The following is a 63,753-nucleotide window of genomic DNA, read 5'->3' as shown; positions in this document are numbered from 1 at the left end:
AGCCAAACATTGGCAGTGTAAGTTTAATCGGTGAGACTAATATAGATAAGTCTCTATGGACAAATAGAGGGCGCTCCGAGTAAGCCAATCCGTACACATATTTTTCTTTATGTTGGATCTGTACAGGTCAATCTCGGGCCAAATACTCCCGAATAGGTTCCACCACGGAAGCAAGTTGTGGAGCACATGGAGCTTTACTGTAATATCAAATCCCGCACCACTTCCGAGACTACCTCAATCACAACATGACCATGGCCACTGCTCCACACAAGCTCCAGCCCGGTTAACACTCCACAAAGCTCGCGGTTACTGCCATAGAGATTCCAATTTTCTGCGTGAACCCAGCAATCCAGTTACCATTTGAATCCTGCAATATTCCGCCAAGCCCGGCCACTCTCGAATTGCCGGACGATGCACCATCGGTATTGATTTTGACCCAACTTGGATCAGGCCGTCTCCATCCCTCAAATCCACCTTCACGTTGCATGGCAGTAGCAAACCTGGATGCCATACGGTTAATGACAATAGCTCCATCAATTGGCGGGGAGAAATGCTCCTCGAACAGACGTTTATTGCGCCAACTCCAAATGAACCAACACCCAGTCCCAAAGATCACCGACCACCAGGGGCGAAGTCAAGATTTTCATTCGGGGGGGGGCAAACTCATACTTTCAGGGCGAAATTTAAAAAATTCAAAGTTTAGCAGAGGCAAAATACTAATTTTACACCCAAAAAAACGCATACTTTCAGGAGTAAAATTTAAAAATTCAAAGTTTAAGGGGAACAATTGCCCCCCCCCTTACAGTACATTGGCTCCGCCCCTGCCGACCATGCCAAATCAATACGATCCAAGCATTCTATTTGCAGGTTTACCATTAGCCAATGCTGGTGCGGCATAGAAAAGAAACTGTGCTGTCGATGAGAAGGAACAACTTTAACCCAAACAATTCTCGTCAGCAGGCAATCACGGAGCACATTTCAGTAGGGGCAATGTGATGACGAGCTCGATATTCGTTCGTGAGCAACCGATTGAGAACCGCTAATTAACAACAGAAGCCACCGAACCCTTTGAGAACTGGGCCATTTCTGAAATAAGCCACCAGAGTAAACCTCAAAGGGTTTGGTCTAGTGATTAAAGTGCGCTTAAATTTGCACCTGATCCCGGGTTCGAATCTTATTGGAGCCACCGAAACGCCTTTGACGTAATTATCCTATCTGTGCACCGCCGAAAGTTCATAAAACCCCGAGAATTAGTCTGGCGAAGCCTGGACACCCCGAGTTAGAAAAAAAAAAAAAAAAAAAAAAAAAAAAAAAAAAGAAGCCGCCAGAGTAGATTGATTGCTATCAGCAATCACAGCGAATGCCCTCCCAGAATCGAACTCTATCCCCTTACGTTCGCTTTCTTCTTCCCTTTATCACGTCCATCCCATGCGAGGAAGAAAGAGGAAGGGAGCGAGCAAGTGGGCGATCGATCGACAAATTCAACTATGATAGCCACTTCGAATGGATTGAACCTATCCTGTCCGTCATCATAATCTATCAGCAATTTGATCCATCCGACATGCATATACAGTTGGAACAATTATAGTTTTGACATTTCTTCTAGATTCGTATTCATTTATATGTCTCACGTCTTAATTATAAAATTTTAGTTATTCAAAAATTGACAAGAAATTACCGCGCATTGCAGGTGTCGACTAGTTCTCATAAAAAAAATGATAATAAATATATGATTAACGAACATGCATAACGCACGGGTTAAAATACTAGTATAGAGTAAAATAAAATACACCAAGTAATAAATACCCGTAATAAGTGCTACTAAAATTCTAAAATTAAATATTATAGCTAAAAATAAATATTTTAGTTAATTAATATTAACAAAAAATAAGTATATTATGCAAGAAATAAAATTTTATTTTATATATATAATTTATCTATAGAATTAAATTTTATATTACTAAATCACCTTTTTCTTATCTAAAGATCGTTAAAGGATTTAAATTAAGTATTTTAAATGAGAAATTCATAAAATTTTAATTTTAACAAAGGGAAAGAATGTAAAAAGGAAGAATATTAATTGAACTGATAATTTAAAAGGGAAAAAATAATAATAATAAACGTATATGGTAATTAATCCAAAAGGAAGTATTGTATGAACTGGGAAGCTTTTTTAGAAAAAGGCAAGAATAAATTAGTGGAAATTTCTCTTCTGGCCTATCTCCACGTTAATAACTAACTAGTTTATATCGGCATGTTGCACGAAAAATCTTTATCCATTTTTATATGTCCGAAATTTGATAATTAATACATATGACATACATGTGAATATTATATAGATATAAAAAAAATTATGTTAAACTTTATTAAGTAGACATAATGCGTACTATATTAAATATGCTTTAAGAGTCGATAATCTTGTAAGATGACCCCAATATGGTTAGCTTATGTGTTCAGACTACCTGTGCCGTGGGCTTCACGTGGATTGTAGTGTAGGGATTGGCCGAGCAAGATCAGATACTCCCCGTTATTAAAAAAGAAAATCCTTGTAATATGCATTGATATTTGATACAACGAAAAATAGGAGATATTGTTCATGAGTTTAGGAAAGTTATATTGAATAAAAAGATGAGAGAAAAGTGAATTTTCATGTCATATTTATATGGGTAGCACGTTGAACTGGAAAAATATCACATATCTCAAGGAATTCTTTCAAATAAATTTTTTTAATTCTTTAAAAATATTAATTATATATTATTGCATAAGAATAATATGGACAAATAAGCAGAATACGTCGAATATGGCACGGACACAGTATTGCAAAATTCATTGAACCGCAATTAAAAGGTCAATTCAACAAGCTGAAGGTTATCAAATGGATTGACTCGAGCAATTGAAAACGTCTTTCCCGGATATGAGGGTTATCAAATGGCGCTCTCCATAATTTTTTATTAAAAGTTATAGTAAGTTAGATAGTTAAGATGGTTGGTTACAATTATTATGGAATTATCTAACTTATATAATTTTTGGAATTTGAAATTACTTATTTAAAGTTATTATTTGTTTATAATAAGAGAATTGGTGTTTTCAATTGTCAAACAATTACACTAAAAAAGTAGAGAAATATAAAATGAAACCGTGCCGGCAAAAACTAATAGCTATTCTATGTCAATCTGTAAACATTGGATTTACATTTTTTTTTCCTTCCCTCAAACTTCTTTTTTATAACGAGAGTTCTCATTGTCATGTATGGATTAGAGGTTAGTCCTCGGGAGATAATTAAGAAAGACCAGGCCTTCGTTAAAAAGAAGTCATGGTATTGCGTGTTGTTTGGTTTCCGCCAGGTCAAAGTCAACAGGAGGCTTTACGTGACCAAGCACACTGGGTTGGTGCACCTGTCATGTTCCCTGTCCTTGATTAATTTTACTCATCTTATGCTCGATAGATTCATTTAACTCGTGTAATTCTCGACAGTCCTACCTATCCTAAAGCGAACTCTCATTTATAATTCGGAAAAGGGAAAAGTACCAAATACGTCCATTATATTTGGCAAGTCTTCTCTTTAAGGCCAAAACATATATTTTTGTTCAAATTAAACCATATCATTTGATATAAAGTATTTGCTCAAAAGATGGAGACAGGGACCTCACCGGCGGCCACCACACCGACCTGAGGTTGCCAGTGGCTCAAAGGTCATCAATGACCTTGGACGGGAGTAGTAGCTACTGGTGAAGCCCCAGCCCTTCAATTTCATGATCTTATGGGCCCTTAATATGGATTCTTTTTTCTAATACGGTCGAATTTTATAAGTTAAAAAAGCTATGAAGAAACAGGCACATTGCTTTTATCAAATTCGAAATAAAAGAAGAGTTCTTCTCTTTCGTGGGCTTGCAATGAACAGTTCACATCAAAAGGTAATGTTCAAGCAATTGACACGTTAGTTATGGAGTACAATCAATAGAGATTTATTTATTTATTTTAAATTTGGTCAGAGATGCAATCTAGATATAAAACAAGTTTGGAAGATTTTACAATCAAGATTGGAGCCAAAAAAACGACGTGGTTTTAGTCGAGGACAACCTCGAAGTAGAAAGCCAGTATCGTTTTTGTCCTTGAAGTCTTTTCTTTTTTTATATTAGACAAACTTATTAACGGTGTCCTTCACATAAACTGTTATATGGAATTATTTTTCACAGCTTATTAACAGGTGGAGTAAAATGATAGACGGGATGTGTCTTTTGGGACCAATTTGATGTCAATCATCTACCTATTTCATAACTAACACACTATTGAAATATCAATTTGATAGTTTATTCTTATACTAATTATCCGCAGTGTACTTATTTTTTGAAGAAAATGGAGTTGAACGAGTTATTCCAAAACCTTGAGGCCCCATGAAATAAATATTTTATTTTTACGTCACCGCGGTAGGTGAGTCCACTCCACCGTATATATATGGCAGCACCTTTTGGCCATCTCTGCTCGTGCCCGATCGTGAGCTCCCAATACCGATATATTTGTCTGTAGGAGATAGATACATCGATACACACGCAAGTTAGCACTGATCTAGTCGCAGTTCATCTCACATAAACATTCCCGGACATGCTGATCGACCAAGCCAGCTTGCCCGGTTCTGGGAAGACCGTGTGCGTGACAGGTGCCGGTGGCTTCATCGCGTCATGGATGGTGAAACTGCTTCTCGAGGGAGGTTACAGCGTTAAGGGAACCGTTCGGAACCCAGGTAGCTATGATTTAGTAAACATCTCCCGATATAAATTAAATCATTGATTATAAATCTAATTATGATTTTCTAAATATGATTTTCGTGTTAATTAAATTTTGCGCATTGAATTAGGTGATCCAAAGAATGGGCATCTGAGAGAGCTAGAAGGGGCAGAGGAGAGGCTGAGGCTGTGCAGGGCTGATCTACTTGATCCTGATAGTTTGAGAGAGGCCATCAATGGCTGTGATGGTGTCTTCCACACTGCTTCTCCTGTCACCGATGACCCCGTAATATAATTTATCATTAGTCTTTTCATGTTCTTATTTATTCTTTTTATTGTCAATTTGTCCTAATCCATCTCGATTTCTTGATCAATCCGCTTTAATTAGATTGTCTTTCTGATTTAGTTTTTTTCTCATCTACGTGACTATGAGCTGTCCAGTTGAGACTAATTCTGATTCTGGCATTCCTAGTTGGGTTTGAAGCGAAAGAAAAATAATTAAATTAGGCTAGTATAGAATATCCTTTTTTCGGTTACATAGGAGACCTATGGACCTAATACGATAAAATACAAATCCTAAATAACTAATAAAAGTGCACGAATAGTCTCACTTAAGCATCGAACATGGAATATTTTGATTATCAGGCGATGGCGTGTGCACTGTGCTACACTCTCTTTTGATAAATACGCCTTTTTTTTTGTGCTCGATTCGTATAGAAATGTGTCACTACATATGTAGAATTACATGTACATGATTCAAGGATTAAAATTCCAGCTTTTTCACATGCTAAAAGAAGAAGAATTTTTGAATTGCTCCAACCACCTTAATTGGTTTGAAATTTCAAATGAATTATAATTCCTTACCGAACAAAAGTAGGTGCAATTTTTCTCTTTCTTTCTTTTTTTTCTTGGTGAACAAAGTAGGTGCTTTTTGGGGACTTCCCATTTTCTTTTTTTTCTTTTTTTTTTCTTAGTAAAGAGTTGATTGGAAAATTGGAATAAGGAGATTGGAACTGACTCTCCGTGTGTTTGATCTCACTTGTGAAGGAGGAAATGGTGGAGCCTGCCGTGAACGGGACTAAGAATGTGATTATCGCGGCCGAGGAGGCCAAATGCCGACGGGTGGTTTTCACTTCGTCAATCGGTGCAGTTTACATGGACCCTAATAGAAGTCCCGATGCCGTGGTTGATGAGTCATGCTGGAGTGACCTCGAGTTCTGCAAGAACACAAAGGTATCACCTTGCATCCATTTGAAATTCATTATGGTTGTCTCCCTCCAAAAATAGTTGGTTAATTGGAAAAATTTTCAGAATTGGTACTGCTACGGGAAGGCCGTGGCAGAGCAGGCAGCATGGGACTTTGCAAAGGAAAAAGGGGTGGACCTGGTGGTCGTGAACCCGGTGCTGGTGCTCGGGCCGCTGCTTCAGCCCACGATCAATGCCAGCATCTTCCACATCCTCAAGTACTTGACTGGCTCCGCCAAGACATATGCCAACTCCGTGCAGGCGTATGTACACGTGCGCGATGTGGCACAAGCCCACATCCTTGTCTTCGAGACCCCCTCTGCCTCCGGCCGCTACCTCTGCGCCGAGAGCGTCCTTCACCGCGGGGATGTGGTCGAGATTCTCGCCAAGTTCTTTCCCGAGTATCCTGTCCCCACCGAGTAAGTTTTACTTTTTCTTGAATGACCACTTCACATTCGCTTAAAAGAGCTTTACACTATTCGCTGAACTTCAATTAATATCAACATGTTTGACTGATAAGCAAGTGCAAAAACTTCAATTAAAGATTAGAGGAAATAACCACCGTGAGTTAGTTTAAGCGGTTTGACACATGTTCCCTTAAATAAGATTTCAAATTCGAATGTTGTGAATAGAAAAAATCCATACTGTGAGAGTTTTATTCCTTTAGTGGACCGACTTGGTTCGAATTGGAATAGGCGGGGCCCTTTGTGCTTCTCGATATCAGGGTACAAATCGTAAGAGAAAAAGATTAGAGGAAATAATTCACCAAAAAAAAAGTAGAGGAAATAATTGTCCCTCAGCAAATTTCTAAACTCTTCAGCGCTGTTGAATCAACACTTCGCAAGAGGGTCAAATATTGATCCAGTGGTCTTATTTAGCAGATGACCAGTCCAAGAGGGTGATAAATTTTAAATAATCTAAAAGGGCAAATTGTAAAAAAAATATTATAAAAGAGATTTACGGATTTGATATAAAGAAATAAAAATTTGAATAGCTAATAAAAGGGCACAAATTAATATATCATGAGAGTTGAACATAGAACCTTTCAATTATCAAGGGAGAACGTGCGTTAGTATAATATACTCTCTTTCTGAAATTATAGATTAATTGTTATTATAAAATTCGGCCTGCAAAAGATTTGTTTTTTGTAACTTTATATTTGTAGACTCCTAATAAAGTAATTTATTCCTTTTTTGGTTGTGAAATTAAAGAAATTAAAGTAGGGGATTTAGAAAGATAATGGCAGACAAAGATAAGGACGAATCCGTTCTTTCTCTTTTATTCTCTTATATATACACAATTGTTTTTATTTTTCTTTTAGTTTTTAGTTTTTGGCTGGACAATGGAGTAGGTACACCAACTTTAACTAATAAGATACAGTTTCTGAATGATTAGACAAATATTATACAATCCAAATTAATCCAAAAGAATATTACATGGACCATTGGCCAACCCTGATCATAGATGACTTGGCTGGAGTTTGCAAAGTATGTATATATAATCGGACTGAAAGTAAAGAAGAGGTATCGTAGAGTTATAAATTAGCGACAATTTTAAGATAAAAAATTATAACATGACACAGTGTCATAGTGATATAATTTAGTATTTTAGTATAAGTGTATAGCATTTTTTAAAATTTTAAAATTTTAATTCAAGTGTATAATACAAAACAAAAAGCACTACACATTTGATGAACCAAAGTACAAAACATTTTTAAAAAATACCACACTTGTACTAAAATACTAAACGTACAACCATATCTATAGTCTCTTTTATTATTTGTGGGAATCAATTTGTTTTGGAATAAAACTAAGGAGGAACCTTTTTTTGCGATGTCTGTAAGTTCGACAAAATCAAACATATGATTGGTTAGCATTGGACAGCATCAATCTTGACTATTACATCTGAATTTGTTCTTGATGCTTTTGTCTTTTAGGCAGATCTTTTTTCTTTTGCAATTTGTAATTAGCTGATCAGACGGTTTCCCATTAACCTCAGGTGTTCCGATAAGGTCAAACCGAGGGCAAAGCCGTACAAATTCTCGACGCAGAAGCTCAGAGACCTTGGCATGGAGTTCATATCGGTGAAGCAGTGCTTATACGACACGGTCAAGAGCTTGCAAGAGAAGGGCCATCTGCCTCTTCCCCCACAACCCGATGATTCGCTCCGTATTCAATCTTAACGCGAGGGGATCATGTACTTGTTTATTTTCATTTATAGCAAGTGATTTTATCCCAATTGAATGGGTCATGCATTTGACCTCAAATAATTAGTAAAAGGAAACTTCCGCAGACAATTTGATTTTTCTTCTAATTGTTTACAAGCCATTCACTGTAATTATTTTCTTATTATTAATTTATATAATAGAAGTTACTTGATAAATGCTCGTCCTATCCAATCTAAGGTCAAAATGTCCGACAATGTACATTGTAATCTCTTGTAGTCATCACGTCAACATCGTCGTAACTGCCAAGATCCCGAGGGGAAGGAGTCAATAGACACAACGAAGAAAACAAGAATACACTAGTAAATAATTGTTTCCAATTTCCTCGAGTAAATTAAAAACTTTCAAGCAAAAGAAAAAAGGAAAGTATAATCTAATGGAAATGGTATTATGGTTAAGGTCTTTCTTTGGTAAAAATCCAAATTCAAGTCATTGCAAAATCGCATAGGAGAGCTATTTTTATGCATGACATGTTGTAGTCAAATTAACATGTCTTGTGGGCTTACAAGATGTTTACATGGACCGTAAGGATTAGTTGAACAAAGCTCAAAAATTCCCGGTTATAAGAAAATACTACAAACTACGACGGAGGCCTTATATATTGTTAAGCTTATCTCGGTATAATTACGGTCCAGCCAACCTCGGCTCCAAACATGTTTCATCTACGGGACTGAAGATAGGGCTTCGCATAATCAGTAGTTTCATCTATGATGTATCATCCATGGACAAAGCTTTTGGAGCAAGATCGTGTTTGATTGGGTCTGGTCGAGAGCAAGATCTTGAACTTCTGACGAATCATCAGTTTTGTGATTCATCCGGTTGGACCAAAACAAATTATTTGAATATTATAAATGAAACTCGGTTCATGAATGTCGTTCGGCTTGATTTGAACGGACCCTACCAATGAATATGTCTTCCCTCATTTATTTTCAAATAAAAAGAAACGAGAAAAATGTGAAATCTTAATTGCTGGTGAAAATAATAGTACACTCAAAATCAAATAAATGCAGGTCTTTGTTGAAGTTTTATTTCCTTTCTCAACGACTACCCTCAACATTTCAATGGATTGAGAAAATCCTAATATAAAAGCGATAAATTAAAGGAGAAAAAAATTATGTGTCAAAAGATCGAGAAAGAGGGGTCGGTTCTTTGGTGCGTAAATGCCACATAAATCTGAAAATTTTCAGGATTCGATCCTACTAGTGAAATTACTATATGATATTTGTATCGTATCATATTGCTGATTTTTCTTTTTGAAACACATTGCTTTAATTTGCAGGGGGTGTTTGAAAAGGATTGAAAGGGAACTTTGGACGGTACATGAGGGAGAAGAACATCACATGATACTTGACAGATAGATTTTCTATTGGAATCACTCGGTCCAAATCATTAATTTTGATCTTGTCCATTTAGAACAGATGGTACAATGAACCAATCATGCCCAACGAATACATCGACCCAGTCGCCCTGTTCCGCAACAAATAATATTGCGTGGTGCAATCCTGACTCCGCCAAAAAAACAAAAGAAAAATATGACCATATTCTTCGAGGATATTTTTCTCATAGCTGTGAAGTTTTGATGTATTGAGGTAGAGAGGGAGGCCTTTTGAGCAAGGCCTAGGTAGACAATTTCTCATCTTTATAAATGGGGAAGAGTGTGACATGCCCTGGCATCTGAACCAGAAGCCTCATTTCATTGTCCTCCACTAATAATGCATGGCTGTAGCAGGAAGAACATTAATTGATACCACATATGCACTTCTTGTATGTACTTCACTAACATAGGAAACACATTTGCTGTATCCTTATATTCTAACTTAGTAAGGTCACATTTTCGATAGGGATTTTTGTGTATATCACATGGTTTTACTATTTCCTCAAATATATCTCATGTTTTAAAAATTATTCAAAAAGACTCATCGTTTATATCTTGTTCCAAATTTATCACGCCATCAATTTATCTATCAACCAAACGTTAGTGGACTCCAAACATATCCCATGATTTTAATTTTTTTCTCAAATCTATTTTGGAAGGGCCACAATGGCAAGAATGAGCCACTTACGTTCTACATTAGCAACACCGTTAAATGTTGACGGAAAAATTAAAGTCATGATAGATTTGGAACTAAATATAAAGCATAGGCATTTCTAGGTAATTTTTAAATTATGGGATAGATTTGAGAAACGGGTAATACCATATAATATCTAACGTAATAACTGTAAGGGTTTTGTGCCATATATCCCATGGTTTTACCATTTCTTCAAATATTTCCCATGCTTTAAAGATTATCCGAAAAGACATATGATTTACATCTTGTTCCAAATCTATCACGCTGTCAATTTGTCCCTCAATAAAACGTGAGTAGGTTTCAAACCTATCCCATGATTTTTTTTCCTCAAATCTATCTCATGATTTTAATTTTTTTCCTCAAATCTATCCCCGGCAAAGGGCCACAGTGGCAAGAACGGACCCACTTACGTTTCATATCAGCAACACTATTAAAAATTAACAGAGAAATTAATGTTATTATAGATTTGGAACCAGATGTAAACCATGGATCTTTTTGGATAATTTTTCAACTATGGGATAAATTTGAGAAATTGATAATATCACGAGATATCTGACGTAATAATCCATTTTCTATATCCTTTTATTCTAACTCAGTAAAGTTAGTTTGGTGGTCCAAAAGTGCGACTTTCTTAAGAAATACTAAGTTCGAGGTACTATGAAATCATACAAGAAATATACTCTACTAGATCACTTACGTAGTTTGTGTGCTCGGCTTAATCTGCCTTGTGGGCTTATAGGATGTTAGGTGAGTCATGGGATTAATTGGGTAAATTTCGGGCAGTCCTCATTCTTAAAAGGAAAAAAAAAATGTTGTTTTGTTGTTCTGTTCATGTCCACATAATAAGTAATACCCTCAAGTTATGCAAGTAAACCAAACTTTCATGTGCTCTACACTTGATTGAGAAACAAGAAGTTGCTCTATATTTCTTTTCACTCATGACTTCTAGGAGATGTCGTTGAAATTTGTTCGATAATATGGTCCAACGTATATATATTAATTGGTCATGTATCACGTGCGGTCCTATTCATTGGCCCGATTAAGTGATCGATTGAGTTTTTTTTTTAATTATATGTCTAAGGACATCGCGTTAGAGTGTGGGATTTAATGTGCAAATACCGTGAGTATTTTCTAATTCCATGATGAGCGGAATCAGATATTTCACTAACCTCGAATGCTTAAATGCAATTAAGGGGTTATGGTCCCCGAATCACACGTCGTGTTTAAGTCTCAAATCCCATCATTAGAGACTTAAAGACACTTCTTCCTTCATCCAATTTCCACCCTTAATAAAAATGATATCTCTAAAAAACATGATGCTTAAGAAAAAGCGTGAGAGGAAGGGAAAAGTAAGAGTCGAATGTGCAGATCCAGAAGGCCGATAACCCGAGTCTCGAACTTCAAGACTTCGACTTCCGACGATGAGTTCAGGTACGCATTCGACTTCGTTCTTGACCCGATGACGTCAACATGTAAGATCATTGGGCCAACACATGTAAGAAACAATATCTTCTCACGGCAACTAAAAAATCGGACTATAGTAAAACAATATGAACACCGGTGACGTCAACATGTAAGATCATTGCATGCTTTTTTTCCATTTCGTTCTCGTACCCAGTGTTAAATAAAACAGCGTACTGAAAACCTTTCATATGACAGAAGTTTCATACCAGTGATATACACTGCGTTTGATATATAAGTAACATTTTAAAATCAGATTTTGAAGGATTGGTGTAGATAATTTATTAATTATGGAGTTGTATTATAATATAGTAGTATAAATATTTGTGTATGAGACTCATCATTTAACTTTATATGAGTTATTTTATTTTATTATGAATAGAGTTAAGTTAAAGTAAAATTTTAAAATCTTACTTACAAAATAAACTAATCAATAGTTATTATACCGTTCATTTTATTAATCCATGAGATACTTGATTTCATGAGTCATATGAATCGGCGCGAAAAGGTCTACATCGCTTACCTATCGTGTAGGCGTGTATTGTGTGTGGATTCAACTGTCCGACATGGAGAGGTAGTAGAAAGTTTCCATTACTTTGCTGGAAAAAGTCTGTGGCCAACTTGCAGTGACCATGAGAGCATGTTGATCATCAACCACTTCAACTCTCATGTCCTTTTTTCCATAGATATACACACACACACACACACATATATATATATGAATAAATAATAATAATAATAATAATAATAATAATAATAATAATAAATGAAAATAATGAATAGTTAAGGGGGGGAAAAAGGCCGGAAGTGGAAAACGGATGTCTCCCTTTTGTGTCAGAAGACCGAGTTTTCATCCTTCACAAAAGCAAAACCAAAAACCATTCAGAAAAACATGAAAAAAAACATTAATTTAATAAAGTTACATAAAAATAAAAAATAAAAAATCCCTGTCGTTCTTCTCCCTCTCTCTTTCTCTCTCTCTCTCGCTGAAGAGAGTTTAAGCCGCCTTTCGTCATTATATTGAAACCCTAGAGAGAGACAGAGAGGTTGATTCAGGCCTTCCATTTCCCACTTCTCCTTATCATCTCTTGCTTCTCTCTGCTCCCCCCTCTCTCTCTCTCCCCAGCTCCGGTGGTCTTCCGATTCAGATCTTCGCTTCGATGCTCCATCTCTCCTTGTTCACAGGTCAGATTCATTTCTCTACACCTTTCTCGATCGATGTTGCCTCTCATTCGGTCGAATTTGATCGGATCCCGATTTATGCATTATTCGCGTAGTTAGATCCCGATTTGAATCGGCCTCCTAGCTTAAATCTAATGAATTTGTGATGATTGCGTGCAGATCTGGGGCGATTATCCGGTTTCTGGTCTTCATTTGCTCGTTGACTTTGGTTACAAACGGCTCGTTTGAGGCTTCTAAGGGATTTCGTTTCCTCTCTAGCACAATTTCAGAAACCTGGGAATGTCGCTCTTGCCCAAGACAGAGTCGGTTCAGATCCGCGAGGTATGGAGCGATAACCTCGAGCACGAGTTCGAGCTGATCCGCGTGATCGTCGACGAGTACCCTTATGTCGCGATGGACACCGAGTTCCCCGGGATCGTACTCCGCCCTGTGGGCAATTTCAAGAACTCCAACGAATATCACTACCAGACCCTCAAGGGCAACGTCGACACCCTCAAGTTGATCCAATTGGGCCTCACCTTCTCGGACGAGAAAGGCAACTTGCCGACTTGCGGGACAGATAAGTACTGCATCTGGCAATTCAATTTCCGGGAATTCAACCTGGGGAAGGACGTGTTTGCAACCGAGTCGATCGAGCTTCTTAAACAGAGTGGGATCGATTTCGAGAAGAACAACGAGAGGGGCATTGACGCGGTGCGCTTCGGGGAGTTGCTCATGTCCTCCGGGATCGTGTTGAATGATAATGTGCAATGGGTGACTTTCCATAGTGGGTACGATTTCGGGTATTTGCTCAAGCTGCTGACTTGCCAGAATCTGCCCGATACCCAGGCCGGGTTCTTCAACTTGATCAACATGTACTTTCCGACCCTCTATGATATAAAGCATCTGATGAAGTTCTGCAACAGCCTCCACGGAGGGCTAAATAAGCTCGCGGAGCTGTTGGAAGTGGAGAGGGTCGGGATTTGCCATCAGGCGGGATCAGATAGTCTGCTCACGGCTTGTACATTCAGGAAGTTGAAAGAGAACTTCTTTAGCGGATCACTGGAGAAGTACGCCGGTGTGTTGTATGGTTTAGGTGTCGAGAATTGACAGATAGACTGCTCTGTTTTAATCAATGTAAGAAATGTTAAGAATCACTTGAAATGAGATTATTAATGAAAAAGAAAAAGGTTGTTTATTTAAAAGCTTGCTTTCCTGAATTCTCTTTGCCGCAGTTTCCAACTTCCAGTTGGTCAGGACATATCGTGAACTCCCGAGCTTCGGTGTACATTCCAAACACAATAAAACGTCTGCAGAGGGATCTGCATCTCCTGCAGATACTCTGATCTTATATCTTGTATGAGTGAGAGTTAAATTTTGTTAGAAGACATCCAATGGGCATCGATGTTCACAAATGAGTCTGCTATTCTCAGATTGTACTTGGCGAGACACATTCAATCAGCCACAAGGCCCCGAACTAACACATCCATTAATAGTCCGCGACTAGAAATAGATGACCAACAGTTCCAGAAAATCACTCGCACACGCAACATAAGTTAGAGCCCAGTTATTACATCCCGATCCATTGATCAGATCGTTCCTCCAACGCTCATCATCTTCTTCTACACTGGACATTCTTTTGACTGAACAGTGAGCACAGATCTCCGAAATCCTTTGAGACCCCTGGCAATGAAAGGGAAGAAGAACGGAGAGAATCTCATGTCAAGCACTCATCATCATTCCCAGTCAATCATAATACTGCAAACAAGTGCAGAGTTTGACTGAACCTTTGAAGCTCATGTTCGCTTGCGCTTTGACGATTTAATACTCTTCACAATGTAGCTGATCACCTCCTTCAAAGTGGCCTTGCGGTTTTCCTTGAAATTCCAGAGCTCAGAAACTACATATCTCCCGCTCCTGTTGTACTCGTTCAGTTCCCTCAAGGAAGCAACAACTGCTCCATAGACCATGTCCCCCCACTCCTCCTTCAGTTTTCTAAGTTTCTCATCATCTTCATTGATGATTTCCTGCAACATACAGTTTCAATCGTTCCTAATTATCCAGAGTTCGGTTCCTTGATAGTGAACAGAAGATACCATTTGTCATACCTCATAATTCCCATTAGTCTCGATAACTTTGAACGGGTGCCACTGGGAATCTGCGAGATGAGCCTGCCACAATGATATTAACGTACTGGCCTGTATCTCCGCTTCATCAGGGGAAAACTTATGTTTGCAGGCTTCCTGGAAAGGCTTGTTCTCGAGTTCGCCCATCCTCCGAAGCCCGATATTTGTCCGTACCCCAAGCAGCTCTTGCAGGCCCTTCATAGAAACCAGAAGCCCTCTATGAAACTAATAAAATCCAAATATGGACTCCAGCCCACTCAAGAACTACCAATCCTCAAATGTAATTCTTTTATGCCATTTACATTTCTTTCAGTTAAGGAAGAGGCTATGTTTGGTCAAACTAGAAGATAAATTGGACATACGATTGTATGACTAATTAGAGAAGAAAGCAAGAGTATCAGTACCGCAATCAAGACTTTACGCGCTTCTTGCAGCTCATCATTGCTCTCTCGCTCCTTGCAGAGAAGCGCGGAATTTAATTCCTCGCCTTCAGCCAGGCTTTCAACCTTTTCCTTCAACTCCTCAGCCATTTCCTGCATTTTCGTCTTAACAGCTTCATCATTTTGATCTTCGAGATGCTTCATCACTTCTAGTTTTCCTTTTAACTCTTCAATCTCCATCTCAAGCTTTTGCTTTGTGTCTAGCTGCTTCTCGAGTTCAAGTATCTTTCTTAAAGCCATCTCTTTTTCCCTCTGCATAAACATATAAATTTTCATCAATATTAATAGCACAAATTCCAAAACTCTTAAGATTACCAACTTAAAATCTAATTCTCATACCTTTTGCTCTTCTACCAGCCTGAGAACATTTTCATCAGCCCTCTTCTGCTCTATGGAAGCCATTTCAAGTGAACTATTCCTAACTTCATTCTGCAAGGAAAAGAGAAGATCAGCATGCATGAAGATGCACGATACATGCCACATATATCAAAGAAGTTTACAAGAACCTCGTGCCTTACATCGAAGTAACTCTACTTCTAAAGTAAACAACAAAACAAATTTGCTTTCCTAAGATACAAATGCAAATCAGATAACCTAGAAACATGGAAGTGGTTCTGAATTTACTAATTTGACAATATATCAGCATAGATGGTATATCCTTGTAACAAAAGATGTTATGGAGTAGAAGCACTCAACTTCTCGGCCCTATCTTAAATGGGGAAAACAGCAAAGTAACCCAAACCTCAGCTTTTAAGTGATGGCATAACAAACTGAAAATTTTCAAGTGAGAAGGCTTTAAATCAAATTCTAAGGGAAAACAGGGAAAAACTAATATAACAGTTTTCTGCAACGAGAATTACCTTTTTCTTATCCTCATCCAGCTTCATTCTCTCACGCTCTGTGAGGGCTTCACGTTTATTTAGTTCCTTATTCCATGAGTCAATTTTTCTTCTCTTCTTCTCTAGCTCATAGTTCATCTTTTCTTGCTCTTCCAGTATCCGCCGAATCTTATCACGTGCCAGGCGCTGCATCTTCCTTGATTCTGCCATATGATTAGCAAAACAGCAATGAGTCTACTTGCAAGAGTGGAGAATGGAAACAGCTAAAATCTTCTGTTGATTGTCTCAGCATTTCAAGCTAGTGAACCTCAAGCAAATCTCACATGGGGGAATCAATTATGAATATATCCATGACTGGAATATTACAGTGAATATTTTCTGTAAGTGGTGGCTGAGCTTATAGTTTCCGTAGAGTATTAACACATACTTCTCTATTTCCTCACAGAGTAAAACATTGAGAGAGTAATACATCAACGAGGAGAGAAGGGAAAAGAGTAAGACCTTCAAGAAAGGCATTCGTCAACCTGTCTTTTTCTTCAAGCATCCTCGTCAAAGACAAAGACTTTTCATTATACTTGTATCGCAGTTCATTCAAAGTTTCATTTGTCATGTCAATTTTGCTCGCCAGGTGAGCAACTACGCTATTTCGACTTTGATCAGCTTCCTCAACAATCTCCCTTATAGTTTTCAACTTCCCCACTTGACGCAAGTAATCACCAACAGCACCTTGAGCTTCATAGTCCTCGGAACGAGCACACCACACATAAATACTTGAATCAGGCTGCACCTTCTGTGCATTCCACTCAGTCTTACTATGGTGGTCGGCGGCATATGTCTTCTCAAACTCTGTGGCATCGAGGAATCCTCGCCAATCTCCATTAAACTTCACTATGGCATTTGCTGTAAGCCCATCTTCATTCCAAAGTAAATTAACTTCAAGAGGCTTAAACTTTGAGAACTTGTTCAGCCAATACCCACCATGACCCATTTCCTCCTTACTTTTCTCATTCACCACGATATTCATCACTATACCCATCCAAGGCCAGACAAATCGTTCATCCTTCTCCGAAGTCTCTGGAGTAGGTTTGGGCACAACTGGAGGAGCAGCTAGATCGGCTTCATTGGCGAGGTCAATCTCCAGGTACTTTGCAAGGGCAAGGTGGTTTGCCTTCTGTTTGGCACTTCTGTGGGCTGCCCCTTTGGCAACTCCAGAAGCATGTTGAAGTAGGTCTTTATACTTATAATCCTGCTTCTTCTTCCCAGCACAGAAAGGGCACCTTAAAGTGCCATTTGGACCCTTCACCTTTAAAACACCACTTTGCAGCTGCTCATATGGTTTTTCAGAATGGCGATCAATCTCACTGTCGCTGTAGTCTGACTCTTCATCACTACTGGGGTCCATTTCACCTGCAATGCAACATGAAAAGCACCTTCATACTAAGCAAATGTAGCATTGTAGCAGTCTTATATACAAAAAAAAAAAAAAAAAAAATTCAAGTATCAAGCAAATGAAACCCAACAGGGTCAACTCATGAAACACGAGCAGCAAATTTATACTGGAAAATTTAATCAAGCTTGCGATTCCACGAGCTAAGCAACACCACATGTGGATGGCTCTACTCTGTCTCTGCCTTGTAAAACTCCGTAACTAATCTCTACAAAACCCTAACCAGCAAATGGATCTCAAGTCTAAAATTTGAACAAGTTTTACAATTCCACGAACTGGCAAAACAACACAGGAGGATGCTCCCGTTCCACTTGCGCGTCGCCAAACTCCATCATTCATCACTTTAACCACAACATAGTAGGGCATGCATGAGGGTGAACCACGACAAAAACGAAATGCCGCAGCTACAGAACTGGCAGCACCAACAGAGCTTGTAAAATGGGACAAACACGGAGATAATCCATCAACTTGGAGAAATCAGACAAAGAGACAAGGCGGAACAGCAAAATCAGCAGCATAGTCTCTGATCAGAAGACAATCCGCAATCCGCAGACAAACCTCAAGGAACTAGCAATGCAGTAACCCGAAAGCCTGAAGGAAAAGCGGAACTAGCTCCGTGGCTTCACCGTTGAGCTCTGTATCGCCGGTACAGCGATCGGAGCAGAAGCCCTCGCCGGGATGAAGAAAGGGATTCCTCTGCGATTTCTGAGAAGAGACAAGGAGGAGAGGACGGAGGACAGCGACGGAATTTTCTTACAATTATCATGGAATTAACGGAAATACGGTCTCCCTTGACAGAACGTCAGCCGTTGGATCATATCGGGCAGTGCATGATTGAATCTGACGGCTAAACTGCTCTGTAAATTTTTCAGGTGCTTCTCTTCTGTGATGGCGCAGCGTAGGTTTCAATTATTAATCTCAGCACTGTAGTTTTGATAAGGGTATAGTCCGGAAATCGTAAATTCTTGATGCAGGATAATTGGAAAGCTCACCTCAAATGTTTACGGTATTAAGCGTCATTTCAATGCCGGCAAGTCGTTTTTTCAATCGTATTTTTGGCTTACATCCACAACCCCAGAATCGTAGTATTCAAATCCGCACACTATCGTAGGATACTTGGTCAGGTCATTAGGGGGAAGTGAGCACGAGTGGACCAAATTAAGGTTGGGCTCCATTGACGAAGGCGGAGTGTGCATTGGCTTGGCTCTGCTAAGCCTTTCAAGCCTATATCTTTTGTGAGGAGGCTTTGTTATTAAGAAATAGGACGGAGGCATAAAAAAGAAGAAATACGAGAAAACTATCAATTTAATCCATGATTTATGCATGTTGCATCATTTTGATCTTGCGCATAAAATCAGTAACACTTTGATTCCTAGGAACATCAGTGTGATCCTTTGAAACATCAAATTAGTCTTGGGTATATCAATTTAATCATTTGTAACATCAATTAGATCATTGGAACATCAAATTGATCCTTCGTTGCATCAAGTAACTCTTCAATACAAGGTAGTCCCCGATTGACAAATAAACACGCCAGCTTGGTCCTAATGGACCTAACATAGTTAACAATGAAGAAATGATTACTATCAATTTGGTCCTTTTGTTTTTTATTAAAATTATTCTCTTTTGTTAAATAATAATTCAATTCCCTCCCCTTTTTAACTCAGTTGGTCCGACTGACAAATAAACACGTCAGCTTGGTCCTAATGGAGCTAACACCGTTGGTGTTGTATTCCTTCTCCACGGTGGTATTCCAAAACGATCTCCATGACAATTTTTTGATTGTATTTAGTATTAGAGTTTAGCTGAGTTAAGGTGAGTTGAGTTTTTGATTTTTTCGGCCAATCATCATAACAAAATCTTTACATCAAAACTCAAGGCCCACTCTTTTCTTTTTCTTTTTTTGGGGTGGAAAATTAAAGGGCCGAAGCCCCAATAATTTTTTTTCCTCTACCCCTAACAGGAAAGACTCACTCAATTAGCTAGCCCAACAAAGAACGGAAATATATATGTGTATGGTGGCTAGAAAGAAAGCCCGTTGACTTGACAAAAGTGACTAGGAATCAGTTACCAGAAAGAAAAGAAAAAAAAAATCCTGATCGATCGGTTGCCCCTGAACACAAACGTACTGCTTTTCCGGGATATTTTTTTTTTCATTGGCTGGTCATGCATATATGTATATATGACAAACTTATTTCAGAAGTTATGCATATCTGTAATATAATGCATTGATCTATAGGTATATTTAGCTTATTATGAAAAAGATATTAGTTAGATTTCAATCATCAGTTGCAATGCATAACTCTCAATTGCAGCATAATATAGCTCGGCAATACACAAAATTGTAACTAATAATAATCACACGTCAAAACATGATGTCTGATGGTTTGACGAAAAACCAACTAACGTTCCTTACGTCACAACCATGTCGTTTCACTCGTTACCGTCTAGGCCTTTCTCATAAAGTCCAGCTGATTATGTCCTCGACTCAATAGCATGTTTCCTTAGTCCTTAATATATATATATATATATATATGAAGGACTTGCCAATCACATGTTTACGGGGCCATTCTCATACCGGTCAGGCATTAATCCGAGGGAAGAGATCAAATTCTTGTTTGCAAGCTTTCGTTCTTCGTTGTACGACAGCTACGCCCGCCATTGCCACATCTTTCATCACAATAAAATCTCTCATCCGCATTAAAGTTTTAAAGAGAGGTCAGCATTTATTATATCCAGATTTTTAAATTTTCTATTACACAACTTCCACATTATATATTATATAGTTTATTAAGTTAAGCAAACCCCATTGATATATTACAGTACTAGTTCAAAAAATTAATATAAAGAAACACAAACTTTATCTTACTCTTCACAAAAATATATATATATATATATATATATATATATATATAGAGAGAGAGAGAGAGAGAGAGAGAGGCATTCAATAAGAGGAGAACCTACCAATATTAATAGAATAATTAGGCCTGTATGTGATGGTTATGTAATTCATCTTCTGTTAATTAATATAAGCAGGCCTATGATGTTAATCCCTGAACGAATTCATAACAAATTCACTCATAATTTAAACGTGGATGCATCAACATGTTATACACACACACACGTGTACATATGATATGGATAATGTAAATTTCGCACGTGCCGTTATCTTTTCGTGACAATATAGAGACACTCGGTCTATGTTCATTTTTATAAGCATAAAATTAAATTTGTATATTTTGGGGGGATTTCGTTTCTCTTTCAATGGCGCGTGCAAACTGCACGTGTGCGTGAGAGTGGGGAGTAGAGAGTGGGCGCGGGCAACCGCCTTTGAGTCCGAGTCAACAGCACCGGCCGGGCAGACATAGCGTGTTTTGGTCGTTTGTGCTGTCGTGTCCAACACTTCACACTGTTCCTATTCCGGCATCAATTATTATATTTTTAAAAATAAAATACTGTCGACTCGACGGCCTCGTAATTCAACTGGTGGGAGTTGGAGCCTCCGTCCTCTCTTCTGACTTCAATTTTCTTTTCCTAATTTTATTCATAGCTGTGACAAATTTTAAAGCGAAAAAAGAAAAAAAGAAAAAGAAAAAGAGTAGTTTCTACCCTTACGTATTATAATATTACCAAATCGCAAGGCCCATCACCATGCTTACTATGTTTTTGAGGATATTTTGAAATGTCTGATATTATAATTAAATCGGTGTTATTAATAAGTTGGAATGGTTCATTACCAAATATCTTTAGCGAAAAATCAAGATTTCAATAAAATGAGTCGATGCTATGACTGATAAGTGAAAAACTTTGTTATCGAAAACGTATCGGTTCTTTTCTTTAAGTGCTTGATTTATCATTGAATATATTGCATTTTTTATTTGACTATCAAACTCGAGAAATTTTTATGTGTAATTCTATTTCACCATGTGTTTGGAGGAAGTTCTCATACGATTGCAACAAATAATTGAATAGGTACTGAGCGCATAAGTAATATGCCCTATAATTTTTATTATATTATATTATTTTTTAAAGATTAATATTTTTACTTTAATTATCATTTTATTATCATTATTTTCTGATTTAAACTGCGTATGTTATCTTGCTAGTTATGCTGGATTAACATGGATAGAACTTTTTCAACAAACCTTCTCAACTGAAAAACACATAAAAAAAAAAATTAAATTTACGTACGTCAAGAACTTTTCGGTTACAAAGGAGATGAAAGAGAAATCATAAATAACTAATAAAATGACACGAATAGTCTCACTAGACATCGAACCTGTGACTTGTAAGTCAATAAACAAGAGCATGTGCCGTGGCGCTACAAATCTCCTTTGATACATGTGCGTAAGAAACTTTACAAATTTATGTATGTTTTCCAACCTCATATAACTTATATCACAAAACAAATTGGAACTCTTAACAATAAACTCTTAATAATATTTTAAATAGCTTTTCTGGAATGGTAATTTCGTTATATTTTAATTATCTTACAAGGAACGTATATAAAAGGCAAATTAAGTGAAATCGAAATGATCATAAGCGAGTGGAAAATAAAAGTTGAACTGCGATCATTCGATTATGGCTTTTTTCACAACAAAAGTAAAGTGGATAATTTTTTTATTGGGTAGAGCGAAGTGAAATAATTTTTATTCGATTATCAGATGCATTTTATGAGATAATTTTGTCCCGTGAAAAGCTTATATGCATCGAATAAAATTACTACATATTTAATTCATTTGCACCATTGTACTGTACCATGTGTTTGATTTTTAATTTGTATTATATCAAATTCATCAGCAACTATGATCCAACTTGACGTTACTTACAAAACGACATTAAGGTAATCTGACGACAAATTATTTCCTATACATTCAAGATTGCTAAGTTAAGAGACATCGATGATGCAAAAGAGACCATGTCCTAAAAGAAATAACCTAATCATTTGTTATTTTTTCTCTTGATTAAACAATAATAAACCCCACCAATTAGAAATCCCTTGCACGTTTGTCTCATTCTTGACTGCTAGTACATTTTCCATTAACTTGCTCAATCGGGTAAGTGGAAGTCTGCTTGTAATTCAGTATATGAAATTTTACAAATAAATTAAAGAGATCCATGCCTTCAGTTGATCATATTAGGAAATATTCTTATGAGTTTTATTCCTTATTGCGACAGTAATATTTCTCATAATTTTAATACGCAGAAAAAAGAAGTTAAATTGATCAACCTAGAGGGAGATTGATCATTGACGAGTGAATTGTACGATTTCACGGGATCACCTAATAAAATCTAAGGTGCTCTGTGCTTGCCTCGTAAGAGGATCCTGCACATCAGAAAGGGTTTGAGTATGCTCTGTACTTGCCTCGCAAGAGGATCCTGCACATAAAAAAGAATTATGTCTCTCAGATAATCGATCCGAGGTTTTCCTAGGGAGATCAATAATACTGAGCTTTTTCAGTGTTTATGATAGTAATAAAAAGGGCCGCAGGGGCTTGAGCATGTTGCCCAGGAGTGGCATTGAAGCTCGCCCGTAGGCATGATATTACTACCTAAATCTTGATAAGCTATGTATTACTGCATTTCCCTAGCCTCACCCCGTTTATGATGGGTAAAGTGGATTTTAGATAATCAAAAAAGGGTGTAGTGCGGTGACGTCTGGCCCGGTAATCAAGAGATTTCAAGTTCGATACTTATATTGAACTATATGTGTCCCCTTATTATCTACCAAGATTTCTATTAAGTATCCTAAATAATGAACCTTTATTATAATTGAAAAGCGAATTTGGATAATTACGTTGGATGCCAATGACAAGGGGAGTTGGGGGTAAAGGCGGGAAGCTGCGTAGACTTTGATCTTTTTTTGGATAAGAAATTAGTTGGAACCTAGAAAAGAACATAAGACTCTTGACCGCTTTATGGGTCGTCGCCCCGACCATGTTAACAATCACAATGATATTATATATATATACACACACACACATAGACTTCAAAAAAATATCAATGTCGTAATAAATAAATTGAAGAGAGAGAGAAAGACGAGGGTACCGACAACTTAAGTTGACGAGCCTTCTATGATAAAGATGTGAATAGGCAAATTGTCCAAGCTTCAACCTCGCACACACTCCTGTATATATAACTGTTATATATATATATATAATAAAAATAAGAGTACATTGACAATTAGGTCCCTGAGTTATGGATTTTACGTCACATAGGTCCTTAAGTTATGATATTTGCATCAGGCGGGTCCTTTTTACATCACTTAGATCTTTTTTCAACATCAAATAAGTTCATTGTAACATCAGATAAATCCTTTACTACATCATTTAGGTCCTTTACTACATCAGTTAAGTCCTTGATACATCAATTCTATCATTTTTCTACATCTGATAAATTCTTTTGCTACATCAGTTAGATCATTCAGTTAAATTGAGAAATTTACAGTGTTAAATGTTACATCAAATAAATCCCTATGCCCACCTTTTTGTTTTTCACCAGATTTTTTTGTAATTTTTTTTCTCTCTCTTTTTTTGTTATTTTCTTACTTTGGACTCACCAAATTATTTTTAATAAAAAATTAGTAAGGAAAATAAAACAAATTTTAAAAAAGCAAATTAAAGGTGACAAGAGGAGGGGCGGTGGAGGCCTCGTCCTCTGCTATCATCCCCCCATTGGGGTCGTCAGTGTCCGCAGAAGGTGACGGCGATCCTAATCGAGAGGTGGAGGTCGGGATCGAGACCCCAACTGCTGGAATTGAGAGAATTCTCAAATTAAGGTACTGCAAAAGGTGCCAAATCGGGGGTAATCGGGATCGAGGCCTCATCCGTCAGAGTCGAGAGAACCTCCAATTTAGGAATCCTCCCGATTCCAATGAGTGGGGTCTTAATCCTAGTCACTACCCTCCCAATTAAGGTCGCCGGCACAGTCACGGTCTCTGGCACGTGCACGATCACTGGGTACGGTCACAGGCATGGTCACTAGGCATAGGCACGGTCACAATCATTGGGAATGGTTGCCCTCTGTGGTCACCAGCGACCCCAATCTGGGGGAGGGGGTTGTGGCCACCGGCGAGTCTCTCACTACTGGCCACCCCCTCCTTTTAACCCTTTGATTTTTCCTCTTTTTTTATTTTTTTCTTATCAAGAAAATTTTGTTACATCATTTACATCCCTAACGGCAGCTAAATGAAAATTCTTAGGAACTAAATTGATGTAACAAAATGACCTATTTGATGTAAGATTGGTAACTCAAGGACTAAGTGATGGAAAAGGTAACTCAATGACCTAAGTAATGAGCCCAGGGAGCTAACTGATGTGACTAAAGATCTATTTGATGTAACTGAGGACTTATTTGATGTAAAAATAGTTAGCTTAGGGATCTAATCGATGGAAAAAATAATTCAAAGATCCAAGTGAGGTAAACTCAATAACTCAGGGACCTAATTGTTAATTTACTCTAAAAATAAAACTGCTGTTTAATTGGTGACTTCACGGATGGCATCATCCTCCAATTTTTCCCTTACTTTAATCATTTCAAACCGAACTCCTTTATTCTTACCAAGAGAGAACGTTTTTCAATTCCATGCCTAAATGGTGCATGTATGGACGGTTTAAGGTAGAAGGGAAATTATTGACTGTTTATCTTAAGTGACGAAAGAACTCATCAATGGTGCAAGTTCGCTTCCGGGCAAGATAAACCCAAGCTAGACATGGATAGATTTTGCCCTTTCGGACCCGAACATTCATATAGATATTTCCCAACTTTGATAAGGTGGCCAAGGAATCGTTATCGACTGATCTAAGTGAGAAAACTTGAACGTGCAGGAACTGAATTCTTGTCGCTTATCATTTATCTATACATATACCCGTACCTATTAGGAGTTATTCTCCTTTTACCTTGGTAGTTTATATACAGATGAGATCCGTCAGTAAATTACGACGACTACAATCATATATATATATATATATATATGTATGAAAGTAAGCTACGAGGTCGACCCAACCAAATAAATTATCTTTGATTATAAAATTAGCAATAAAATCTTCTGAAATAATATTTCACTTAAAAAATCGAAAATACCATGAAATCTTTTTGACAATAGAGTGATCTCCGTTAAATGCAACTTGATTTCCTAAATGGAACCTTCTAGGTTTTTTTTTAAATTTTTTAAATTTTCGAAATTATTTTTAATAAAAAAATATTTTTAAAAGCTATCTCATCATAAAATACAATTTTTTAATTTTTTTCAAATTTTTATAATGTATGTACTACTTAATAATCTTGAATTTTTTAAATTTAAAAATAATATTTCATCACATAAATATTAACATCAAAATAAGTACATATTATTGTATATTCATACATAACATAGATATATTAATATAGGGTAAATTGCAATGGTAGTCTAAAAAGTTTTACAAATGTTTCAATACGGTACAAAATTTTTTTTTTGTTACTTGATAGTACAAAATGTTTCAAAATTATTTCAATATAGTACAAACCGTCATCTCGCCATTGACATCGTCAAGCCCTCCTTGACAAGATCTGTAAATTTTACACCATTATACGTAAAATATTTTGTACTATTAAGTTACAACTTCAAAACATTTTGCACCATCATCGAACGTCCCACAAAAACCGGTTTTCCACCATCAGCGTCAACTTGACGGTGTCAATGGCGAAATGATGGTTTGTACTATGCTGAAACAATTTTGAAACATTTTGTACTATCAAGTAGCAAAAAAAACTTTTTATACCATATTGAAACATTTGTAAAATTTTTTGGATCACTAGTGCAATTTACCCTATTAATATATGATTATGTGAACAACTTTTAGTATATATAATAAGAAAAAATATATATGACTTATATTGTTTTATAGGTATATCTATTTTTTAAAATAGATTAGATAATACTTTATAGATATATATGGAATTTTCTAGATTTTTTGAATTTTTATTTTCTTTATTATTTTTAATAAAAAAATATTTTTTAAAAGATATCTCATCACAAAATTCAATTTTGTGATTTCTTTAATTTTTATAATCTATATAACATAATGTATTTGAAATAAATGAGAGGATTTTATTATATGTAGAGAGATATTATTTAATAATTTCGATTTTTTAAAAATAAAATTAATATATCATAAATAAATATTAACATCAAAATAAGTATATATATTCATACATAATATAAAATATGTTAATATATAGTTATGTGGACAACCTTTAGTTTACATAGAAAGAAGAAGTACGTATGAAATATTTTTTTTTGCACATATCTATTTTTAATAATAGATTAGATAATATTTATAGATATATATAAATTATATTTTCTTTTCAAAATATAAATCAGATTTGTTCACTGGAAAAAAAAACAAATCATATTGTATTTTATCTATATTTTATATTATAGCTATAAATATGAATTATCATACACATTATAGGAGTCTATTTAGATCTAAAAAAATACGTCTATAACTAGACATGATTTATCGAAACTATGACTCTCTTTACATGCAAGCGAGTAGATTAAATTTATACTTTAATTTTTCTCTTATTTTTATCCAATTTTTTTTATCCTTTTATTTTTCTATAATTTTTTGCTCTTTTCATTTTTTTTTTAAGATTGGTGATGTGAGTTCATCTCTCGAAATTTATTGCTATCCCTATACACAAGCTCTCAAAAAGTAAGTTTTTCTACCACTAAACGCTAAGGTTGATTATTTATTTTATTATTTTTGTTTCACTTTTGATTTTATAAGCAACTTTTCTTTTTAATTATAATTTCTTTTGAATAGAATTTTTTCGGTTTTTTGAGTTTCTTAAAATTTTAAATTATTTTCCTTTATAAAATTATCAATAAAATCTTTCAAAATTATTTTGGATTATAATATTCCATTTTTAAAAATTCGAAAGTACCAAAAAATCTTTTAGATACTACGGTGATCTTCAATTGAAGGCAATATGATCAAATTATTTTTTGCTATAAAATATTTCGAAATTATAAAAAAATAAAATTGTATATTTTTTATAGATTCTTTGTGGTACATTATAAATAGCGTAAACCTAAGATGCTCAGCTAATTGTACAGATTAAAGGTATTATCTGAATTTAACTCTAAAAAAGTTTATGGCCAAGTTTTATTTTTTTCTCCATTTTTTTTTGTAGATGCGGCATCCACGTTGTATTGATAACTAATTTCTCTTTTATTTTCATTATTTATTTTAAATTTTTAAAACAAATTTAGTTTTGATGTTGTTCAATTATTAATGTAGATATAATCGGCAAAATATAATTCTAGAAGTGACAAAACATATTTCTATTAAGCGATGCAATTTTCTCTTTCGAACTTTTATTCATAATTTCTTTTCAAACTGGTGAAACTATCACGTGCGATGTACTATCTCTACGATATATTTCGGTGTTGCCCATATTAGCTAGGCAAGCTTTTTCACCTAATTTTGTTTCAACTCTCCACCAGCGCAAAACACGTTTGAAGGCTTCCTGCACGTGCAATCGATCCCCTTTCTGGAAAACCCATTAATTGCAGATACGAACGTACCCAGTCCCACGAGTCGAAGAATAACTCGTACATCGATAGATTACTTGGACGGCATAATAATATACATTAATTAGACGTTAAACTACATCCGTAGATGCACTTTATTCAACATGTGGGTCTAGAAGTTAATGACTAATATAAGATACTGCCAAAATTGCAGAGAGAGAGACAGACAGAATAGGCAATTGATCACTATCGATCCTTCGATTCTTTTTACATGCATGAATGCGTACTACTTTCTCTAGAAAATCATGGGCAATGACTGGTCATGATTCAGATTTTCCTTCTGGTGAGTCTGGATATGAAAGAAACCGTGTCAAAGTTTTGTTCCTCTTTGTCCTTCCATTATACTATTTATTATATATACACACGCAACATATACATATATGGGAATATATATATTAGTAATCTCCTCGAAATTCATGATGTACATAAGGCACACACGGTGACATTATATTGGTGACTATCACTTGCTTTCTTTTATCCAAAGACGAAATTTACAAGTTGGCGTGTCCGCTACTCTTGTCTTCTTATTGTTATCACAAATTCCTTACCTAATTTGTACATTGCGGGAGATTCCACTCTGAAGTCGGAAAAGAGTTCTTGGGCATACGTTCCATCTTACTCCTATACACAAGCAATGGGTGCCTCACAATAATATGATAAGAATTAAAAATACTGATGCAAGTAGCTAAAACTCATTCTCCTATTTATTATAAGTTTTATGAATTATAAAAGAGGTTGATTGACATAATACATATTTATTATAATTTAATTGATATTTTCGCACGTTGTATGATAAGATACGATCACCACATAACAATTCTCCTCCTATTACATGTATCAGGAAACAAACACGAGTCGAAATCTATCTATCTGTATAAAGTAAGAATTATATAGCCCATAATTATGGAGTACTCTCGATCAAAATGTTTGGGAGTCTTACGCTTGGTCTAGATAATGAGGTGGGGATGGTTATCGAGAAGTGGAGTGGATTGGGTTACGATACGGTGGCGGAGAGTGAGGTGGGTTATGAGGGGTTTTCCATATTTGGATAGAGTATTAAGAAGGCATGGGGGAAATAAATTTAAGTACATTATCAATTGTGAATTGATTCAAGCGGTTCGATATTTATTCCCCTTAAATAATGTCTCAGGTTCGAGTTTTGTAAATGGATAAAATTCATGCTGAGAAAGTTTTACTCTCTTAGTGGGTAGACCCGACTCAAATTGAATTTGTCGGGATTTGTTGGGCTGCCAAATACCATAATACACACCAAAACAACTATAAGAATATTATTTTACCAACCCGTTTTATTATAAGAAGGAAGGTTTTCCAGTATATATCTTTCCTAATGGAAAAAATGAGCCTTTGGAAAAATAACCCTCCACAACCTTTTTTTCGTTTTTTTTGTTAAACATGGTTCCAACTCGTTTGATTTTAGGGTTGATTTTTAAAATTTTAACTCTAACTTTAACAATACTCACTACACAACAAAAATCAACAACACAATTATTTTTTTTATTTTTTTTCAATTTTTTTAACTATTCAATTCAATTTTTAATACTAAATTCTCTCAACTATTCAGTACTTTTTTATATTTTTTCTCATAATTCAACAACACAATCATTACTGCTGCGCTTGGATTCAAAGTAACATTTTAAAATCAGATTTTGATTTTGAAAAAGAGTAATATATAAATGGTTATGTATGAGGCCCACCATTTGATTTTATATGAGTTATTTTGTTTTGTTGTGAAAAAAATGGTATAAATGGAGCCCACCTTTTGACTTTGTATGAGTTATTTTATTTTGTTGTTGGTAGATTTAAGTTAAAATTAGATTTTAAAATCACACTTGGAAACCAAACGAGCTCTACAACTCAATTAAAATCAAAATTCAACTCTACTTAACTCTAAAATCAAACACATATCTTCAGCCCTTCATAAGCCATCCCTTCCTAAATCCATAACCTCAATTTAAACAAGATGTTAGGGAAGGAGAGGATAGTAGAGAAGAGGAAATGGAAGAGAGAAGCATCGTACCACTGATTTTAGGAAATAAGAAAAGGCGATCGAATAAAACAATGGTATGCTGTTGGACAATTATGTCCTTGTTGATTTCAAATTACAGCATTGGCTCTAATATGATAACACTAGAAAGGCCAATTAATATTCAAATAGTGATTGGCCTGGGCCCTCTGTTGCCTCCATCATCTTCTTTTTTTTTTCTGATTATCTAAAAAAATAACTACTTTTCTCCTATCATTCTTTACAATATAAAATAGTTGCTCTTATAAAAATGAAACTAACATATTCCTTTCGCAAGGAAAAGAATAATTGGCCAAATTAATGTTAACAAAAATTGTTCACGTGGCAAAAAAAAATGTGATAAAAAAATGCAGCTAAAATATTTCTTCGCAAGGAAAAGAAGATCTAGAAAACATATTCTTTTTTCTTTGAAAAAATTTTTCATTCTCAAATGTTTCATAAAAAGAAGAAGAGAGAGAGTATATTTGGGACAATTCGCATCTCCATATCTCTCCATAGAATGCGATGGGGAAGATAGGAGATGATAATTGGGTCGACATGAGTACAAAAGTTTGCCGCCGAATTATGTTGTGGTCATTTTATGTAACATGAAAATGGATTAGAAAATAGCATGAAGTGAAGATTATATATTTTCAAGAAATTGTACATTTACTAAGACTGAAAATTAATGAAAATAATTTCGAAACAATATTTCAAGATAATAGTTATTTATTAACACAATATTCTACTCTTGTTAAAATGAAAAAAGAATGAAAGAAGAAATTTAAAAATGAAAAAAAAAATTGTTGGGACTATCCATATACCTTCATCGGTCTTCATATTTTATTCTTATCCCATATCTATTGAACCTTCATTGTAATCGAAAAAAGAAATAGTCTACTAAAATGTATGAGATAGAAGAAATATAATCAACTTGTAAAATTTTAGTAATGGGAATGATTTGTACAATTTTTTCTTGTTTCAAATATACATCGTAAATTATTCCTTATCCCACAAATTTTCACATAAATGGTTTAGAGAATATTCCTTGTACACCATAAGTTACGATTTACAATAGTCAAACATACAGGTATGTATGTATATATTCACATAAGACGGAGGAAAAATAGATAGATTAGTCCTAAACCGTGAGTGTTAAAGTTGATTGGACCGACAAGAAAAGGTAAGAGACAGAGAATTCTAACGAAGTCTTAGTGAAGTCAAAATCTCGTGCTTGGTCTGTTCTTTTACGCTTCTTCCTTAATTCGCACGTTTGTCGTACCCACTTTAATTACAAAGGGTCCTACCCAATTCAGCCAGGTTTGAATTTGAATTTCAATTCATGTCCAGGTTCAAGAATGGTAACCTTTTTCTTCTCGAGCGAACTTTTTTTTTTTTTTTCTTTTTTGCAAAAAGAAAAACTGTCCTCGAGTACAAGGGAAGAAAATTGTGAAAGACGTAATTCTCACCGTCTCAGAAAATTAATGCACATTTAAAATTACTTTTTTATTAATATATACGTTACTTAAAATTCGAACTTGTATTATCATTCTTACGTTACTTATCACTCAATTAACAAATTTATTGACGATAGAAAAGGTGTAATAAATTTTTTATTTTAGGGGTATTTACCTAAAATGGCTCATAGTTTGACCGTTTTGTCAAATTTATCCCATGCTTTTTTTTTGTTAAATCTATCACATGGTTTACTTTTTGCATCAAATCTATCCCGGCGTTATCTTTTTCGTCGACATCTAACGGTCGTGCTAACGTGGCGCCTACGAGGCAAGTGTGGCCCACTATCTCTCCACGTGCCACGTCAGCACGCCCGTTAGATGTCAACGGAAAAGATAAAGCCGTGATAGATTTTATGCAAAAAGTAAACTATGGGATAGATTTGACAAAAAAAAGCATAGGATAGATTTGATAAAACGGACAAACCATGAGCCATTTCAGATAAAAACTCCTTTATTTTATAAATTTATGACTTACTATATGTATATTATATAATTTTTTTATCATGCAGTAAGATCGTCGCAAATCTTTCTGCTCAGGGAATATGCTAAAATATTAAAACTTGTCACAAACAAGTAGTCATTTCAAACCCAGTTAAACATTTTTTTAACTTGTGATTAGAACTTATCATAATTAGGCCCTGCAAAAAAATTCTAAATTAAACTTAATGTGAATTATTTTCTCAAAGGAGTAAAATGAGCTTATACGGATATAAAAAAAATATACCTAATGAATATTTTCCTCGATAATTTTTGATATGTCAAAGCTCCCGACTACGAATATTGATGCAATCCATCTGCTGCTCATGTCCACGAGGCTAAAATCAATGCCCCTCAAGGCTTCTGTTATCGAGTCACGTTTCTTGACATATAGTATCATTTGAGCAGGCCAATTAATTCCAATCTAGACCAAGGCAACCAAGACTCAAAACCACTCTGAGATGAGGGTCGATATTGAAGTATTATGTTATAATAAATTAAAATAATTTATTTTGCGTACAATTAATCATTTTGCATGATGATTTATACCCTTTAGTCTCCCACCATTATGACTATCTTTAAAAGCTTAATCAATCAAGTTCCACTATGAGATAAACATTTTCCTTGGACAAAGTCACAAAACCAAATCTAGCTCTATATGGGAAATTGGCTGCTGGTGTGAATATTAGCGAAAACTCTAAGAGAATTATGGAGACACTTTTTGTATCTTTAATTAGTTATGTTTCAGTTTAAGTATTTAAGTATTTTTACTATTCGTGATAAAGAATTCAAAATACTAAGTATCGAACATCAATACTAAATACTTGAACTTAAAGTATCACATGTATTACCGTGATTCAATATTACCATAGACGGATTTGAATTTCAACGGAAATTCACATGTCTTTGCATATGTAATTAACAAGTGAAAATAGAATTATGTCAGGGAATCAGAATCTTTGATTGGACAAAGAAAGAAAGAATTTCTCAACACGTGCAAAACACAAGTAAGACCACGAAATTGGAATTCCTGTTGATATACTTGGAATTCAAGCCACAATTGAGGAAGCCAAAAGGACAATTTAGAGGGGAGGGTTCATGAATGAAGTAGGGGACGTGCCCCGACAAGATTAGATTTTCGGGTTCAGCGGACTGACTGTGCCCCCTCGAAGTCTTCGTAGCTGGCCTTGGCCAAGTCTTTTCGTGCTTCTTAGGGGAGGTTAGGTTTTGACTTTCCATTTGGGATCAATTTGTATACATTTTTCACTAATTTCAAGAAGTACTCTCTTACCATTAAAATTAATTCCAACGATTCGATACTAATTCTCTTTACGTAAGATTTCAATTTCGAGTCATATGAATGAAAAAATTCTTGATAAAGAGAATTTTATCTCTTGAAGGGCTACTTAAATTCGAACTAAATTAGTAAAAACTCGTTAGACTTTTGAATATAGGAGCACCGATGGAAAAAGGGCTCTCCTTGCCTAAAGAAAAATGAAAGTTCTACGGTACTCTACAACTACCGTCCATGAGCCTCTCATCGCCGTTAGATCAAAGACTTTTTTGGGAGGGGGGGGGGGGAATCAAGGTCTTTGCTTAATTAATTATATCCATAGCGGTTCAACTCTATATCCACAACTTGTCTACCATTTTGGTGTAGGATAAATCGTCTAGTTAAGGTATTAGTTGTGTTAGAAAGAGTTATTAATTCAAACACTCAATATGAATTAATTAATTGATTCATGAACATATAACATATTTATTAATGATATATCATTCGTGCGATTTCATAAGGCGCCAACGACCTTCATTCAAAAGGTGTGACTGCGGCAAACCCCACCCCCCCTGAAATTCCAATGCCAAGCTTGTTTAGGAGTAGGAGTTCCACTAGCGACGCCACCACATGGATGTGTGAGGTCGGTAGCAATCTCTGAAGGCGTGGCGGTCTCATCTTAGGGTAGTGGTCGAAAGACAAGACCCTCACCTCGGAGATCAAGTCCAAAAATTGGAATTTAATTTCAGAACTAATCTGGATAGCACCGGCGGCCACCACTCCTCGGATGAGGCCACCAATAACCTCAAAAGGCGGGTTCAATCAGGGTGGTGGCTGCAGGGGAGGCCCAACCCTCTGAGAACAAGCCAAAAATTGATTATTTAATTTAAAGAGTTCATCTAGGGATTGGTGGCTTGCCTACGGCTAGATCCCTTGATGAGTTTGCCGCCGGCTCCATCCCGATGGGACAAACGATCTCATTCTAGGAGTTGGTGATCTCTGACGGGCCGTCACGTCATCGTGTAGGTACAGGGGAAATGATTTTTTTTAAAACGTGTGAAGTATCTTTATCTTAAGAACTTTTTTAGTATTATAAGTTGCGTAATTCAATCACATGCAGTTCACTCTTTTCAAAAGGCTCAAAATTGGTAGAATCTTTTAGCATTGCCACTTCAATAATTCTCCGAGGACAAAAGGAACCCATATCATAATTCTATAAGCAATGGACTTCTATTATATCAGATTCATTCATTTTGCAGCGCTTTTCCTCCCTTTTCCACCCTCCGCATTTCCTTTCCGTCTTCTTCTTTGTCGTCTTGCTCCCTCACTTTCTTCCCTCTTCTCTATGGCAAGCTGCCCTAACTTTCCAGTTGATTTCTTCGTCAAGATCCCCTCTTTTCTAGTTATTACACACCAAAAAAGTCAATTTCCATTACGCGCATGCTCACGGCATGTATCCCATGCAAAGCTCCACTGTTCATTTTCCCGCCGAAAAACCGGTCACAAAAAAGAAAATGAGTTTTATAAGAACGTTTGTTACAGCCACATAAGTTTGGATCGGATACAGAGTCAATTATCTGTAGGTACAATGGAATTCTAATATGAGATCAGAGCTAAGCACAAGTTTCACGACAACGTGCTGCTTCTGCGTTCAGTCGGATTCCACGTAATAAGTCCGGACTAGCGTGCTACTTAGTATGCATCCCGTTTTACACTCACGGTATGCAACACCCTACGTGCGTTGCTTCCCGCTATACTAGCGTGGTGACTTCGCGTCTCGTATGACTCGCATCTATGTTACGCTAGAGGGTTACGGATCCCCGGGATTCCAAGTCGAAAAATTAAAGAGAAATCATTGGTTTATATGAGAATTGGTATTACTACTTGATAGCTCAACCTTTTAAATTGGACGTGAATTCAACCTTCTAATTATGTTGCATCCCTAGTTAACCTCGACTTAATCCATCGCTCTTCCTAGTCATAAACAATGTAGAAAATCGCAAGAAATAAATAAAGTAACAATAAAAATCCACGTAACGTGGAAAATGCCCAAAAACGTGTACAACTAGAAACCCCAGTTGCCAAAAGGTGTTATGGATGGAAGGACGAAGGAGCTGATCGAGACAGCATCGGGTCAAATGGAAATTCTTCCCCACATTCTAATTTTTCAATTCCTAAAATACAATAATATAATAATTTTTAAAAGGAAAGAAGAAAAATATAAAGTAAAAAAAAATTTGGCCCCAACTTGTTTACTTTAGAAAGAAAAGAAGCCCCTAATTTTCTCTCCTTTTCTTTTCTGGGTGGAGGCTTGACTTTGACAAACGAGAAAATCGTCCACTTCCACGACCGACATGTCTCTTGTCACCATCTCACCACCCTTCCTAGTTTCTCTGTATCACCGCCCGCCAAAATATTCCATATTTTCTAAACTAAAAAAAAATAAAATTCATCGATTTCATTCAAACGGATAATTGATTCTATACCTATTTTTATTAAAAAAGATATCAAAATAAATATGATATCAAATTAGAGTCTTGTGAATGAATAAAGAAAACTCAAGAATGGAAGATTTTTACCTTTGCCGATCTTGTTCGAATCGAATCATCAATGGAGTCTCATTGGACTTTCGAATACTAAATTATACTCCAAAAATCCTGGTTTTCTTTAATTTCCATGATTTTTATCATTATTAATGAATCATCATGTCTTACGGTGTGCCGCATAAAACCAAATATAATTTTCTCTTTTTTATTTTATTTTATTTTATAAAATTAGATTTCAAATGAAACAATAATATAAGATAAGAACAGCTTATTAAAAGCTCATGTACAGCTGCTGGCTCAGTAGATGATATTATAATTATCTTATCTCGGTCCTGTGAGCTCATCTCCATCATCCATTGGATGGTTAGTTGGCTGGCTGGCTGGCTGCCTGCTGCTTCCTCCCACTTTCCTTCCTCCCTTGCTCCCTTCCTTCAAAGTCTTCTCTCGTCGCGTCCGAGTTTGACCCCTCCCCACCCCCAACTCTCTATATATTTGGTGCTCATTCTGGTCAATTTCGGACAATTGGGCTGCTGAGTTCTTTCCATATAGGATTCAAGAGGAAGAAGAAGCAAAGAAAATCAGCAAAGAAACAAGCAGGAAACCCTTTTCATTTCATTGGGATTTGTTCGTTTCGATTCGTATCGATCGGCCAAGAAGATGGAGTACTCTTCGTGGATCAACACCTCGCTCGATCTCAACATCAAGCCACTTCGTTTGTTGGACGATGCCCCGCCGCCGGTACGTAGTGGAAGTTAATGTTAGTGCCCTTGAAAGGAGCAGCATACTTCAAGACAGTGTTGTCTTGGATCTTTGGAAAGAAGGCTGAGGTTTCTGTTTGTCTTGTTCTTGTCTTTTGACAGAAGAAAGAGGCGGAGAGTGATTTCATGGAGCTAGCCGGCCGGAAAGTCTCGGTCAAGGAAGAGGTGATGATTGTTTCATTGATCAATGAAAATCTTTGTTTCTTGCATTTCGCGGAATCTTGCAGTTGAACCATTTTGGATGGATAAAGGTATGGTTTTTGAGCTTATAACTAACGAGGTGAATGTTTATGTTCTCTCTTCAGACGGGTGCCTTGATGGAGGAGCTAAATCGGGTGAGCGCCGAGAACAGGAAGCTCACCCAGATGCTAACGGTGGTGTGCGAGAACTACAACGCTCTGAGGAGCCAAGTCATGGAGTACATGAGCAAGAACGCCGACAAGTCTTCCGACCTTAGCCCGTCTAGGAAGAGAAAGAGCGAGAGCATCAGTAACAACGACGCCAACAACTACGGCGCCATGGTTGCAAATGGAACTTCTGAGAGTAGCTCGACTGACGATGACTCATCCAAGAATCCGAGGGAAGAGAAGATCACGGCAAAAATCTCGAGGATGTACGTGCGGACCGAACCTTCAGACACCAGCCTCGTAAGTGCACAATAGAAATTATGCATTCCCGGGTTCCTGTTTGCTCGATTTTCAGCGATTTGTCATTGGATTGGATGAGCTGATTGTATGTTATCTGCAGATTGTGAAAGATGGGTATCAATGGAGGAAGTATGGGCAGAAGGTCACCAGAGACAATCCTTGCCCAAGAGCTTACTTCAAGTGCTCTTTCGCTCCGACTTGCCCCGTCAAGAAGAAGGTGAGATCGAGATCCGTACTCAGCGCTTGAATCCTCAGCAACTAGCCTTATTGTTGATCAGATTATTTGATTGATTCCTGTTTATCATACTGACTTTTCGGTTTCCGAATTTTTGGATGTATAGGTTCAGAGAAGCGTGGAGGACCAATCTGTTCTCGTCGCCACTTATGAAGGCGAGCACAACCACCCGAGCCCGTCTCAGGCAGACCAGGAGACCTCGGGATCGACCCGTTGCGTGACAACTCTGGGTTCAGTCCCCTGCTCGACCGCCCTCAACTCATCTGGTCCAACCATCACTCTCGACCTCACAAAGTCTAAATCCTCCAACGAGATAAAAACCCCACCACGACCAAAGGTCGAGTCTCCAGAGTTCCAGAGGTTCCTGGTGGAACAGATGGCTTCATCCCTGACAAAGGACCCAAGCTTCACGTCAGCGCTCGCTGCAGCCATCTCCGGAAGGATACAACTCCACCAAAGCCCCACCGAGAAGTGGTCGAAATGAACTCCCAGGGTTTGGGATTCATGTTCTCTACGGGTTACCGATTATGGGTAGTAAGAGTTTCTTTGTAAATACATTGGAAAGCGAATACACAAGAAAGGGTGAAAGGGAAGGAAGGAGTAACAAAATTGAGTGGCCCAAGTTCAACTCTACAGCTGGTGAGCTGCCTTGGTTGAAATCTTGGGGGTTTGATTTGATTTCAAATTAAAAGTTTCAAACTTCTGGATGCAACTTGTGCTGAAAATCATGGGGTAGTCTATGTCATACCTCCAGGCAAAGAACTGGCCAAACTGTCAAGTTGCTTGGAGATTCCTCTCGTCAGTTTGCAAGTTTTTTCCTGGAAGCGAAGAAATCGTCTCGTGATTTTTGTCACATTCGAAGACCTTTGGATCACATCCTAGCAGTGGCAAATGTTGACGAGGCTCCTCATTCCCTGTCAAGCTCAAGTTGGAAAGTCGGCTGTCGAGACCAAGACTTTAGCAGTGTTAGTTTAGAACATTATTATGCTTCACTTAGGTTGTCCACAATTGGATATATAGCTCACAAATAAAAGCAAGGTGTTTAGTTTTGGCTTTAATTTTGTCACCCAAGAAGATATTGCGTCTGTTCTTTAACTTTCCATGGAACTTTACAGTGAATCAACGAAAAGTTAAAACAAGTTGAAAACTTATTGCATATATTGTCTATACTTATCAAAACCGAACTTGAATCTCGAGTAAACTGAAATTGAGGCAAGAATTCATCGAAGTATAGGAATTATTATGACGATGAACATTGAAGAATATTGACGTAAAACAACAGGCATATCATCCGTAGCTTTACACAGAGGACGAATCAACATATCCCAAAATACAGTTTGCCTCTACACTGTATCAGCATAAACTATTACACAGAAACCCGAGAAAATTGCGAGCCTTCATGTTCATTGCTAGTGGAACTTTCAATTACTTGAGTTTCGAGAGTCCCAAACCGGTGGTTTCTCTGTGCTTTCTTGCTTCAGTCTTACCGGCTTTAACTTGGTTTCTCTCAGCCAATTCTTCTCCAGCTATACACTCGTGGAACCGGAAGCAACTTATGAGATGATCATTGGTTAGACCAGCAACCTGCATGAACGAGTAAACCACTGTGGGTCCAACGCTTCGGAACCCTCTCCGGACCAAGTCTTTGCTTATAAATTCTGCTTTTGAACTTTTCACCGGCACCTGACGAGGATACCTGAACTGGCTCACCGACGGCTTATTGTTTACAAAGTTCCAGATGTACTTATTGAAGGAACCAAACTCTTCGATGACCTGAACATATAAGATTATAAAGACGTTTCAGAGGAGAGGTACGCACTAACTTGGGTTTACAGCCCTCATATTATCTTTCTTCGACTTAATCACGACTTATCACAGAACTAGTGGGCACTCAGAAGCAGCAGCACAAAGAATATGTAGTTACCTTGCAAAATTGACGCGCATTTTCTAGAATGGCTCGAACCTTTGGCTCCGAAAGCAATGCACTTGCAGGGCCTCCTTGTGCAACTATTTTTTTCTCATTCAGTTTTGAAACAGCGACCGGATCAAAGTCCAAAAAAACTTCCCTGCAAAATAATAAGTCAACCAAAGGCATTAATTAGTCTTCCACATTATCTACGCATCAGAGGGCAGCTCGAAGAGCACTATTCAGCATCCACCATTGGGTCAAATAGGGAAAAAATGAATTGGTTTGAGCACGACTTTTACCTAAATATGTGTCTTTTGGTCAGAATTGAGGGCCATGTCAGTTCAGCCAAGGCGCCTGATAAGCACAGCAATTCAAACAATTTCCTGCACATGTAAGGCCCAAATTAATGCAATGAAGCTGATCACTACAGACTGGTGATTAGAGAACGGTTGAGGATAGAGGGGAAATTTCTGAAGGATACGCACTTGTCATCATGAACTGGAACTCCCCATTCTTCATCATGAAAAGCAGCATAATTTGGATCTTTTTCACCACGAAGACCACAAGAGAAATCAGTACTTCAAGAATTTACATAATGGAAATGAACATTACAAAACTATCTGCAAGTGCAATCTAAACAAATAAGCACCAACATATGAAAATCACAAAGAAAGAATTATCCGTAGACAGGACGTTCCTTGTAAGAAACGTCTGCTGGAAGGGAAAAATTGCCAGAAGCATCTCTATTAGGGATAAAACGTATTATTAAATAGCATGGAGGGCTCTATCCTTCGAGTGTCCGTCAATTAATCATCTATGGTTTTATCATGCATGCAAGTCTCAGTTAGATAACCACTAAGAAGCTATTCAGATAAGTGTCAGTTAAAATAAAATAAAATAAAGAGAGTCAAAAGCTCACTGAGATGGGTTTAGTGGGTGCCAACAGAGACGCAAGACAGAACTCCCGCAAAGAACAATTTTATAAGAAAAAGCCCCTGAACAGCTGTTTCTTTGGTGCAAAAATTGAAATGGCAAAATGCATATTGGGAACAGAAGAGAGCAGAGGAGGACAAAGCAGCCTCATCAATATCACTTGGATTCGTCATTACTGATACTGTTTTCTCAGTTTAAGGCACCAAATTTTGAAAGGTAAAGTTCATCAATTCAGTTGCTCGTATGCCATTCCCCTTTTCATTGATAAACCAAAATTGCCAAGCATAAACTTTTTCATCTGATTCCACCTCATTCTGTATTTGTTGGTCAACAGAAGACCGTCTCTGGCTTAAATTTTATGACGTCATCAACTGTTTGGCAAACTGATTAAATCTAAGGCTGGGCCATGGCAGTCAAATTAGAGCAGGTCAAGAATGAGGGGACTATTTTTGGAAGACCCAAACCCACCCATTTGTCACCCATAACCCTCTCAATAAATGCAATGCACAAAAAAAGAGTGTATAAGAAGCTTTTTCCCTTCATGCACTCATGGAATGAATATGAATAAAACCAAAGCACAGCAAACAGAGCCATCATGGAAGGGGATGGATCCTGCAGATAACCTAATTCTTTTGGAAGTTTAACTATAAAAATAAGATATAACAATAAGATTTTTAAGCACTAATGGTGATGCAGCTTCTCAGTTCATGAAAATGATCTAATCTACCCCTTGACATCACAAAGTGTTACTCAAAGGGGTAATGCCTCATGGTAACAGCTTATATCAGCAGAAACTGTCCCCCGGTTGCTCAAAACTTCAAAAAGCACTGACACTGGAAAATGTAGATATAACATATTGATTAAAGAACTAGAATCTCTCAAATAGTAAACACCTATTTGCACATATCCCGTTGAAGTTAAACACAGCTGGAAACTGATGCATTGTAAACAACTTTGAGCGCCATCATTTCATACTACAACTACAAGCATATTCCTTCTCTCGCTGTCTAATAATAATAAATTTAACGCGATTACCAGTTGCACTCAGCACTGCATTGCTGCCTAATAATAATAAATTTTACACGAATTACCAGTTGCACTCAGCACTGCGTTACCCATACCAGTTACATTATGAACAAGCAACAGTAACAAGTAAGTGAAACATTACCTTAGATGCACATATTAAAAGATAATAGGACAAGGAAGTGGATAACAAAAAGAGATAAGTATCGTACCCGAGTTGGCTGTGACCCAAGGGCATCTTTTCTTGCCCTCCAAGCCATCAATGGACTCCACACCTCCACAATCCTCAGGGGCAGCCTCAACCTTCTCCAACCCCACCACACAATCAACACTCTCTGCCTTCGGACTGCATTGCTTCCTCCTCACAGAAACAATCCCAGAGTTTCTTCTCACCAGCTTTCCGCTCGAGGCACGGCTATGTGATGAATCGGATGATGATGCATCCGAAGAACAAGACGCATTCATAGCTAAATTCGACCCCACTTTCATCTCCTGCTGCTGCAGAACCGCCCGGACACTGCCCAATTTCCGTGGCCCTGATGGGGATGAAATTACCTTCTTGTCCTTGGCGTCCGGTTCTTGCTGTTGAGGTTTCTCTGCTGACTTCTTGCTGGGCTTCGAGGCTGGCTTTCTAGAGTTGATGGAGGGCGCATTGTTCCCCGCCGGTCTCAGAACCGGTCGCGGGGGCTCTGCCTCGGCAATGTTCGTCGACCGGACTCGAGGTGGGCCCGACATTGCAAGATTACACCTCTAGGGTTCAGATGGGTAATGTCTTGCCTGCAGAATTACGAACCCTGCGCTGCAAAGTTCGCACCTTTGCTGCTGATCAAACCCTAATAGCAACGGGCCATCCCTAAAATTCACCAAATCCTCCCAAATTTTGCTGTTCCCCAGAGGGCGACGACGATGAACTGAGCTGAAGCAGTAAGAACTGAACCGCAGCAGCAGGAGCAACCCCGATTCAAGAATGACTGAAGAATCGGGGAATGGGGGAGTTGAGATTGACGGGAGCAGCAGCACAGTTGGAGAGAGAGTTCAAATGTAGGTTTCAGAGTGAGTGATTTCGAGCAGCAGTAGGTGGAGGAATGGAGGGGTTGCCGCAGCAAAGGAATGCTAGCTGGTCGATGATGAAGTGGCGTGGGTGAGGAGAGTAATGATTGGGCAAGCAGAAAAGAGTGGTAAAGTTGCGAGAGAGAGAGAGAGAGAGAGAGAAGCTTTTTTCTATCAGTATATTTTTTAGGTGTGTAGGTGAACTTTGAAGAGTGAGTGGACGTTTGCTGAGGTATGGACTCAGAGCTTAGCCTAAGCTTAGCTTGGCTTAGCTTTGAGCCAGTGGAGAGCAACGAATCACAGAAAAGGAGGGAGGGAGAGAGAGAGGGAGAGAGGGAGAGAGAGAGAGAGAGGAAGAAGGCGAAGAAGACAAGAGAGCCAGTAATGTCGTGCCATGTCAAGAAAGTGACAAAATTAATAATTTAGTCCCTAAAAGTTTCCTCTCTCTAAAACTTCATCTCCGAAAGATTTTCTCGGTGCAATTTAGCCGTTTGAACCACTAGAACAAATTAGTCTTTCCGTTCATGTTTTGAGTTGGTTCTTCACGTTAATTGCTGACATGGCTCGTTATCTGCCGAGCTGGCACGTTAACAGCCACAATGGCCATTAGAAACTAAAAAACGATGTAGTTTTTCCTAACTAATTTCTTTTCAATTTTTTTTTTTTAAAAATCTCTACACCCAAACCATCATCTTTGCTTCTCACTGCCCCTCCCCTACACCCGACCAGACCACTGACTCTATCAACAACAAAGCCATCACCACCGTAGCTACTTCGACGACCTCCTCCGATTACTTACAACAACTCATCTCAACCTTATTAACAACCTTTTTTATGGCAAAATCATCTTCCTCCATCCGACCACCCATGCTTAACAGCTCAAGCACCACAAGCTCCTCTTCATCTCCCTCACGGTGGCAGGCGGGAGGTAAATTGCTTCCTCCTCCTCTTTTTCCCCTTAATTTCTTCTCAAATTTTTTTTTAAAAAAAAATCTTTTTTTGGGAGGTGGTAGATCAGGTGCTCCCTCTCTAGCATTCTTGATTTATGTTTTCACTTTTTTTTTTAGGGGGAGAGGGGGAGGGAGGGAGTATGAGAGCAAGTTGGCAGATTAATAAGTAACTCTTTAATTTTAACGCTAAATTATTAACTAAAGTTTATCTAGTATGGGTAAATTGAAAATGAGAAATTTAAACAAGAGGTTTGCTTCTCCTTTTAGATACTTTTACTCTCTTTCTGAAATATAGCCAAAAACAAAGTTATTAGAAAGTATTTGTTTTGTTTATAGCATCTTTTAACTTCCATTAATTTTTATGTTTGAGGAAAATAACTTTCAATTTTAGAAAAATGAAAAATAATTTTAGAAAATACAAGATTGAGAAAACTAAATATAAAAATGAAGATGCTCGAAGAGGAGGTGCGTATGGTGGTGGAGGGCCCCTGCCCGCCACCAAATTGGGATTTGGTAATTTGTTTTGAGAAAGAGGATAAAATCTCGTCGGAATCGTACTCGAAATTGGATACCATTGCCTAAGAAAAGTTGTGACATCCTCAGCATCGTGCCTCCACTGGTCTCTGCTTGCTCCTTTCGTTATTATGTAATTTTTCCTTCTTTATTATTATTTTTATAATATTATTTGATTTTAAATTTTTAAAAAGGATAACAAAAAAATTATGAAAAATGGATAGAAAATGGAAATTTTAACTCTAAAAACACAAAATTTGACGAAAAACATACAATTGAATATAAACAAAACAAATTTTTAAGTACGAGCTCTAATATTTAACAATTTTCAATTTTGACTATATTTAAGAAAGGACTAAAGTATAGGTTTTTTTTTTGGTAAAATTAACGCTTCTTTTATAATAATATAAATATAGATAAACGGTAAATTCGAACTAAAAAAATTTAATGCCCGTTTACTTTTAAAGAATAAATTCTCACTTTTCTTCTCATTTTTAAAATTTATTTCTCCATTGCTATTGATAAAAATATGTTTTTTAAAGTTAAAAAATCGTAGTTCGTAATAAAACAATCACAAATTTAATATTGGGGCTCAAATCTTGTGGAAATAAATGATTATTAATAAATAAGAAAGGAAAGTCATAAATTTAAAATTAGAAAAGGAAAAAAAATTGACTAATCCAAAATTAGAGAACTAAAGAAAGAGCTTTTCTAATCTCTATATAAATTTCGGTTACAAAGGAGATACGTGAATCTAGTATCTCTATATAAACTTAAATAAAGATAATAATCACTATATATTTCATGATCTCACGTTAGCAACTTCGTCAAACTCCGAAGGAAAAAGTGATGTGGGAATAGATCTGGAACAACGTGCAAATCATGAGAATTTTTAGATAATTTCTAAACCATGGAATAAATCTAGAAAAAAAGTATTAAATCATATTTTTTGTAATTCACTGCCTTTTAAAAAATTTTCCTAGAAAATTGAAAAATTCTCCAAAAATAAACACACCCTTACCTTTTTAAAATAATTCGTCCATTTTAATAAAGGTAGAAAATAGCTGATGAGGAAGGCCTTGAGGCTGACCAAAAGGCATGCAATTATGCTGTGCCAATGATACAAAGGAAGAGCATTTTATCTGGAACTTTATTAGCGAAAAAAGCATAACACTATGAGCCCACTTCTTATCCAATCAGCATCCACACAATCGAAGTTCTCTTCCTCTTCCTGCGCTTCTCAAACAATTCTATCGTCACAAAGCTGCAGATGAAGTGAAAACTATGGTCGTGTGATGATCATGAACTCTAAGCTCATGGGTCCATCTTCCACTCTTCTACCAAAACCCGTCACACCATTCCTAACAAACCAATGTCCAATCCCGTCCTCTCGCTTTGCCAAGCTACCTTCATTCCCAAACATGCCGGAGTCCGGTTCCTCTGCCAGAAGACCGAATTTCAGCACGCATGCGAAGAAGAAGAATCCATGGCTGGACCCGTTTGATGACGGGGAGGACCCCGACATGGAATATGGGTCTCTGTTCGCGGACGGGAAACAAGAGGAGGACACTCGGCCGCCTGACAACCCGGACAGCCCTTACGGGTTTTTAAAATTCCCAATGGGCTATAATGTCGAGGTCGCCCCGCTTGGACTCAAGGTGAGGGGGGACGTGAGGAGGTGCTGCTGCGTGGTCTCGGGGGGTGTGTATGAGAACTTGCTGTTTTTCCCAGCGATTCAGCTGATCAAGGATCGGTACCCCGGGGTTCAGGTCGATGTGGTGGCTTCCCCAAGAGGAAAGCAGACTTACGAGTTGAACAAGAATGTGAGGTGGGCTGATGCCTATGACCCCGATGACGATTTCCCCGAGCCAGCTGAGTATATTGACATGATTGGACTACTTAAGGTCGAAACTCCTTGCAAGATATGTAAATTGTCTCTTCTCTCTTTCAAATAGCTCGAAGTTGATGTCTTTAACCTGCCGTCTCGCGGTTGCTCTATTTACTAGTGCAGAGCAGGTACTATGACATGATCTTGTCGACTAGGCTTGCTGGGCTCGGGCATGCGTCCTTCTTGTTCATGACTTCTGCCCGAGACAGAGTCAGTTACATCTATCCGAATGTGAATGCTGCCGGGGCAGGACTGCTGCTCTCTGAGACTTTTACTGCAGAGAGCTTGAATCTTTCTGAAGGTGGATACAACATGTAAGTCCAATGACAGAATACACCAATGTGTTTGTTTCTGCAATTCGCAGTTTAAGGAAAAGATAGCCTCAGGATGCTTATTGGTGTCTGTATTTGTTTAGGTACCATGAAATGCTTGATTGGTTGGGGAGGCCTTTTAGGAGTGTGCCGAGGACTCCAGTGCCGCCACTTAAGGTTTCCATCTCGAGGAAGCTGAAGGAGTTGGTGGAGGCCAAGGTGAAAAGCGCCGGAGCTGAGAAAGGAAAGTATATAGTGATTCACGGGCTGGAGTCGGACTCAAAGGCTTCAATGCAGTCCAAAGGGGATGCTGACAGCCTGCTGCCGATCGGTGTGTGGGCAGAAATTGCAGAGGGTGTCAGGTAATGCATCAACTTCCTATCTAATGCAAGCTAAACCATTAAATTGCCCACAGGAACTGTTGATCAATCTGAATATGAAGAGCAGACTCTATTGACATGGCCAGAAAATTCGGTGGCTTAACATACATTTACTGAAAGGACAGGGTTTATGAGATACCGAAATGACTGAATTTTTCTTTTGGATCATTGGAAGCAGGGGAATCAAGCCGGTTTTTGTAATCCCACATGAGAAAGAAAGGGAAAACGTGGAGGAAATAGTCGGGGAAGATACCAGCATTGTCTTCATAACTACACCAGGACAGGTACCCCAACGGCAGTAGTTCATTTTGCATTAATTTCCTCCCATGGAGCATTACTCCTGCAGCTATAGCTTTTAGAAGAAGGGCTGTGAAGATGCAAAAATGTATACGACGTATTGCCATTGTCGTGAAATCTACTTGCACTAGTTATCAGGTTTTGATGTTGTTGTTCTCCAGCTCGCCGCCTTGATAAATGATTCAGTGGGGGTAATATCAACCAACACAGCAGCTGTTCAACTTGCCAATGCGCGCAAAAAACCAAGGTAACCATTTTCTCCTCTCCTGTTTGACGGTGCTATTCAAGCTTTTATCTGTGACACTCTTCGTTCTTTTGCCTCGTATTTGTTTACAGATGTTGTTTAATCTCTGACGCCATCTTTGGTGCCAAATTTGCAGCATCGCCTTGTTTGGCTCAGAAGAGAAGGCAAAGCTATTCGTTCCCAATGCAGAAGAGAAGAAATGCTTCACAATCTCCTCTAAAACAGGAAAGCTCGCTGATATTGAGGTAGAAACTGTGAAAAACTCGATGCAGATATTCGACGTGGCCCTGGCTTTGGCCTAGAAGAGAAGAGTCGGCATTCCATTTTACCAATTCTTTCCCTCAATTTCCGAGTTGTAAATTCTATCTTCAATTCGTTGAATTAAGAGCTCAGATCATATATACCTACCAGGAGGAGTAACTGAATGATGTCAGGAGCATATTTGTGTAGTTTATAGAGTATTGTCAGAAGGAATGATGCAAGTGAAAAGAGAAGAAACTCATAAGAAATGAAGCAATGCCATTGCATTCTAAGAGCCAGTTTCAATAGCTGAAACCAAAAGAAAAGGAAATCTAACAACAGATTAAAAAGGGTTTGCAGAACGACCGGGAAAAAAAGGGGTTGGAAGAAAAATGTCAATGCTTGCATAATTGCACCACAATTAGAGAAAACGAGTTTTTGGGGGTATCTCTGGCTGTCTCACAAAATACAACCAAAGTTGTCTCTCTCTCGATATCGCGAGCATCCGTTATCATGACAGAGGCTTGGCACGAGTGGCAGGATCTTCCTTCGACTCAAGACGTATCATGAACAGATACCCGAGCACCCACAGAAGAATGTATTGAAATGGTACCCATGATAGACAGGCAAGGAGGCTCATGATGCTTCCTACGTACTGAGGATCTTTAATGTAGCCAAAAGGGAATTCTGTAACCCACGGGATGGTCTTCCCAAACCTTACACCGTAGTAGGTCCCAGCTTCACCGAGCAACTGATAAACCCTGCAAGTCATATGCTCTAAATGAAAGATAGACAAATGATGCCGTAAAGGACGGGACATGAATGAGATGCTCAGACACCCAAACTCCAAGTACTTCTTCAGCAGAACATTAGCATTAACAAATACGTTTATAACAGCTACTAAAGGTGATAGCTAACTAAGGTGCCATAACTCCACAACTTCGACGTTTGCCCTGTACTCAAATTTTTGCTGGACTGAGAATAAACTAATAAATATTGTACATCTCAATGGAAAATGACGTGAAGAACTCGGAGCTAAGCCAATAAATAAAGGCATGTACTTGGCCAGTATGGTAGGACCCCAAGGAGAAACTGGTGTAATAGGTTCTGCTCATTAATTTGGTCAAACTTTCCCCAAGTCCCTCAAAACGGGAAATCGGCCCCGTTTGGTATATGGCGGAACGGAATAGAATGGAATGAAATGCATTCAGTTGAATAAACAAGTAATGGTGTTGAGAGAAAAATGGTGATTTTTTTCCGGTTGGTATAAAGAAAATAATGTAAAGTAAGAAAAACATTACACATATTTATAAAAGATGACCATTTCAGCTATTAAAAGTGCAGTAGAAAGACGAGATGGTGATTCTTTTCGTTCCAATCCATTCCGGTTTACCAAACTTTTTAGTGAAATCCATCCAATCAGAGCAAAGTAGCTTTAATTAACTTATTGATCGACTAACCGCGGATTAATCCATTTCAAGATCTGGCATTTCGCTTCAGCTACAGAGAACTTATCAGTCGACAACATTAATTTAATTAAAAAGACAAAAGAAGGTGTGAAGCCCAAAAGGAGAGATCTCAGACCCCCACAACAGGGAAAAGCCATGAAAGCGAATCAGCGAGAGAAAAAGCAAACAGTCTTGTCGGAAACATCGAATCGACAGCATCACAAGATCCAAAGAGAGAGCGGTCTGTGTGCAATGCGTGCGGGGAGCTGACCTGAAATTGAGGAACTGGCCGAAGAGGAAGAGAGGCCAGAAGTAGAGATGGGGAGGCCACGAGAGGGAGGAGACGAAGAAGAGAGAGAGCAGCTGAAGGAGCTTGAGGACATGAGCCACCAAAGCCATGACTTTGCTCGGGTCCCGCCCTCTCCCGCAGAGGTTCACCCATGCCTGGGGGCTCGTCCAGAGCCAGTAGTAGAACGGGAACGGCAGCAACACTCCCACCCCTGCCACTATCCCCATTACATACAGCTCTTTCTCTCTCTCTCTCTCTCTCTCTCCGCTTTCCCTTCCCTTCCTTTCCGTTCCCGGAAATTTGCCCCTCGACGAGCAAAAATGTTGAATCTTGCGCGGCTTGCGGTTCTGCGAACCTCCCCTGACTTTGCAAGGCGTGGAGTTGCGAATTTTGACGCCTTCTTTTCCGGTTTCCTCTAAATCCGTCCCATAAAGTTTGCTTCTGTCACATCCCAACCCCTTATCCTCCTATTCAAGGGGAGGAGGGGAGCTCGGTTCGGTTGGATTCGGTCCTAAATTTAAAACGAAAAAAAAAACAATTTTTTAGAAAAAAATTATTGAGTTGAATACCTTAATTTCTCAAATAAAACCTAGTAACGATTTTTAGTATAAAAACCTGAAAGACCAAACACATAAAAGAAGAACATAAAGGTGCCTATTGGCCAAAAAAGAAAAATTGGACTAGCCTAAACGAGTTTCAAAATAAACAAAATGAGCTCAATATCTTACCGACATCTAAACATCCTTGTGGTAAAAGTGAACTAACCACAGAGAGTTGAGGACAATGATTGAAAAATCAACCGGAAGTTGGAGAAAGTGAACACCTAGAGGATCAGACAAGCTATCGACTCATTGGGAAGGTGGTGGCCGCTAGTGAGCCCGACTACCCCTCCCTTCGCCCTCTAGTTATGATCATTCAAGTTCCTTTTTCTTTTGTACATTTTCTTATTTAAAAAAAAACTATTTTAAATTCAAATGACAATGTCATGTAAGTAATTTTCGATTAAAAAGAATGAGCAGAGGACTAAAAGTGAACCAAATGAAAAAGATTGAGGACGAGATTCAATCTAAAAAGAAGAGGTTTAGGATGAAAACAAAAAGAAGAGGCTAAGATTGAGGACTAAACCCAAACTTTCTTCCCTTGAAAGTTCAAGCCACCGAACCGAAGTGGTCGAGCCCTAGCCTTTGAGAGGACATAGACATACCCAAAAGCCCTTCTGTCTCCCTCCTCACTCCTCTGCATCCAGTCTCTAGTGGGCTGAACTTCAAGCCAAGTCGAGGTATGTCTTCTCGATCCTCTGTTCATGTCATGTCTATCAAAGGTCCCACGTTTTGTTTTCCCCTCTTCCGCCGTAGCTTGTGGTAAGTTTCTCTTTCCTGGTTCATTGATTCTGTTTGTTTCTGCGACTCTAGCATTCCTGGTCTGCGGTCTGTAGTGTTTACCATGCTGTCTGTTTGTTCAATTTCTTGGTCTTGTTTGGCGAAACGCTGCTTAGTAAAGCTGAATGCGACCGTCGGGATGTAGGTTTCGCCTTTGGGGCTTGTCTTTCCTTAATGAAAATGTGATCTTGTAAGTTCGTGCTATGTACTTCTGTCATGCGGTTTTTTGAGGGTTTGATAGTTCTTTGACTCGGGGATGGACGTATTAAACGCTCTTCATGTGTTGAGAATAAGTAAGCTCCATCATACTTTTTGAGGACCATGGTGAAGGATAATTGCAACAAAAGCTGCCTTGGACTTTAACCGGTTTCGCGTTGAGAATGCTAAGCGTGTTTTGTGTTCTTGACAAGGAAACTAGTAGATTATTGTCTGTCTTTCTGCAGCTGTCTCTTGTCTCTAGTGCGATTCGTATCTTTGATTTCTGTCTGCTTGAATCTACATACATCTGGTTGATTGAGAATGAATTCCTATGGGTTTAGAGTTTTTCGCGAAACAAACAGGGGAAAGTTAGGAAAATAAATTCACGTAATTCCATTTCCACAAACAAACAGAGTATTAGAATGTGTAACATAGACAAAGTACATAATTAAACTGGCGTATCCCCTAAAATGCATTTTTAAATATTCATCATTTATCTTTTGGTGCAGATCTTTCTAGTTTGTTGATCAACTTCGTGGAAATTATTACTTTACACGATGGACAAGAGCATGTTAGGAGATCTTGACAACCTTCCAGAGGCTGATAAGATTCGAATGTCTGCAATGATGGACCAACTCCAGATCCGGGACAGGTTTTTAATCTCTGAAACTCTCTCCCAATTAGTGTCCATAGCTTATCCCGATTTCAATTCCCAATGTGAGGGAAGTTCTCATTTTGAGCTTGATTGATCATTTAATGGTTGGATCTTTGTTGTTGGAGGCTTTGCTCGTATAGAGTGTGAAGGGAAGTGCGTTTGCTTTAAAAGCACTAAGTCCTCGTGTGTTGGATGGATGTTTTGTGAAAGAACGCTTGACAAACTCCCTCCTCTGTTTTGGAAAATTTTATAGCCGGCCAATCAAAAAAGGGAAAAGATAAGATCCTTGTAGTTTGGATGCTTAGCTTCTGTGTAGCTGTTAGACAAATTTCTTCTCTCTAAAGGTTAACATCTATGTTCTGCATGGTTATTTGTATGTGGGTTGCACCTGCTATAATGTCTTGAGTAACCCTGTGACTGTGAGGCCAGAGCAAATGTTCTACTTGAAAACCATTGCAGCCCCATCATGCTGCATCTGGATGTTTTGGGAAAAAACACATTTCTTTGAACCGAAAATTCCTTCATTGCCAGGTATCATCACTTCATCAGTTATCAGACTCCAGAGTTCCTTTGTTCACTGTGGTGGTGCGAAACATGTAGGATAGTTTCTATTGTTTCTTTTCCAAGTAGAGAAACTATGTTCAACTTGATATATTTAAAATAGTTGTTTGTCTACCAAAAGGGACTCTTCATCATACATACATCTAGAGTACGCATAGATTTTAGATGGAGTTTGGATTGCATAAGTTTGTTGATTCTTAATTGCAGTTTGAGAATGTACAACTCACTGGTGGAGAGATGCTTTAACGATTGTGTTGATTCCTTCAAGCACAAGAAACTACAAAAGCAAGAGGAAACTTGTGTCCAACGGTGTGCTGAGAAGTTCCTGAAGCACTCAATGCGAGTCGGAATGAGGTTCGCTGAGCTGAACCAGGGAGCAGCAACACAGGATTAGAGCTTAACCAACTACATCAAGCTCTAAATTGATGTTGATTGAGCTTCTTGAATGCAAATGCAGAAATTGATTATAAGTTTCTGCTTTATGTTTTCCCCCTCGTATTAGGAGGATGTTTTGTCCTGCGGGAATCCTGTGCTAATAATTTGAGGCAAGTAGAATCTAAATTTTACTGGGTTTTGGACCTTCTCAGTTGGCTTGATTGCTGCAATACTATGGAAAAGGAGAATACAATTGAAATGGACTAATTCTTTTGGTATATCTGTATTTATCCTCTGAACCAGATAATTATCCTCCAAGCCTCCGGCGAGGTTGCCTGAATTAACATGTGGAAAGATTATTATAAATTCTTTTAGCAAAGTGATTTTTCTAACAAAGACATAATATTTTCAATTAGAAATCAGACATTTTGATAACTGAAACATTTAGCATATAGATAATTTAGATATGTCTAATATATTTTTCTAAAATTAATCTCTTTTATATATTGTTTAAATCACAATAATATTTATAGACATGTAAATTTTATAAATTTGGAGATATCTACAAAAAATTATAACCAAAATCACAGTCAATATCTAAATAAATACATATAAATTTGCTACTAAAAAATTATTAATATTTTAAATCTTTTATAAAGAACTATAAAGACAATATTAAATAAATTATGATATATACTAAAAAATAAGAAATTCGTATATATCATAATTTTTTGTAAAAGCTATATTGTTGATGTAAAAGTTATATGTAATACATATACTTATATTGTTGTACTTTTAATAAGAGCAAAACAGCTACGTATAAAAATCTCTTTCACATATTTTAGAGCATAATCTCCTAACAAAAAACTTATATTCATTCAATGTATAAAAATTTTAAGATTTATTTTGCTATGAATCATTTCCCATAAAACAAAATTGAAATTGATTTTTATAGAAAATAAAATTCATTGTTTATACTAATACATTTAATGAGTAATACATTGGTTAGCTCCACTTTACATTATGTACTAGGTTATTGAACATGTGTGTTGCACGGATTTTACAATGAAAATTTTATTATGAGAAGTTAAACATGAAGATACTAATTGGTATCATTTTGTAATTTACATTACTGTGTAGGAAAATTACTTTTTATACTATACTTTAACAAGGTAAATCTCAACATGCTAAATAATATTAATTGAAGAGCCTAAAAATTTAAAATTCTTAGATTTAGTTAATGAAATAATAATAATAATAATAATAATAATAAAATCTATAAAATGTTAAAGTTAGTATTAAACTGATTTTTATTCTTAATCACATTTCATGTATTAAGTTTCGTGAGTTTGAATAACTCTCGATAAAATGGATTTGATGAGAGATCTCTTATTGAAATTTTATAAAGCTAATAATGATTTTTAGAATGTATTTTATGATTTTAAATAATTTTTAGTTTCCTTACAATTATGAATAATTATTTAATAATGAAATCCTTGAAATAACAATATGTTATTACAATAATAATTGTTTAATTTCTTTACTGCATATTAATTTATGAAGACATTTATTATTGGATATATTTATTTCTTTATTTGAAATAATTATTATTATGTAATTTTTATTTTTTACTATTCTACCCATATTTATTAAGGTGGATTCAACTTTATATATACTAGAGTGTACCCACGTTACACACGAAAGGCGTACATCAAAATATAAATAAGTATTGAAGACAAAATTGAAAAAAAAAATGTTATAGAATATAGGATTGAGAGGTTGAAAGATAAGAGAGCAAAATAAGGAGATATTGACGCGTGGCAGGAAAGAGAGAGAGACCAGTATATTATCAAACAAACAATATTGTCCTTCAACTTTTAAGTATTATTTTTGATTATATGATTATTTAAAATAAGATTAAAACAAGGATGTAAATCTCAACTATCTGCTTGAATTTTTCGAAGAGACATCAACATCAGGAGCAAAACAAGGGGGGGACTTGAGACGTAATAAAGCGCCAAGCACCCTTTTCATAGAACCGGCCACAGATAGAGTTAGAGCCTAGGCCAGGAAAGAATGTCAACTAATCCAGCAGGGCCGGGAGGACACCAGGTTGCCAACCAATTCAGTGAGGCTGGGGAAAGCTATTGACCAATCCAGCAGAGCCAGGGATGACACCGGACTACTGACCAATCTAGCCTCTACCACTACACTCTGTAAACAAGATAGACAAAACAACCGGGAGAGGCTCAAGGTGCCCAAGCCTACCCATCGGTGACAAAAACAATCTTGTCATTAGAGTGTAGTGTGGTAGCGGTCTGATTCAGGCTGACGGAGACGGTTCTTTTATGTAAAATGGCGAAGGGGAGCCAAAGGTCGGACAGTCTACCGAAGATAAAGAAATCGTCGCCGACTTTATTGCCACTAGAGGAGCAGCGTCACAGAGAGAGTTGCCAAGGACCGACATCATCGAAAGAGATCCGACAAGATCTAAGTTCCAAGGAGCCCAAAGTTTGAATAGAGACTCCATAACCAGGAAGGGGGAAGAGGAGAACCGATTGGGTGAGGTGATTAGGGAGGACGAGGGCACTGCCACTGTGCCACTTCTGTCGTGACCGGACAAGTTAGGGCGAGGGAGGTTAGAACCGCGTGGTCAGGGTAGTCAAGGTCGGTCGCGGTGCATCAGAAAACGAGGGTTGCCTCTACCATCTTTGTGCTGTCGCTGCTGCTATGTTTGCCACCACACCATACCATAGGTATGTCCAAAGAGGGGAAGGGCTCCGTCACTAGAGGGGAGGGGAGACCGCCACCACTCAAAACTCACTGGAAAAGAAGAGAGAAAGAGGAGGAGGGCCGTTACGACCTTCGAGATGCCATCACCACCGCCTCCATCACAGATCAGAGGGAGGAAGAAACGATCACGGAGGGGATGACCACAACCACAGGGATGACCACAACCACATGGATAACCACCACAATTGAAGAACATCGGGCATGATCGGAAGGGAGGACGACCTCAGCCAAGGGACGAACTCAGCCATAAAGTCGACCTCAATGGGAATGATCTGGTCGCCATCGACGGTAAGGTAGACCAAATTGCATGCACGGTGCTACTGTTACGATAAAAACGTATCAATGCAAGTGCACGCTATCGCTCAAGTAATAAAGTGAGAGTAAAAGTATTATTCCCACATATACCTACTAGACTTCTATCGAGTAATTATGTCACATTACTATTATCCAAACAGTCGAATTTCAAATAATTTTTGTAAACTAATTAAATTAGTTAAAAGCAAGCAAATTAATCGAGATTGAAAATCAATGACAATGGACATAGGGTATAACATTTCACTTAATAATTAATCTCGAGTCAATCCCTCTCTCCTAATAATATCGAATGAGCAAGTTGTTAATCTAGGATTCCAACGTCTTCCTATCCCTCTCCCGAGCATCATAGGAACGTAAATAATCGCTCACTCTATTCCTAGGCAAGACGATTAGTGAGAACCCATTACGAATCAGTCCTAATTCGACTACCCAAGGCGAGCAAGTATATTCCTATCCTTTTTGCTAATAATCTTGTCTTCTGACCAAGACTATCTAGGCTATTCCTATCACGGCTAATCCTAGAATTCCCTTACCGAGTTCATCTAGATTACCAAATCATCTCAACCAATGGCCAATCAATTGAAATGCATTAAGCATGAATAGGAATAAACAACTAAAATTCATTCGATAAAAATCAAGAGAGAGCTCATAACTCTTGATTATTTGTCAAGATCCATCGTAACCCTAGGCAAAAGAAATTAGTTCATGCTAGAAATAACAAAATACATAGTTTTAGATCGAGAAGATAACATGAACATCAAGTAAACAAGAGTTGAGAAAAAGATTCAAGCCCGACTGTCACTTGAAACTTCGTCTTCGTTCTCTCTCCATCCCTTTTTCTTTTCATCTAGCTGTTTGATGCAACGGAATTAATTGCAATCTGTTGATTCGCGTACGAAAACCAGAAAATAATTTTCTATAACCTATTGATTCTACGAATACCAGGGAATATGCATCAACCTCGAATCAAATCCGAGAATGGGCGAAAGAGCACGGTAGCTCCAAAACTTTATTGATAATCCAAAAAATAACTGTCTTTAACCCAGGGTTTTAGAAAGTTTAAATAGGAATTAAAACGCCTAAATTACACGAAAGTCATAAAATTTTCCTAAAATTACAAAAACGCCCAAATAACATAATAATGCCCGTTTGAGGCCATAAACGATGGAATTCACCTTAAATCTCGTCTTTTCACAGCCAAAGGTGGTGAGTTGTGCTTCTGAAGCCTTTTCCCTCGAAACAGAGTCGTCGAAACCAGTTTTTCTTGAGGTACCGATAAGCCACGTCTTTTGCCGCATCATTCTCCCATCAGTGGAGAGAATTCGCCATCGAATCGTCATCGTCCGAGCTATCACCTGTGTAAGGAATCAAGTGCTTCATATTAAACACATAAGCAGTACAAATGTGGCTAGGAAGCTTAAGCCAATAAGCGTTCGAATTGATCTTCTCCACGACCTCCACAGGCCCAATTTTCCTTGCCAAAAGCTTGTTGTACTCCCCAGCAGGATAACGATCTTTAGTAAGGATAGCCCACACAAAATCACCCATTTCAAATTCCACAAAGCGTTACTTCTTATCTGCAACTTGCCTATACTTGTCGTTTGTAGCTGTCAAGTGATCATACACAACTTGATAAATCTCTTGCAAGCTATTCACAAAATCTGCTTGACAGCGTGATTATGGGCGAACTCAGCTTAGCACAACTTGAGGTCCCAACTCTCACATGTTCCCCCACCTAACTTCGCAGCAGGTTTTCCAGGGATCGATTCACGACTTCAGTTTGGGGATGATAAGCATTGCTGAATTGCAGCTGTGTATGCACCATCTTCCATAGGCTGTGCCAAAAGTGGCTAAGGAACCGGGTATCCCGATCGGAAATAATGGACTTCGATAAACCATGAAGACGATACACCTCGTGAAAGTACAAATGGGCCACTCGAATAGCATCTGTCGTCTTCTTGCAAGGAATAAAATGCACCATCTTAGAGAATCGATCAACAACAACATAGATTGAGTCATTACCACGCTGTGTTCGCGGTAAACCCAACACAAAATCCATGCTAACATCCTCCCAAGGCCGCGATGGGACTGGTAATGGCATATACAACCCATCATTGGTAGCTGTCCCTTTGGACACGTTGCAGACCCGACACTTTTGCACGTACTTCTCCACCTCTTTGCGTATGGTCGGCCAAAAATACGAGCCTTGCACTAACAGTAACGTCCGATCTCGCCCAACATGGCATTCTCCATGCAATTTCTTAATAATTTGCAAATGGAGGCTGCAATCTGGGATACACAATTGGTTGCCCTTGAACAGAAACCCATCATGCAGCAAAAACTTTGATTTCTCTCCAACACGAAATTTCCCCAAAACATTAGAGAAATAAGGATTAGTCTCAAGCAAATCACGAAGACAGTCAAAGCCAGGTACCTCAACACGCTGGTTGACCAAGAAATTGCTCTTGCGGCTCAATGCGTTAGCCACTCGATTTGTCACCCCCGACTTGTGCTTCACCATGAAGGTAAAACGTTGTAAATAAGCAATCCATGAGGCATGCCGTTGAGACACCTTATCTTGACGGTGAAGGTGTTTTAATGCATCGTGGTCAGTATAAAGCATGAACTCCCGATGAAACAAATAATGCCGCTAATGCTTGACTGCTTGTACCACCGCATAGAACTCCACATCATAGGTGCTGTAATTTAACTTAGCCCTGGATAGCTTCTCACTAAAATATGCGACATGCCTGTGGTTTTGGCTTAAAACTGCTCTAATACCCATTTTAGAAGCATCACTGTGTAATTCAAAGGGTTAGGTAAAATCATGCAGGACTAATATTGGGGCAGTCGTAAGACGCATTTTGATAAGCTGGAATGCCTTCTCCGCTTCCTCCGTCCACGCGAACTTTTCATCCTTCATGCAATCTGTTATAGGTGCCATAATTGTGCTGAAATGAGGAACGAAACGCCTATAGAAGGAAGCAAGTCCATGGAAGCTACGAACTTCAGTAATTGTTTTCGGTTGCGGCCATTGCTTCACCACTGTGATCTTGGACTAATCTACCTTCAATGCTTCGCCGGAGACCACATATCCAAGGAATAAGACATTCGATGCCATGAATACACACTTCTTAAGGACAACACATAATTTCTCCTTGCGAAGCACACACAGAACCGCCCGCAAGTGCTAGAGATGCTATGCTTGGTTAGCACTATAAATCAAAATATCATTGAAATAAATCACAACACACTTGCCAATGAATGGTCGCAAGGCCTAGTTCATCACACGCATAAAGGTGCTTGGTGCGTTAGATAACCCAAAAGGCATCACCATCCACTCATACAACCCTTCGTGTATCTTGAAAGATGTCTTCCACTCGTCGCCATGCCTTATATGAATCTGATGGTATCCACTCTTTAAATTCAATTTGGTAAACATTGTTGCACCACTGACCTGATCAAGCAAATCATCAAATCGCGGAATTGAAAATCTGTATCGCACCGTAATTTTATTAATGGCTTGACTATCAACACACATGCGCCACGAGCCATCTTTCTTGGGCATAAGCAAGGTTGGAACTGCACAGGGACTCAAGCTTTCACAGACATGTCTATTGGCCAACAACTCCTCAACTTGCCTCCTCAACTCCTCATGCTCCCTAGGACTCATCCTGTAATGGGGTCTATTTGGCAGTGCTGCTCTTGGCTCCAGGTCAATTTAGTACAGAATATCACACAAAGGTGGTAAGCCATTAGGAAGTTCATCGGGAAAGACTTTAATAAACTCAGCCACTATGGATGCAGCTGCGGTTGGGATTGTCACTGCAGCAGCCACTTCTTTTCTAATTAGCACATAAACTAGCTGTGACTCGCCCACTTCTTTTCCAATTAGCCACTTTTTTTTTCTAAGAGTTTCGTTTCTCCACCCATAGATGTCGGCTTCTCCGTCTCTTTACTGGGCACTAGCACAATCTTTAAATTCTCAAAAATAAAACTATATGAGTTAGTCCGTTCGTCATGAATTTCTCGGCGGTCATACTGCCAAGGTCTTCCCAACAATAAATGACATGCATCCATCGCCACCACATCACACCACACAACATCTTTATATTTCATGCCAGCAGAGAAAGGAACCAATGCACGTTGTGATACGTTTACCTCGCCCCTCTTTTTAACCAAGCTAGTTTATAAGGCTAATGATGCTTCTCCGTTTTGAGGCCCAATTTTTGCACTGTCTCTACAGAGACAATATTCTCACAGCTACCAGCATCAATAACAAAACGACACACCTTTTCGAGGACAGTGCACATGGATCGGAAAATATTGTGCCTCAGCCAATTGTCGTCAGCAACCTTAGGCGTTAAGCATGAACGCCTAACAACCAGTGTCGTTCCTCTGTCTCCAGTCACTACGTCCTCGTCGACGACCTCTTCATGATCAGATATAGGATCTTCGGATTCCTCCACATCCTCTTCTTCGCCCTCCTCCGTGTCAATGAAGAATGTATTTTTGCTAGCGGTTTTCCTACACTCGGACTACCTGTGACCAATCTTGCTACATCCAAAGCATCTCATCCCACTACCCGTTGGTCTATCTGATTGGCTTGTGCTGGTAGTATTTCTGTTTGCTCCCCCTCCAGGGCGGTTCACTCCGCTACTATCACCACCACCCGAACGACTTGCATCACTACTGCTCCCTACACTGGAGGAATTCTCGAAATTGCTGTTGCGTCGGGACTGCTTTTCAACTTTTAGAGCCCTTTGATGTGCTGCTAAGACACTAGATGGATCAAACATATTAACGGTGTCTTGAATCTGCACTCGTAACCCTCCAATATACCTCGCCACCAATTGGTCTTCAATCTCATATACCTCATTCCGAACTATAAGTTGGAAAAACTCTGTGGTATACGCATCCACCGTTCGAGTTCCTTGCTGTAAGTTTTGCAGTCGCTGGTACATCAATCTCTGAAAATTGTATGGCAGAAAACTGGCTCACAAGTGTTTCTTCATCTTCTCTCACGTCACAATTTTTGGCTTGCCCAATCAGCTTCTGGTTAATTTGACTTGCTGACACCATGTCGTGGCTCTGTCTTGCAATCTAATTGCTACCAAAGGTACACGTTTATCTTCGGTCACTCTTTTAAATTCCAAAATCTCCTCGATAGGACGCCTCCTGTCATCCTCGATAGAACCTCTTTGTTGTCTACGTGGGATATCAACAAAATAATTCTCTCCTTCCGACTCTTCGCCAGATTCCTCTTGATCAGGGTAAGGGTTAGGGTTTTCCCGATTCTAGTTCCCCATAAGTGCAGCCATCCTCTGTGTTAGCTGCTTCATCATACGATCCATCATCTGATCCACGATTTGCTTCAGCCTCTGTTCCATATGTCGCAGGTTGTCGTGGTCAAGAACATCGTCCACACGATCCGTTCTCCTGGGTGGCCTGGTTGTTCAAGATCAAACCGTAGGCTTTGATACCAACTGACGCAGTGGAATTAATTGCAATATGTTGATTTGCACACAAATACCAGAAAACAATCTTCTATAACCTGTTGATTCTACGAATACTAGGGAATATGTATCAAACTCGAATCAAATCTGAGAATGAGTTGAGCACGGTAGCTCCAAAACTTTATTGATTATCCAAAAAACAACTGTCTTTAACCCTAAGATTTTATAAAGCTTAAATAGGAATTAAAACGCCTAAATTACACAAAAGATATAAACTTTTCCTAAAATTACAAAAACACCCAAATAACATAATAATGCCCGTTTGAGGCCCTAAATGATGTAATTCGCCTTAAATCTCGTATTTTCATGGCCAAAGGCCGTGAGTTGCGCTCTTGAGGCCGTTTCCCTCGAAATAGGATCGTCAGAATATGTTTTTCTCAAGATATTGATTCGCCACGTCTGCTGCCGCATCATTGTTTCTTTCTGCTCTGAAACGTCCAGCCCTTAGATCTTGGGGTGGCAATATGTGTTGTGTTATGTTTAAACAGATCGTGTCTAAAGGGGTTCGTGTCAAAAAACCCTAAACCCGAACATGACCCGTTTAAATAGGAATTAAAACGCCTAAATTACACAAAAGATATTAACTTTTCCTAAAATTACAAAAACACCCAAATAACATAATAATGCCCGTTTGAGGCCCTAAATGATGTAATTCGCCTTAAATCTCGTATTTTCATGGCCAAAGGCCGTGAGTTGCGCTCTTGAGGCCGTTTCCCTCGAAATAGGATCGTCAGAATATGTTTTTCTCAAGATATTGATTCGCCACGTCTGCTGCCGCATCATTGTTTCTTTCTGCTCTGAAACGTCCAGCCCTTAGATCTTGGGGTGGCAATATGTGTTGTGTTATGTTTAAACAGATCGTGTCTAAAGGGGTTCGTGTCAAAAACCCTAAACCCGAACATGACCCGTTTAATAAACGTGTCAAGATTTTCAAACACGTGTATGTTTAATTAGGGTTGACACGGATACGACTAACCCATTTAACTAAGCATGTCTAAATGTGTATGTATACTTACTTACACGATATAACACTATTACCTTTAGGTACATATTATACATATATGATATGACACTATTAACTTCAATTACATGTTAATATATGATTGACATGATAAAAACACTATAAATGAGTGATTTATATAAACAAATTTAGATGATTTGTACTTTCTTCTATAAATTGATATAGTATGCGAAACAAATTTATTAACACGATAACACATAATATAAACAGGCTTAACCGTGTCTAAACGGGTTTTAAGGTTGAACCTGTTTAAACACGTTTATTTATCGTGTCTAAACGGGTTTGACCGGTTTAGACTCGAAATACATTTAGCCTTAACTCAAACCCACTTAACTCCGTGTCGTATCCATGTCGTGTTATCGTGTCGTGTTAAATATTGCCGACCCCACTTAAATCTTCAAAACAATCCCCAAAATTCCTCAGATCTCCTTTCCTTATATGCCCATATTTTCCTAAATCTTTTTAACAAGCACCCATGTGTTTTAATAATTTTACTTTAGACCCCATGTGGATGAAATAAACCCCTAGCTTTAGAATTAAGTTGTCCAAGGGAGGCTCCAGGTTCGGCGCCTAAGCATCAACAGTTCTGTCCAACTCCACACGTTAAGCTTCAACTTGCTATATCTTTCTCATCCGAGCTCGAAATGAAGAACCATTTGAACCATCACGTTCCTGACTCGACAGCTTCAACTTGCTATATCTTTCTCATCCGAGCTCGAAATAAAGAACCGTTTGAACCATCACGCTCCTGACTCGACAAGCTTTCCAACCATATGCAATTTGCACCAAATTCATCAAGTTTAACCTGTAAAAAAATATAGAGAAATAAGAGGTTGCAATGACCGATCAATTAAATGACTCAAAATCGAATAAAATGACCTGAAACTAATAGAAACTACTAAAACTTATCAAAATACTTATGAATGAAAACTAAACTAAATACCACCAAAATAAACTTAAAATCGATACACTAGCCACAATTATGCCCATAAAAAGTGTCCCCTAACTCTATTTTCATAGAGTTATCGTACCCCCAAACCTAATTTTTGCTAGTCCTCGAGCAAAGACAAATAAAATCAAAGCAAAACAAAAATAACTCGTCAAAAAATTATCCTCAAGACCCAAATTATCGAACATTGATAGTTCCCATAATGTTCTCAAGAGTGGCTGCACTTGACCTAATGGTCTCATTCCATTCATCACCTAAGCCATGATTGAGAAGCAATGCATTAGCATCTTCCATCTTCCAAAAACATGAACCACACAGTAATAATAAAGAGTGAATTAAGTTGTCAAAGAAAATGAATTTTCACAAACAAATCTCCCCTAGTCACTCAAGAGTCTTAGCATAATATCTTATTGAAAAGCCAAACATACCAGTATAGTAGTTCCTCACCGAAAAATAGTATACACTCGTCTCTCTTGGGTATGGTTATATATTTACACTCAAATCCAATTCCAATGAAAATGCACTACCATAGGCTTGCTTGTCCATCTCATCTCCACTATTTGGCTCATATGCAAACATGAATCATAAGGACTTTCATTTGGTTGTAATGTGGCTAGGTATCTGAACCAATTATTTGGTTGAAATATAAAGGGAAAGAAAGTGGCTAAAACCCATAAATCCCGAGATTAAATCCCATGGTCTAAAAACCCGCTTCTCTTGCTCGTACT

General features: G+C 37.9%; 8 protein-coding genes and 1 long non-coding RNA gene across 15 annotated transcripts in view; 5 read left to right on the top strand and 4 right to left on the bottom strand.

Moving 5' to 3' along the window:
* The first annotated feature begins 4,473 nt into the window (after window positions 1-4,473).
* LOC116200028 (cinnamoyl-CoA reductase 1-like) lies at window positions 4,474-8,306 on the top strand. The gene is made up of 5 exons (XM_031530687.1): window positions 4,474-4,741; window positions 4,856-5,010; window positions 5,772-5,957; window positions 6,036-6,388; window positions 7,968-8,306. Exons 1-5 carry the CDS (start codon window positions 4,603-4,605, stop codon window positions 8,149-8,151), a joined length of 1,017 nt encoding a protein of 338 aa, XP_031386547.1. The 5' UTR covers window positions 4,474-4,602; the 3' UTR covers window positions 8,152-8,306.
* Window positions 8,307-12,655: 4,349 nt separating this feature from the next.
* Window positions 12,656-14,089, top strand: LOC116200029 (probable CCR4-associated factor 1 homolog 7). The gene is made up of 2 exons (XM_031530688.1): window positions 12,656-12,908; window positions 13,065-14,089. Exon 2 carries the CDS (start codon window positions 13,185-13,187, stop codon window positions 13,992-13,994), a length of 810 nt encoding a protein of 269 aa, XP_031386548.1. The 5' UTR covers window positions 12,656-12,908; window positions 13,065-13,184; the 3' UTR covers window positions 13,995-14,089.
* A 170-nt stretch (window positions 14,090-14,259) lies between these two features.
* LOC116200027 (factor of DNA methylation 1-like) lies at window positions 14,260-18,493 on the bottom strand. Its single transcript, XM_031530686.1, has 8 exons — window positions 18,295-18,493; window positions 16,791-17,696; window positions 16,311-16,492; window positions 15,790-15,879; window positions 15,415-15,702; window positions 14,993-15,205; window positions 14,672-14,911; window positions 14,260-14,567 (listed from the first exon to the last, which is right to left on the bottom strand). Exons 2-7 carry the CDS (start codon window positions 17,689-17,691, stop codon window positions 14,681-14,683), a joined length of 1,905 nt encoding a protein of 634 aa, XP_031386546.1. The 5' UTR covers window positions 17,692-17,696; window positions 18,295-18,493; the 3' UTR covers window positions 14,260-14,567; window positions 14,672-14,680.
* An 18,017-nt stretch (window positions 18,494-36,510) lies between these two features.
* On the top strand, window positions 36,511-38,907 carry LOC116199469 (probable WRKY transcription factor 40). Its single transcript, XM_031529820.1, has 5 exons — window positions 36,511-36,886; window positions 37,009-37,071; window positions 37,212-37,553; window positions 37,654-37,770; window positions 37,895-38,907. Exons 1-5 carry the CDS (start codon window positions 36,806-36,808, stop codon window positions 38,270-38,272), a joined length of 981 nt encoding a protein of 326 aa, XP_031385680.1. The 5' UTR covers window positions 36,511-36,805; the 3' UTR covers window positions 38,273-38,907.
* Window positions 38,908-39,007: 100 nt separating this feature from the next.
* On the bottom strand, window positions 39,008-43,007 carry LOC116199468. The gene is made up of 5 exons (XM_031529819.1): window positions 41,866-43,007; window positions 40,183-40,240; window positions 39,997-40,080; window positions 39,713-39,854; window positions 39,008-39,561 (listed from the first exon to the last, which is right to left on the bottom strand). Exons 1-5 carry the CDS (start codon window positions 42,386-42,388, stop codon window positions 39,214-39,216), a joined length of 1,155 nt encoding a protein of 384 aa, XP_031385679.1. The 5' UTR covers window positions 42,389-43,007; the 3' UTR covers window positions 39,008-39,213.
* Window positions 43,008-45,314: 2,307 nt separating this feature from the next.
* LOC116200118 (photosynthetic NDH subunit of subcomplex B 1, chloroplastic) lies at window positions 45,315-47,760 on the top strand. Of its 6 annotated transcripts, none has more exons than XR_004155663.1 (6): window positions 45,315-46,070; window positions 46,178-46,368; window positions 46,470-46,727; window positions 46,921-47,029; window positions 47,181-47,289; window positions 47,423-47,760. XR_004155663.1 is itself a non-coding variant. In XM_031530830.1 (6 exons), the coding sequence occupies exons 1-6, from the start codon at window positions 45,462-45,464 to the stop codon at window positions 47,586-47,588; spliced, it is 1,449 nt and encodes a 482-aa protein (XP_031386690.1). In that variant the 5' UTR covers window positions 45,316-45,461; the 3' UTR covers window positions 47,589-47,756. The 6 variants fall into 6 exon arrangements, 4 of the variants coding, with proteins under 4 accessions (XP_031386690.1, XP_031386691.1, XP_031386692.1 ...); XM_031530830.1 differs by having other exon boundaries at window positions 45,316-46,070; window positions 47,174-47,289; window positions 47,423-47,756; XR_004155664.1 differs by having other exon boundaries at window positions 45,319-46,070; window positions 46,924-47,029.
* A 28-nt stretch (window positions 47,761-47,788) lies between these two features.
* Window positions 47,789-49,688, bottom strand: LOC116200120 (phosphatidyl-N-methylethanolamine N-methyltransferase). The gene is made up of 2 exons (XM_031530835.1): window positions 49,246-49,688; window positions 47,789-48,287 (listed from the first exon to the last, which is right to left on the bottom strand). Exons 1-2 carry the CDS (start codon window positions 49,488-49,490, stop codon window positions 48,038-48,040), a joined length of 495 nt encoding a protein of 164 aa, XP_031386695.1. The 5' UTR covers window positions 49,491-49,688; the 3' UTR covers window positions 47,789-48,037.
* A 697-nt stretch (window positions 49,689-50,385) lies between these two features.
* Window positions 50,386-52,709, top strand: LOC116200121 (mitochondrial import inner membrane translocase subunit Tim9-like). 2 transcript variants are annotated; one of them, XM_031530836.1, is made up of 3 exons: window positions 50,386-50,542; window positions 51,350-51,492; window positions 52,264-52,709. In XM_031530836.1, exons 2-3 carry the CDS (start codon window positions 51,398-51,400, stop codon window positions 52,448-52,450), a joined length of 282 nt encoding a protein of 93 aa, XP_031386696.1. In that variant the 5' UTR covers window positions 50,386-50,542; window positions 51,350-51,397; the 3' UTR covers window positions 52,451-52,709. The 2 variants fall into 2 exon arrangements, with proteins under 2 accessions (XP_031386696.1, XP_031386697.1); XM_031530837.1 differs by having other exon boundaries at window positions 50,429-50,624.
* Window positions 52,710-62,238: 9,529 nt separating this feature from the next.
* The window catches only part of LOC116202022, an 11,342-nt gene continuing 9,827 nt past the window's right edge, over window positions 62,239-63,753 (bottom strand). The window contains exon 4 of the long non-coding RNA XR_004155973.1: window positions 62,239-63,753. This exon is cut by the window's right edge and continues 1,831 nt beyond it. This is a non-coding gene — a long non-coding RNA (uncharacterized LOC116202022).

Source organism: Punica granatum, chromosome 3 (assembly GCF_007655135.1).
Source record: "Punica granatum isolate Tunisia-2019 chromosome 3, ASM765513v2, whole genome shotgun sequence".
In the NCBI taxonomy this organism is placed as follows: Eukaryota; Viridiplantae; Streptophyta; class Magnoliopsida; order Myrtales; family Lythraceae; genus Punica; species Punica granatum.
Note: the sequence above shows the minus strand (reverse complement) of the source record. Positions and strands in the feature narration are given on the sequence as shown.

What these genes read in the sequence shown, in the direction of transcription:
- LOC116200028 (XM_031530687.1), top strand. Translation starts at nt 4,603, where the DNA reads ATGCTGATCGACCAAGCCAGCTTGCCCGGTTCTGGGAAGACCGTGTGC. An exon ending in CTCCTGTCACCGATGACCCC is followed by an intron (nt 5,011 to 5,771) that starts GTAATATAATTT and finishes TCACTTGTGAAG; the next exon opens with GAGGAAATGGTGGAGCCTGC. An exon ending in AGTTCTGCAAGAACACAAAG is followed by an intron (nt 5,958 to 6,035) that starts GTATCACCTTGC and finishes AAAAATTTTCAG; the next exon opens with AATTGGTACTGCTACGGGAA.
- LOC116200029 (XM_031530688.1), top strand. Translation starts at nt 13,185, where the DNA reads ATGTCGCTCTTGCCCAAGACAGAGTCGGTTCAGATCCGCGAGGTATGG.
- LOC116200027 (XM_031530686.1), bottom strand. Translation starts at nt 17,691, where the DNA reads ATGGACCCCAGTAGTGATGAAGAGTCAGACTACAGCGACAGTGAGATT. An exon ending in GACGAATGCCTTTCTTGAAG is followed by an intron (nt 16,493 to 16,790) that starts GTCTTACTCTTT and finishes ATCATATGGCAG; the next exon opens with AATCAAGGAAGATGCAGCGC. An exon ending in AGACTAATGGGAATTATGAG is followed by an intron (nt 14,912 to 14,992) that starts GTATGACAAATG and finishes TGTATGTTGCAG; the next exon opens with GAAATCATCAATGAAGATGA.
- LOC116199469 (XM_031529820.1), top strand. Translation starts at nt 36,806, where the DNA reads ATGGAGTACTCTTCGTGGATCAACACCTCGCTCGATCTCAACATCAAG. An exon ending in TGGACGATGCCCCGCCGCCG is followed by an intron (nt 36,887 to 37,008) that starts GTACGTAGTGGA and finishes GTCTTTTGACAG; the next exon opens with AAGAAAGAGGCGGAGAGTGA. An exon ending in CTTGCCCCGTCAAGAAGAAG is followed by an intron (nt 37,771 to 37,894) that starts GTGAGATCGAGA and finishes TTGGATGTATAG; the next exon opens with GTTCAGAGAAGCGTGGAGGA.
- LOC116199468 (XM_031529819.1), bottom strand. Translation starts at nt 42,388, where the DNA reads ATGTCGGGCCCACCTCGAGTCCGGTCGACGAACATTGCCGAGGCAGAG. An exon ending in GTTCCAGTTCATGATGACAA is followed by an intron (nt 40,081 to 40,182) that starts GTGCGTATCCTT and finishes TTACATGTGCAG; the next exon opens with GAAATTGTTTGAATTGCTGT. An exon ending in ATGCGCGTCAATTTTGCAAG is followed by an intron (nt 39,562 to 39,712) that starts GTAACTACATAT and finishes TTATATGTTCAG; the next exon opens with GTCATCGAAGAGTTTGGTTC.
- LOC116200118 (XM_031530830.1), top strand. Translation starts at nt 45,462, where the DNA reads ATGATCATGAACTCTAAGCTCATGGGTCCATCTTCCACTCTTCTACCA. An exon ending in TCTGAAGGTGGATACAACAT is followed by an intron (nt 46,369 to 46,469) that starts GTAAGTCCAATG and finishes GTATTTGTTTAG; the next exon opens with GTACCATGAAATGCTTGATT. An exon ending in AATGCGCGCAAAAAACCAAG is followed by an intron (nt 47,290 to 47,422) that starts GTAACCATTTTC and finishes CCAAATTTGCAG; the next exon opens with CATCGCCTTGTTTGGCTCAG.
- LOC116200120 (XM_031530835.1), bottom strand. Translation starts at nt 49,490, where the DNA reads ATGGGGATAGTGGCAGGGGTGGGAGTGTTGCTGCCGTTCCCGTTCTAC. An exon ending in GGCCAGTTCCTCAATTTCAG is followed by an intron (nt 48,288 to 49,245) that starts GTCAGCTCCCCG and finishes TATGACTTGCAG; the next exon opens with GGTTTATCAGTTGCTCGGTG.
- LOC116200121 (XM_031530836.1), top strand. Translation starts at nt 51,398, where the DNA reads ATGGACAAGAGCATGTTAGGAGATCTTGACAACCTTCCAGAGGCTGAT. An exon ending in CAACTCCAGATCCGGGACAG is followed by an intron (nt 51,493 to 52,263) that starts GTTTTTAATCTC and finishes TCTTAATTGCAG; the next exon opens with TTTGAGAATGTACAACTCAC.